General features: G+C 44.1%; 1 long non-coding RNA gene across 1 annotated transcript; it reads left to right on the plus strand.

Moving 5' to 3' along the window:
* Window positions 1–14,435: 14,435 nt before the first annotated feature.
* LOC144766985 (uncharacterized) lies at window positions 14,436–55,191 on the plus strand. Its single transcript, XR_013598014.1, has 3 exons — window positions 14,436–14,899; window positions 51,534–51,733; window positions 54,308–55,191. It is a non-coding gene; the product is annotated as an uncharacterized LOC144766985 (long non-coding RNA).
* The last annotated feature ends 16,898 nt before the right edge of the window (window positions 55,192–72,089 follow it).

Raw genomic sequence — 72,089 nt, forward strand, 5'->3', positions numbered from 1 at the left:
CCACTAAGGTTAAGAAATAAGCTGTATCTGAAACAGTTTCAGACATTGATTATATGGGTTATAGTTTAGCCCAGCAACTACCTGGAGGACACAACTCGCACAAAAGTACATCATGTTAATGCAATGAGCTACATTTGCTTGAAAATGAATGGGTAAACGGCTTCCCTAGCCTTAGAAGTATATAAGGCCCAGATCAGTCTATGTCCTTGTGTAGTTCAGAACATCGTGTCAGGTCGCATCGCACAGAACCCAGAAGAACTACACCTCCCATGATTCCATGGGTATCCGACATGGCTGACATAATCCCGTTCACGGAGGCATTTGGGTTAAAATTGCTTCCGGGGCACCTGTTGGGTGCCGTTTACTTTTGCAGCTGAGCGTTGTCCGCGACAAGGAGGAGGTCCGGTAAGGGTGCTACGTGCACCACAACCTCCAAGTCCTTTTGTTGCTTGTTGGTATGCTCAGTATGCTGTTGCCTGACTTTACAGAGAGTCTCTTCCATATGCTGTGTTGCCCTGCTGGTTGAACCATCATCACGGATCTTGCAGGATAAACAGGAGCAGCAAATATTATCCTGACATTTCAGATGGATTGTATGAGTGTGAGATTGTAATGGAAGCACATTGAGCGTGTGGCTGATGCCGTCTTTCTACCCCTGATGATATCTACGAAAAATTGCAGCACACAGAATTACGCCGTTGCAGTGACTATAAGAAAAGGCACAAAATTGGTGTTCTCTTGTGTTGGAGAGTTAGGATCCAAGTCGTGCAGAGAGAACACAAGGCCGGACTACAATGGCATTTACTAGCTTTTAACTTCTGAGGGAAAAGTATCGCTAGCCACGAGATTATTGGAATATCCTGATTCTTTTGTGACATGTTATATATATGTATATATTCATATATCCTTACGCATGGGGAGCTCCTACCAGGGGTACATGCTGACTAAAGAGTATGGTATACTTTGGAATAACGGAGCAACTGTTATGAGCCTCTGTAAGAAGTGTGGAAACTAGCAAATAACCAAGAAGAATTAATGTTTGCACATGGATTTCTAGGAGTGTTTTTTCTTTTGGGTTATCCAACCTTTATCACCACAGTTAATAGTGTTGTGGCAAATTGTTTGTTTATTTGTGTTTTCACAACAGGGGTATTTGAGCATGCAAGAAGACAGCTTTTCCCCCCTGTTCCGACCCACTCTACAAAACTTTGGTAGGTGTTTTTTCAAGAGAGTTAGGGTCCCAAATAGGATGATTGTGTTACCAGGAAGGGTCATTAATTATGTGTTCCATCTTTAAATCATAGTGGAGTATTTCAGCATGAAACACTGTCTATGAATCAATTTTACAAATATTGTTTAGAACCAAGGAGGATATAAAAAGGTATCATTGTGTATTTATTGAAATACTGTGTTCTCAACACTCTCGTTGCAGGTCTCTTTCCCCGCTGTCCCCATCCTTCCCTTCCCCCACTTGATCACTCCATTAAGTCTGTATACTCAATCAGGGGCTATCAGGAGATAGACCATATAGAGCAACATACGATTCTGAGGATTCAAGGCCACGACAGAGTAAACGGCCCACGTATCATAATCCTCCCGGTATAAGTTGAGTATGGCTACCTTAGAGGATGTTATAGCAGCATTAGCAATAGTGAAGACTGAGCTGGCAGCCACTAGGGCAGAAACAGCTGCCCTACAGGATATAATAGACAGAATACAAAGAAACCTGTTTAATGCGGGCTTACAGCATACTTATCACACAGCACCCATGGTAGTGGAGTTACCTACTCTCATTCCGTTGGCTAAGCCCGAAAGGTTTCATGGGGAGAGTAGTAAGGTGCAGGTATTCCTTACACAGGTATTGCTACACTTTTCATGCAAAATCAAGGCATTCACCACCAACCCTGCTAGAGTAGCTTTTCTGATATTGTATTTGGCAGGAGATGCAGCTCAATGGCCAGTACCCCTAGTTAATAGGGATGACCCCCTATTATAGGATTGGGACTCATTCATCAGGGAATTCAAAAAAACATTCAATCGCAGATCGGCCATGCTCTCAGCGGATCTAGACTTGTTGGAATTGAGGCAAGGGAATCAGGACCTTATCACATACCTGAACCATTTCCGTAGACTCATGTCAGAAACCGAATGGCCAGGGGCTAAACAAGTGGTGATTTTTCACCAAGGACTAAGGGAAGAAATGGAAGACGTGTTGGCCCAGATCGATCCACAACCTGTTACATGTGAAGATTTGATAAGCCTGGTGCTAAGACTGGATCATCGTCTCAGTGAGCAAAAGGGAGAACACAAGAAAAGGGACGGAAACCCTACTCGTTTTAAGCAACCCCGACATCCCAACAATAACCAAGCATGAACCTATGGACATTGGAAAGGTTCATTCTTCCCTCACGGCTGAAAAAAGAGAGTACGAACAAAAGAAAGATCTGTGTATTTACTGTGGAAGGAAAGGGCATTTATTAAGGAATGCACCATGAGACTGAAGTATCCCTGAACGGAGTACAAAAGGTAATGTCCGTTACCGCTGAACCACCGGTGGGAAACGAAAGAGCTTGAAAAAAGACAAAGGGATCACTGCAGGCCCGAATAAGATCCCTTCACTGGAAGGTGTTACCCTATGTGGTAAATACAATTTTTTCTTGGACATATACCTACTGATAAAGGATGAATGGTGTCAATTGCAAGCTATGTTAGACTCTGGAGCAACAGGCTGTTTCATGGATCAATAGCAGGCGCTGATCTTGGGAGTCACGTTACAGGAGAAACAAACATGTGAGACTGTTTTTGCCGAGGATGGAAGACGTCTCCATGCAGGTCCCATTCGTTTCCAAACAAGTACCTGAAAAGTCTTGCATTGAATGGACCACTTGGAAATGCTTGTCTTCAACGTAATACAAGTGCCTCAATATGGAGTGATTTTAGGATTACCTTGGTTGAGAGAACACAACCCCCAGGTGGATTGGATGGAGAAAATCCTCTGTTTTCCTCAGAATATTGCTTAAACCACTGTACCCAACCCAGTACCAGCCCAGCTAAGGCCTTGGCCATATATCACCACATCGCTACAGCGGCAGAAAATAGGGTGATGTTACTAGATGAGTATAAAGAATATGCAGAGGTATTCAACATGACAAAGGCATAAATTCTTCCACAACATTGGCAATACGATTGCCAGATAGACTTGGTACCTGGGGCAATCATACCATCCAGGAGGGTGTATGTGCTAACCGAACCAGAGAACATTCATCTCTGTGCTTACTTGGACAAGTATCTGGCATTGGGGTTCATACGCAATTCCAAGTCTCCTGCAGCTTCCCCTTTCTTTTTCATATCCAAGGCGAATGGGGAATTACACTCCTGCAGAGACTTCATATCATTGAATGCAATTACGGTCAAGAATATATAATCGTTACCTCTGATCAACGTCTTGTCGGAGCAGGTGAAAAAGGCAGTCATTTACACCCGTCTGGATTTGAAAGGAGCATACCACTTAGTCCGGATGCTCAAAGGGGACGAGTGGAAGATGGCATTCAAAACATGCAATGGCCTATACGAATACCTAGTAATGCCATTTGGCTTATGTAACGCCCCTGCTGCATTCCAGTTCTTCCTTAATGATGCATTACAGGAGTATTTGGATCAATTTGTGGTGGTGTACATAAATTATATTCTGATCTATTCGCCCAACGTAGAAATTCACAAATAACATGGGCGCACTATATTGCGTACTCTACAACACCACCATCTTTACTGTAGGGTCAGCAAGTGTGAGTTCAGCGTCATTATGGTCGAATTCCTCTGAGTTATGCTAACCTCTTGGGGGCAAGAAATGTCTGAACGAAAAATAATTGCGGTGAAGGATTGGCCTACTCAGTGAACGTCAGGGACATTCAGTGTTTCCTGGGGTTCACTAATTTCTATTGCCGGTTCATAGGTCACTTCTCATGTTTGGCAGCACCCTTCATGCATTGGTTGAGGAAGAAGGTCATATTTCATTGGACAGAGGAAGCTCAAAGAGGGTTTGGGCTGGACTGTTCCCATGAGGCACAGGGTCAGACTGATTTGCATATAGCCATGTCTGAACTGGGGTGGCAGAGTGGGCTAAAGAACAGTGTTGGATCAAACCCAGATCTTTTTGACTGGGTGTGAGTGTTTGATTGGTTCAGATGCTCCGTCCATCACCACCCCCTTTTGTACCGCTTTGGCCGCCATAAGTGTGGCAGGGTATGCTCAGACGCGAGTCCCTTGCTCACTTTGCCACTGGATTCAAGCAAGCCGGGCTGAAGACGGCTGGAATGCCAGAAACCGGTCCTCGGAAGCTTGTTTCCGGTCCAGGGAAGGCATGGCTTGGCAGTTCGGGCTGGACTGTTCCCATGAGGCACAGGGTCAGACTGATTTGCATATAGCCATGTCTGAACTGGGGTGGGAGAGTGGGCTAAAGAACGGTGATGGATCAAACCCCGATCTTTTGACTGGGTGTGAGTGTTTGATTGGTTCAGATGCTCCGTCCATCACCACCCCCTTTTGTACCGCTTTGGCCGCCATAAGTGTGGCAGGGTATGCTCAGACGTGAGTCCCTTGCTCACTTTGCCACTGGATTCAAGCAAGCTGGGCTGAAGACGGCTGGAATGCCAGAAACCGGTCTTCGGAAGCTTGTTTCCGGTCCAGGGAAGGCATGGCTTGGCAGTTCGGGCTGGACTGTTCCCATGAGGCACAGGGTCAGACTGATTTGCATATAGCCATGTCTGAACTGGGGTGGCAGAGTGGGCTAAAGATCGGTGATGGATCAAACCCAGATCTTTTGACTGGGTGTGAGTGTTTGATTGGTTCAGATGCTCCGTCCATCACCACCCCCTTTTGTACCGCTTTGTTCACCATAAGTTGGCAGGGTAAGCTCGGACATGAGTCCCTTGCTCACTTTGCCACGGGATTCAAGCAAGCCTGGCTGAAGACGGCTGAAATGCCAGATACCGGTCCTAGGAAGTTTGTGTAGTTGTCACAGTCAGAAGGACCAGTCTTTTGTCTTTTGTCTCAGAATATGGAGATTGGCAATGATTAAAATGAACCAATGCTTCATACCACAAGAATACATTGTTCATGAAGCAGCACAGGATGAGGGTAATTGGTCAGACTCAGTGAGTTAGCTGACCAACATCTGTGTGAACCCCCAAAGTTTGGCGACAAACTCTACTTTCTGACTGAACAGACAACAATACACCTTTCACATTTTCATCGAACATTTATGTATTTGGTGTCTGACTTATGCAACCCCACCGTTTATTCACATTTATGGGCTGGATTGGAGTTGGACCAGTGTGCGCAAAGAAGCTTCCCCATTCGTTTAAAGAACATGAAGACAATGTCTGCTGCTGTCCCATCCATTTCCTTCTTTTTTCATTTCCTACCTTGCTGGGCTGTCCCAGTAAAAATCATTAATTTCAAGACTGCCATGGTGTTTCTTCCAAGGGAAAAGAGAAGATACAATAGACAAATGTGTATCACCATGCTTGGATTGGAACACACACTGCTGCACAAATGAGTGATATATATTGAGTGAGTGTGAGTGATGTTGATTCATGTGGTGGCAGACAGTTCAACTAATTTGTAAACTTGATTTTGATGATTTGCTATGTTTGAGAACTGATGGAGGATTCTGCCTGAAAGTGACCGCCCCTTTCACACTTAGCAAGATTTACTTGCATGGTTGACTCCTTGCTGAACTTGTTTATTTTTTGGTTCTCCAGAACAGCAGACCAGTCAATTTTGTTAACAAATCTACACAAAATGCTAAAAATTAATTTGCTCTTCTTATTCATTAACAGCAGTGCATTATATTGAGTTGAATGGAGTCGGGAGTCAGAGACAGGACTCAGAGTCAGACTATCTCAACAGACAGAAAAAGGTAGTTGTGAACAATGCCTAAGTACTTTAAAGAGAATCCAACATGACACAAAGAGGCCTACTCAGCCCTGTCAACTGGAGAGAGGTGCGTTGATTAGGGAAATGCTGAGCTCTGTGCTGGTTCTAATGTCACACTCTATGGTCAGGGGGACTGTAACTGGAAACAGACATGTCACATGATGGATGCACTCGGCTGAATGGTATGATAGTTGTGAGACTGATCAACCAGCTACATGAAGCTCCCTGTCTGGGATGGGTTGTAAAATTGTTCTCACTTTTCAGTTAATTGCACAAGTCATCATGATTGCACTGTAGCAGCCTATACTCTTGTTCAACCTCTTGGGCCACTCCTCATGAAGCTTTCCTTCTCCTTGACTCTATAATATCAACATTTACTGTTTTACAATTCACAGGCCTTCTCTTCTTCTGCACGAAAGCTCCATAATATAACAGGCTTGATAAAAGCTGATAAATAACTGCTCACCTTACTGGACTAGTTTAGCCATGCACCCAAGGTGGACATTCTGAGTAGAATGCAGAACAATGCACATACCAATTTGGTATATATATATATATATATATATATATATATATATATATATGAGGCAAGCTTTTCAATGAAGAAAAAAAGAGACCAGAGGAGGTGCCAAGGGAACAGCAGGTTTTAATGCATTGCTGGCAGTGGCGGTAGATGCATTTCGGCGACAAGAGCCTTCTTCTGTACCCTGCACTGCAGTTCTTCCCAAATGCTTCTCATTCCCGTTCAAAATGTTCGTCTGCACTACATACTCCTCCCCCTTATGTAGTTGACACACCTGGGCAGTTCAGTTGAAGTCCCGTGAACTACCATTCCCAGCATGCACAGTCTCGGCGATACTGGGTCGGTGGCGTGGGCGAGCAGGTTCAAGACCGTGGGTCCGTGCAGACTCCAGATGAGTGGGAACAACTCCTTTGCAGCTCCTTAAAATCACGAGCGTGCCCCTGGGACCCCTCTATAACTGCCCGCCGTTTCTCACCAGAGTCAATCCAGGCAGGAGCTGCCAAATGCGAGGCGTGGTGCTCAATGGAGATGAAATACCTCCGTCTTCCTGGTTCTATCCGAGACTCTGGGCGGTCACCGATTTATATTGATTCCTCAATATTCTGTTGCGCTGGAACAGCGAAGTTGCCAGAAATAAATCGGGACACTTGATGGCAGGGTCATCTTTGTTACGTCTCTGGCAGGCGTAGAGTATATGAGGCAAGCTTTTCAATGAAGATATATATATATACATATTATCTACTGCGATCGCCAGTAAGTAGTTATAGTTAGGACCTATTATCCATAGGAAATCTGAAACATTCTATTTGGAATTACTTTGGAGTCGGTTAACAAATCTTCGTGAAATTCCTAAAACTTGTAGCCCGCTCCGGTCCGCTCCTCTCCTGAAAGTCTTGGGGTGATTCGTGAAGCGGGCCTAGAAAAAAGGGGTTCCCAAAACGTGTTTTCCCCATGCAATTTTCCATAGGGACCTTGAGTCGCAGCTACAGCCCGAACTGCTGAACGGAATAACACCAAATTTGGAAGAAAGTTAGACCTTGGTTCAAAGTTGCACCTTTTGCTTAAATGATCTAAATCCATTCAGTAGTTCCTGAGAAAATCTAAATCAAAATCACATATATATCTATGTTCGCACTGGATCCATGCACCCTGAGCGCACCCTCCCGATCACGAGCTGCATGTTAATTGGCTGTCAACTGTCTGCCAACACTCAAAACCAGGAAGTATTGGCAGCCATTTTGTGCCTTGGTAGAAGCGAGGCTGAAGAAATCAGTGGAACTAGTGTGTAAAACTTATAAAGGGGCAGGGTAGAAATACCCTGACCCTCTAGTCCCACAAGGACCCCCAGGGCCATAATTATTATTTTTTTTAAATGGCGAAATACGTGCAGGGTGCACAGATCCTGCCGTTAGAAATATAAACGAAGTGCGGGTTTTAATATTTAGCCCCCGGGGGGCCAAATACCGGGGGGAAAAGTTTTACATTGCATAGAGGGCCCAGAGGGGCTCCCCAGCCCCAGGGACCCCCACCCCTCAGGCTACAACATAAATGGGCGGAGGGCTCAATCACCACCCCCCCCCAGCAAAATAGATGGGTGGGGGCTCAAAGGCCCCCAGCCTCAGGGACCACTACCCCCTGGGGCTTTCTCAAAAATCGTTGAGGGGGGCCCCAGCCCCAGGGACTGCCACCCCGGGCCTTTTTATGTTGTGGGAGGGGGGCAACATGGACCCCCTCCTGGAGCCCTCAAGGGACCTGGGGACCGCCACCCCCCAGGGCTGGCTCCTTCAGTGTTCCGTGGTGCCCAACCCCAGGACACTGCTGTTTGCTATGGCAGGGCGAGAGCCAAGGCTCCCGTCATGTCATAGCAAACTTGGTTTGGATTTTGAAAGAGAGAGCAGGAAACCTGCTCTCTCTTTCAAAATGCAAACCATTTTGCTTTTCCACACAGGGAGCTGCATGTTAGCAGCTCCCTGTGTGGAAAAGCAATGTCCACTCCCAAAGGACATGGGGAGCCGGCGGGCCAGTGGGGGCATTGGGGCTCCCCCCACAGTCCCCAATGGTATATATGAGCCACGGGGGATGGGGTCCCTGGGGAGAATAGAAATTAGTGATAGGTGCTATTTTTTTATTGTAAAATTAGGAGTCACGCATCCAGCGAGGCACTCAGTGTGGCCCCCTAGTGTGCATGCATTGGGTGCATGACTTCTAACGTGTAGGGTACGCGACTCCAGTGCGTTGACTGCATGATTTCTCTTGCATTGGGTGCACGACTCCTATCGCGTTGGGAGCGCGACTCCAAGCAAAAACAAAAAAAATATTTTTCAGATATACATCAAGCTTATGTGTTTAGATCTTGGGTGGCTCTAAAAAGAGCTGTTGTGTTTATTGATGGATTTTGGTACCTACAAGTAAGTACTGATGCAGAGTCTAAAATATTGATCTAAAATCATCCGCACTACGAATTCTGATTTACTCACCTGTTATCCGGAGAGACCTCAGGGGTGCATCTTTGAGCCCAGCACAGATCCTGAAAAGTAATTCTAACCGTACTTACAAGTATTTTTAATTTCCTTCCATAGGCTAACATTGACTGGTTTCACTTGGAAATTCTTCTAAGTGTGGAGTTTTGGAACTTTAAAATATTCCTTTAAAATCAGCCGAACTATGAATTCCGGTTTACTCACCTGTTATCAGGAGATACTTCAGTGCTGCATCTTTGAGCCCAGTACTGATCCTGATAAGTAATTCTAACCGTACTTACCAGTAACTTGAATTTCCTTCCATAGGATATCATTGCCTGCATTTTGCTGAAAAAGTTTCTGTTGATTTTTTAAACTTACAAATATTCCACTAAAATCAGCCAAACTACGAATTCTGATGTATTCACCTGTTATCAGGGAGAGACCTCAGTGCTGCATCTTTGAGCCCAGTACAGATCCTGAAAAATAATTCTAACCGTACTTACTATTTAACTTGAATTTCCTTCCATAGGCTAACATTGACTGGTTTCACTTGGAAATTCTTCTAAGTGTGGAGTTTTGGAACTTTAAAACATTTACCTAAAATCATCTGAACAACAAATTCCGATTTACTCACCTGTTATCAGGAGAGAACCCAGTGCTGCATCTTTTAGCCCAGCACTGACCCTAAAAAGTAATTCTAACCGTACTTACCAGTAACTTGTATTTACTTCCATAGGAATCCATTGTCTCGTTTTCACCCCAAAAGTTTCTGTGTCGATTTTCACAAACTACAAATATTCCTTAAAAATCGCCTGTATGACTTAAACGCATTCTTTCAACTGTTTACAGGAGATGCACCAGTGCTGGATCCAGGATCCACCACTGAGTAAGAAAAAGTAACAATAACACTACTTACCTGCTAAGTGAATTTCATCCCATAGGATAACATTGGTGATTCTATGTGGAAAAGTTTCGAATTGTCAACTTTTAAAATACAATAATATTCTTTAAAAACCACTACTGTAACCAAAATGCTTTTACTCAACTGTTTAGAGGAGATGTCCCAGGACTGAATATAGAATCCAGTCCTGTGGTTAGAAACGTAATCCATAAAGTAACTAATTGCATTTAACTAGAAATTCACATTGAGCTCAATGTTGCATTGTGTTTGAAATTGTGTTGCCCATTGCAACAATTGTAACTACTGTACTTAAAAGTCTATTGCCTATTTGCAAAGTATTTAAACTAAAGTAATTTGTTCTGAGAAAGTATATTTTGTAATTTAATGTATAATATAATTATAACATAATTTAAAAATAAAATATCTCACAATAAATAGTTAAAAAAATGTAGTAAATCAGTATAAAATAATATATAACAATTAATACATTTAAAAATTGTCATTTACCAAACCTTTGAAATTCACAAAAAAAAAAACATAGGTTTCAGACATATTGTTAGGAATTAGCATTTAAAAAACCTTAGAAATTCACTAAAAAAACATATGTTTTAGGGGTGTTATAGTTAGCTGGACATTTCACTCGTACAAAACCATTGAAATTCCTCCGTTATTGTTAGTTGTACTAACTATAACTCGCGCACCTGGAATCCACTGCTGATGATGTCACATATTACATCATTCATGACAAGGTCAGTGGCATCACTGATGATATCACTGATGACATCTCAAATGACATCACTGATGACATCACGAAGACGACCCCCTGCGTAACACAGGTCCTTGTGCTTCATCAAAGAGGCATAAACAGGAGCAACGTACCCGTTCAGCCAGGTGCAAGCAAAGCAGCAAGCTGACCATGCTGACTCCGATGGCCTGACGGATGTTTATTAGCGAACGGCAAGGCAAAGCGGCAATATTCACAAAGTGAGTGCTTACCAGAACTACGAATACCACAGTGCAATGCGAGCACACAGCCAGTGGGGCGGGAATAGAATCACCTGAAACAGTTAATGTATATTGCTAGCTGCGACATCCCCCATGAATATGCCAAGCCAGTGAACAAGGAACTCTTTCTGAAACACGTATGGCACAATTGTGGTGGAATTTCACTGTGCTAGCTAGTTCCAGTTTTGCCTCTGCCGACTGAATAAAAGAGGGTTTAAACCTGAGGTTGAGTGTGGTGTCTTCGCATGTGCAAGCACCTTCAATTGGAATATGTTGTGGCCTGCTCTGGCCACGAAGATGAACCCCCTGCAGCAAAACAGGTCCTTGTGCTTCTCAAAGAGGCATAAACAGGAGTAACGTACCCGTTCAGCCAGGCGCAAGCAAGCAGCAAGCTGACCACGCTACCCCAGGGCCTGATGGATGTTTATTAGCGGAGGGCAAGGCAAAGCGGCAATATTCACAAAGTGAGTACTTACCAGAACTACGAATACCACAGTGCAATGCGAACACACGCCCAGTGGGGCGAGACTGGAAACACCTGAAACAGCTAATGTATATTGCTAGCTTCGTCTTCCCCCTTGAATACGCCAAACCAGTGACTAAGGAACTCTTTCTGAAACGCGTATGGCACAATTGTGGTGAAATTTCACTGTGCAAAAAGGCTCCAGTTTTGCTGCTGCCGACTGAATAAAGAGGGTTTAAACCTGACATTGAGTGTGGTGTCTTCACAATCACGAGCACCTTCAATTGGAATGTATATATATATAGTAAAATATGTACATATTATGAAATTACTTTGATGATATAGAGATGCACAGTACTATTTATAGCGATTTTTTGCACAAGAGATACTGAATTTATTCAGTGATTTATAGTAAACTGGCATTTATGCCGATTAGGAGTATGAAAAACTACATTAGTCCATTGTTTACATGAGTAAATTGTTTACATTTCTGTATGCCTTACAAAATTACAAAGGTATATATAGACAGTACTGCACTTTCATAATAAGAGGCAAAAGCACAAGTATGTTTTCTATGTTTTTTGCTTAAAGCATATCACGTGATGTGTGCACTGTGGGCGGGCAGTTCGAAACTAAGTTTAAAATGCCTCATTTTCTGCTAAAAACTTTGGTGTGAGCAAGAGCATGGCTGTGCTTGAAACGCGTCGCAGCGGAGCAGGGCGTTAATAAAAAAGACCTTCCTGCCTGATTCCTGTGGTCTGTCCTTTCATTTCCTGTGTTTGGGTGCTGAAGGATTGTTGCTGTCATATATATATATATATATATATATATATATATATATATATATATATATATATTATATATATATATGTACGCTCGCGTGTCGAAACACAACCAAACTCTCGGGGAGATTCTTCAACACACCTTTAATGCATATATACATATACAGTATAATTTTTCTTTTAACAATCATAATTTTTAGAATTGTGTGGGTTCACTCCGCCCTAATTTGTATTTTTCAAACCTTGATGACAGAACAATTAAATAATAAGTATAACCTGGGACTCTCGGGCTGAAGGCCTTTTGGCAAAGCATTTAACTGAGTCATTCCTTAATTTCCTTTCACAACAGATTTTATAATGGAAATGCTCATCGACCTGATGAATATTGTTGTTGTGGACTGATTGTCTTTGTCCCACCATTCCCCAACTCCCCATTCCCATCCATTCATCAGACTCCTAAACCTCTTTCCCAGGCTGTGTGATATATTGAGGTGTGACTTACGAATTTACACCATAAATGGATCACACACTTGGTAGGGTGGATGTGATGAAAGCGACACCAACTCACTTCAGAATCTTCTTACCTGAGTAAGAGCTCACACCAGCCCTACGTACCCACTCAGACAAGAAAGGGATAACAACATCATCATAGTGCAGTGTCAGAACAATCTTTGTCCAGTGTTCCATGATAGTTAACACTAGTGTGCACTATCTTGCTTGATTAACAAATGCAAAGGTGCACTTTTGTCTAAGTTCACTCTTGCAGTTAACTGAACTACCAGAAGTTTACCATTCCACATAGTAACCTTGCATGTAGTACCTAACTAGCAGTAGTAATTATTTTTGAAAGTGATATGGATTACTTACTATTTGCAAAGTTACTACTCAAAAAGTTAGTGATGGAAAAGTTATGAGTCATAAACTTACACTGCAAGAATCAGTAAGCTAACACCAAAAGTTTAACTTTATCTTTGTGAATCAGGCCCTCCCTTTGTTACTTACAAAATCTAGGCAACATGGAGTAACCAATCCTTCTCCTCTTGAGTCATGAATCCTGACTTGAGGATTTTTTAAGTTTGTTTTTTTGTTCTTTTAAAATAAATTAGACCCCTGATTGCTTGCAAATTAAAACTGCTAGTTTTTGTAAAAAGTTTTTTTGTCATGGTGATCTGGTCTCGGTCTTTGATATCCCACTTAATCTTTGTTTTCTTTCAGTCCAGTTGCCTGTGATGAATATTCTCTCTGAATAATTTACCCATTAGAGTACACTTCATCTGGAATAAGTGAAAGTGGGACCTCGCTTTGTGATGTCTTCCCTGTTAGCAGTAGACAAGTACACTAATACTATCACAATTAATAAGAAGGGCATTTGGGTAAACCCTGCAATAAGGCTTGGGAAGATTGTGAGAGGTACCATCACTTAATCAATTCAGGTAAGAACTTGAAGAACTAGTTGATGACTAAGTAGTGAAATTGTCCTTTGGAAAGAGAGATAATATTATTACATTATTTGTGCATGTTGACAGGCTCCTTACTGGGTAGTTACAGAGAGTATGACAAGGGCAGCTACTACACTAACTACTATACTGCATAATTGATTGGTGGCTGGGTGCTGAAACCTAGGGGTGGGTGGAATTTGCGTAATCGCGTTACGCAAATCTCTGCGAAATGGTAAAAAATCTCAGCGAACACACAGAAATTCCACAAACACGTGAAATTGCTTGTTCGCGATGCTTTTTTCCTGTTCGCAATCGCTGTGTGCGTGCTCGGGGGGAAATATCTCATGGATACGCATTTTGAGAATGCAAACAAGCAACAAATTTCATAAAGTCGCAGAACGCAGAATGTTGGGCGATTTCGTGTTCTCCGTGGAACGCGAAATACCCAAATTCTGCAAATTCCGCAAGCGGAACGGAATTTACCGCCCAGGCCAACTGAAAACCTCATCAAGTGAAACAGAATAAAATAATCAATCTTCTGTTCCTGGACAGTGCCACTCTGGTGGTGGGACATAATTAATCACTAGACTGCAGGAAGAGGTAAATAACCTATTGAAGAATATATACCTGGCAAGAGACTTCAGGTAGGGAATGTTTAGGGGGAAATGCTGATGTATAATCTATGACAATTTCAGAGGGCAGCCACATGTTGCACTCTCATGCCAACAGCACACTCAAAAATGCTATGCTACGCCAACTAGCAATGGAAGGACAGATAATGATGATAAAGAAAAATAGAAAGGGTGATTTATTTTTACTAGGAACCCCCCTCTCCATCCACAACAGGCCCACCCACTCCCCAACCAAATAAGTATCCCACAACAAAGTCCAAAAGTTCAAAATCTTTTTCCCAACTTTCTGCCCTTCCCACCCTCTCTACCCACAGCAGCCCCTTCCACCAAAACAAAAAAAAGAAAATGGTCTTTGAGGTCATCAGTGTCCTTGGCCAACTTCTGTTGCCCAAGCCGGAGCAATGCAGTCTTGTGCCTCAGGTGGGATAGCTTGAGTAGATGCAGTGGAGTAGGCATGGTGATGGTGAGTCCGAGGAAAGGAGGTTGATTGTGGTGCAGGCGGCAGCAGACTCCAGCTGCAGTTGGCGGCAGTGGTGGTATGGGTGAGTTGAAGGCAGGCATGGCTGGCAGCCCAAAGATCTTGATGTATTTGCCTCCTCCTCTTCTTTCTCCATGGCTACCAGCGGCAATAGTCTGCAGGCACAGCCTCCGAATTCTGTTGCAGCAGCCAGGTGGCTATCCTTTTCCGTGATGGGGACGGTGCCGGCTGTTGCCTGTTGCCAGCTCCAGCAGCAGGAGTAGCTATATTAAGAAAGGTAAGAAGAACAACATATGAAAACATGATCTGTGATTCTCAGCTCAAAGATTTGTTTATACTTTCGACAGTGGCATAGTACCGAGCAGAACATTGCTGTTCCCCCTAGGGCCATTGAAATTTAATTTGGATGTGATGGTTGATGATATTGATTAGTCACACAGCCTGGACCGTGTTTTGCCTGCCCATGAATCACATCATAGCTAGGTAATCAAACACAGCACTGACTGCAAGGAATAATTAAGCCAGAACACCAACATAATCAATTCAAAACGTGATTTTTCTTTACAGTAATTCATAGTGAAACTGAACAGGCATCTTATGTATTAAAAATGAATTACCTGCCATTAATGAGCAAGGCATATATAGATATGTATACCTCTCACATGCTGCATGATTAATACTTGACTATGCAACATAAATGGAGCATTGCTGGTGGGTGTGCTTGCTCTCCAGCATGTTTTTTGGAGCAGCGCAGCTGTATGATGTTATGTTATTAACTTATAATTCCAGTGACCCTGGTCTCCTCTAATTCCCTCTCCAATTCCACTACCCTAAGTCCAAAACTTAGGTTAAAAGCTCAGGCTGATAGAGTCCGGAGATTAGAAACACTTAGTGGTTAATAGATAATCCATCTGCCATATTACAGTCGACAATGCATGGAAGAATATAAATGATGAACTGCTCTCCTCCCATTGGAGGCAACTCACTCTCCAGAATGCAGTCTATGGGCATCTGGGGACTAACTATTATACTCCTTTGAGTCACCTCATCACCCCACCCCCTCAAGATATACCAGGTCCATGGGGCGGAATAATTCCTGCCTCTCAGCCTGAGTTACCCTACTCACTTGGCCAATGTACTGTTCTTGTGAAACCAGCCTTTCCACTACTATGCTCTGGCTGGACTTTGTGTCCTTCAAAGCAGTGACAGGGATCCCATTCACCTTGACCTGGTAGAAGAGATAACTCCCTCCCTCAGAGTTCACAAGTCTACCCTCTGAGTTCACTTCCCAACTAAGGGAGATTAGGGCATGGTCTACCTCTTGTCCCTGGGGACTACTTACCTTTAAGGACATATTGGCCACCCCAGTAGAGGTCCCATCAATGGCTGAATCCTTAGGAAGGACAGAGTCTCCCTGCTTTGACCCTAACTGGGGACTCTCACCTTACTCTAGGACTCACCTTACTCTATAACTTACTCTCACCTTACTCTAGAACTTGTCCGAGCCTTCCTTGACCTTCCCCTCACTCTGCTGGGGTAACCTGAACCACCCTTCTTGGAGTCACTCCCATGTACCTTCTTAGACACTCCAGGGCTGATCTTTACAAGCTCCCTGGCGTCAGAGAGCTTACAACCTACTAGGTGGTGGTAGAGCTCTAAAACAAGTATTGAACATGTGCTCCCTCAAGTTTAAGTTGAACCTCCCAACATAAGTGTCAACTTTACTGCCCACACACAGCCATTCAATGGCTTGTGGGAGTAGTCCAAGAAATCCTCAACTCCCTCAACTGCCCGATAGCCTCCCTGTCTATCTCCCCTTGCACCTGGTCTGATCACTTTCTGATATCCTTCTCCCTACACCTGGGCGTGCTCTTGGAGCAAGGTGGATGTGGCCGCTCTATCTGTCACACTCTCCGCATCTAGCCCGGACCTAGACGGACTGTCATCTTCCGCCCAAGCCGACTCTATAAATTCCTGGCTCCTATCGGCTTGCGACTCTGTCGCTCCCCTCAGGCGGGTGTCTTCCAGACGTCCGAATGACGCTAATCGCTGGTTTAATGAAGAACTCAAAACCCTAAAACTCTCAGTACGTCATGCTGAGCGGGCCTGGAGGCGTGACTACTCCCCAAACCTTAAAACCTAGTACTCCGTTCTCCTATCCCAGTATAAAAAAGCAATTCTGGCCACTAAGACCGCCTTTTTCTCCTCAAAAATTTTAGCCGCTGAAAATCAGCCCAGGGAAATCTTTTCTATAGTACACGATCTGGCCTACTCTGACAGAACCACCCTCAAACCTTCTCCTTCCCAGGATCTTTGCGACTCCCTTAAAACCTACGTTCTATATAAAATCTCTAATATCAAAGCAAACATCCCTCCTCCCCCCCTACTTTTGTCGACCCCCAGTGTCCGTTAGGTGAGGCTCGCCTCGTATCCCTCCCCCCTTTGACAGAGGAGGACTTTCTTACCCTCCTCTCGACGGTCAAATCAGGCTCACCCCTGGATCCCTGTCCCCCTCACATCTTCAGACATATCTACTCCACCTGTGTGCAGCCCCCTCTCAAACTTCTCAACAGCTCACTGTCTCAGGGCATTGTTATCCAACCCCTAAAAACAGCCACCATCTTGCCCATCCTCAAGAAACCTGGAGCCGACCCCACCGCCCTTTTCATCTACCGCCCTATTTCATTATTGCCCTTCCTAGGGAAGGTACTAGAGCGCCATGTCACCCGTACGCTTAGCACCTTTGTGGAGGAGAGCGGGGTTTTAGCCCCCCAGCAGGCGGGGTTCCGCCCCACACACTCCACGGAGTCAGTGGTGCTATCGGTCCTTGACAACCTCAGAGAGGGTATGGACACCAACCATCCCCAGGCCCTGGTCCTCCTCGACCTCTCCGCCGCCTTTGACACGGTTGATCATTCCATCTTACTTTCTCGTGTCAGGGCGGCGGGGATCGGAGGTTCGGCCCTGGTCTGGCTGTCCTCCTTCCTGAGGGACCGCATCCAGGCAGTACGCCTGGGCGACTACTCGGCGGACTTCCGGAAAGTCCCATGCGGGGTCCCCCAGGGTTCCTCCTTTTCTCCCCTTTTATTTAATTTGTACATCACCCCTCTTATTTTCGCCCTCCACCAAATGGAAGTCACCGTTCTTAACTATGCGGATGACCTGCAGCTTATTTTCACCCTGTCCCCATCCCCAGAGTCCATGGTGAATTTTCAGTCCACCATGATCTTCATCCGGGACTGGATGAATTACAACCACCTAAAGTTAAATCCAGATAAGACCGAGTTGATTCTGACAAGTGGTTGCTCCAGTCCCTGGACCTCTCTCTTCTGGCCCCCCTCACTAGGTCCCCCTCCATCCCCTTCCTCCTCCGTAAAAACGTTAGGGATCAAACTGAATAACCAACTCACCCTGCACTCCCAGGTCAGTTCGGTGGTGTCCTTTTCTTTCCTTTCACTTCGCACCATCCGCAAAGTTTCCTGTTTTTTTTCGTTCTCTGCCCTTAAACTCATTGTCCTAGCGATGGTGGTCTCCTGCTTGGACTATGGAAATGCTCTATATTGCGGTATGCCCGCCTATAGCATGCAACGTTTACAGCTGGTTCAAAACCAGGCGGCCCGCCTGGTCTACAACTTGGCCAAATTCCATCACGCTACGCCTCTCCTAAAGTCCCTACACTGGCTCCCTATTCGAGAACGAGTCCAGTTCAAGATGGGATGTATCACCTTTCAAGCCCAGGCTGGCACAGCTCCCGCCTTTATCTCTGCGGAAATCAAGGCATATGCCCCCGCCAGGGAACTTCGCTCATCTTCCCAACACCTGTTGGCAGTCCCACGCTTCAGACGTAAAAAGTGGGGGGGCACGAAATTCTCCACACTTGCCCCCGCCTTTTGGAATTCTCTGCCTGCCCACCTCAGATCTTCCACTCAATACTCCCACTTCCGAACGGCCATAAAAACCTTCCTTTTTTCACAAGCCTTTCCTTCATAATCCACCCCTCCTCATCTTCCCCGACTTCCCTACCCTCTAGGGCTCAGTACCTCATAGCGCCATAAAACCGCCAGGTGTACGCGCGCTCAATAAATGTTTTAAACTCAAACTCAAACTCAAATCCACCCAAGATTGGCTTGCGAGTTTGTGGTTATCCCTGAACCTATGACAGTATTTCTCAGGGGTCAAACCAAATTTAGTGGCAAGTGTAAGAAATGTATCCCTCCTCGCTGCTGGCATTTGCATCCATAAGCTAGCCCTTCAATACTCCTCTGGGACCCTGTGTATTCTCAGGACTACCTCATAGACAGAAACCCGTCTATGTAATCTGCGACCATATCACGGGGCACCAGGTTTTGTGGTATGCGGACCCTCCCCTCTCCAGGGACATTGAAGGTATGTTGCCATCATTGCTGGAATCTGAAGTTTGCCTGTCATTATGCCCCAGTTCCTTCGGGCTTTTATCATGCTCCATCAGCAGTTTCCTTTCGGTCAAGGCTCTCTCTGCCTCAGCCATTTCCTCCTCTGCAATAGCTCTTTCCCTGGCTTATGATGTCTCAGCCTTTCTCTCCTCTGTTTGCAGCTTCATTGCGGCTAGCAGTAGTTTGAGCTTCCTCACTGCCTTCCTCTCCTCCAGCTCCTCTGGGGACGGACCCATATCAGACATACTGCTTCATGCCCCCTCATGGACATCCTTTGGGGGAGAGTTGTGCTACTCCTTCAGCTCAGGGCTCAGGTTTGTGTCCTCCTGCTCCTCATCATCCAAGTTTACTCCATCTTCCTCTGGGCTATCCTCTAGTGTGACTGGCTACCTCTTGACTTTCTCATAGGCCGTGTGGACTATCTGGAGGTCCAACATTGTGACATTGTGGCCTTCTTGCTTGCATTGAGCCCCCTTTCCTTGCAGAGCCAATGCAGCTCGGCCCTGGTGACGGTGTCAGTGTTGAACAGCACCATCTCAATGGTACAAAAAAGGAGGAAACACACTAAAATTTAGAAAACGGAGAAAAAAGCCAGTTGAAAACTAAGAATGATTTTTTTAAAAGGTCAACTCTGGTGTCATTATTTATAATGGATTTTTGTGCTACACTAATCACTCTATGGTACTGCGCAAAAACAAGTCCTGGACCACAACAATGATCACCAATGTGAGAAATTGGGTTGTTGGTTCAGTGGGGTGTTAACGTTGCTCAAGCAACAGCCACAATTCCTATCAGGGTGAACCAATAAAGTCACTAAATTAACCTGTACTTAACACTCTGGTAGCTTGGCACAAAGCAGTCAGGCTTTACTTAGAGGCAGTGTGTAAAGTATTTATGCAGCACTTCAAACAGTTACAAAATGAAACAAAAACACAAAAAAGATCCCACTCCAGTTCAGAAAAATAGAATCAATTTTAATAAATAAAACACAACTAAAACAACAAAAATACAATCAGTAGAACCAGAGATATGCAGGTTTAAAGATTCACAAGCATGTTAGTCTGGTTTAGACAAGGCTAGTACCGGTCTCCTCTCGGTTCTCAGCGCACTTTTTAGCCAAAAATGTTCTGAGTTCCAAGTTTTGGATTTTGGCTATCTGGTCACATTTAAGACCCCCTCCAAGTGTCCAGGACTGTCCGAAACCATCTGGAGGGTTAGAACTCACTCAGGCTGGGTTCAAGAGTGAGTTTAAGATGGTTGAAGCCTTTTATATCCCCGAGGCCAACCAACTAGCCCTTGGGGTCACTCTAGTAGTCCTGGGTCGAGGAGTGGAACAGGTCTCAATTAGCAGGACAGGCCTTTGAGGGTTTAAGGAAAGCTTTGATGAAGCAGATATTTCTATGATACCAAATACATTTGTTTTCAGGCCTATAGTCTTCTTTGAGCTACTAAAAAATTGACAACAGCAGGAATTCACAAAATGGTCGCACGCTCCATTTTGTGTGTCAGTCAGCTGCAACATGCAAAGCAACGCAAGGCTTTCCGAGAACAAACACGCCAGCTTCCAGCTAGCTATTGCAAAACCTCACATTTCAGTAATCATGTCGACATGACCTGGCCGGTCACGTATGTGCCAAGTCCACGTATACCAGAGGCACAGATTTCACCTTCAGGGGAAAGCCCAAATCTGCTCTTGTAGATGGCACGTGGGCAGCAACACCAGGGTATAGACATATTTCGAGCCTTAAAAGGGTATCACACCACAATTGCCCTTCATTGATTGGTCCAGTAGGACCTCGTCTGATCTAGGTTGAGTATGCTATGATGCCCATCCTGTAGGGCTTGTACCTATAAAATGTCTTTGCACTGTCATGCCAATTGGGCACTCAGTAAGCTTTGCTGAGGCCTCCGTGTGCACGTATATTTTGCATTCTGGTTGTGTTCCCAATAAATCTTGCAACGCTTGTGTGCTGAGAGCGAATTGTTTATTTCAGTGTTGTCCATTATCCTTTATCTTTCAGTACGCTTCAACATTTGGTGGAAGAATTGCGGACCCGTTACAACAGACTAGCTCCACGGCCGGACACTGGTGTTTGGACTCTTTGGCTCCTTTCTGAGGAAGGGGATTTGAAGTGATAATGTTCCATTTGTTTATCTCTCCCCGATCTCTCCTGTGGCTGGAAGGGTCGGACTCAGTGGATGGTCTCTTTGTTGCCTCTCTGTTGTCTTTGGGGTGATCCTGCTGTTTTCACTCTCAGCACAATTGTGTTGTTTCTGCGTCTTCTGGCTCTTGTTCTTGGCTTCCTATGTCTGGGCCGGTGTGCCTGTGTCCTGGGGATATTTAGACTGCCTATCCAGACTCCATGTCTTTTATGAAACCTTTTCTGATCTCTTTCTTTCTTCTCCTGTTATTGGCTCTGATTATTTATTTTAGTTTTTGTCACCACGCTGCCCAGGAGGTGACTCCTGTTTAGCCATTTCTCTTGCTCCCTGCGCTATCGACTTTTCTTCATTTCTGTGCCACTGGCGTGTGTTCCCCTCTGTCATTGCTACCTGGAGTCCGCTGCCTTTTCTCACGATCAATTTTTGTCCTATAGGGTGTGGCTTTGGTCTCCTGCGCTCCCTGGCTGGTGACAGCAAGTTTCTGCAGGATTCCTGGCCGGCAGTAACTCTTTGGTTATTTCGGTGTCGGAGGGCCCCTGGCCTGCCATTGAGGGTGAAGTTCTGCGCCCCTTTCCCACCCCCGCCAAGCAGAGAGTCACCGGCTGCTGGGAGTGGAGGGCACCCTCGCCAGACTGTTTCCTTTGGTTGCAGCAGATGTCAGTATCCTCTGACAGACTGGACGAAACCCGGTGAGTACACTTGGGGAGGATTTTCATCCTCCGGTATTGGGTTGTAGCAGTTGGCCCCTCGTTGTTGACTTGTGGCGGTTTTGGCTCCCCTGTGGGTGGTAGCAGGTAGCACGCCGTTTTAGGGCGTGGCAGTTTTGCTTCCCAGATTGGCACATAGTGTTTGTGCCTGTTAGGTATCGCGATACGAGTGGCCAGGTTGGCTACTAGGTTTTGTTGTCTACTGTGTATTTGTTCATCGTACTTTTATTTTGTTCTCATGAGCTCTGACCTGGGTCCAGCACTATCGCCCACGCGCCGCTGGCCTAATATTTGGGCATTTATGAGGAACACTCCGGGCGCTCCTGGCTCTTTGGCTAACGCCCGTCGCCCTGCCTGGGTTCCGCCTCCGCCCTCCCCCTGGAGACATCCTTCTAGGCGCCAGAGTGGTTCTAGGTTCGTGCCTCAGGACATTTCTCTGCACGAAGAGGGGGGCGTGACGCTTGGTACACCAGTGTTTCTGTTTCCAATCATTTTAGGGTTCATTGCATTCTTTTATTGTGTCCTTGTAATGTGCTTGGCTTATTTAGTGGCCAAATACTGTTAGGTACGTGGGGTGTTTTCACTCGGTGCCAGGTTCTAGATTTCCTTTGCCAGCTTATTCATTTAATCTGGGTATCAGAACGTTACTTGACATAGATCTGATAAAAGACCTTTACCTCACACACCCATTTACCAACGTTGCCAAATAGGTACTTCCGTCCATAATACTCTCTGGCCCCTAAAAGGGACTGGCTGAAAGACCGATTAATGTGCACTTCTCTAAATTTCCAAAACTAAAAAGAATTTCTGTCATTCCCCTCACTCCTTTGAGATTAAGTACAGCAGAACCACACGCATTCTCAGCACAGAGGGTTTTTTCTACAGCGCTGCCGCGTAGGATCCCCAGAATTTGTCCTAGGTGTTTTATGTGATTGTGTGAACTGCACGAAGCAATTTACCACTCTTGCTCTATTGTTGAAAGTCAGCACCCTGTGGCACAGCCACAGACAGAGTCTGTTTTCCTATCTTACTTATTTCACAGGCCGTCAAGGCCCAACAAACAACCAGGATCTGGCTTCTTTCTTTCTTGCGAAACAGCTTTGGTGAATTGGCACAACATGACCTGTTGGGGTGACTGATGTATGGCTTTCTTGCTGCTCTCTTGCAAATACTGTGTGGCTGAAATATATATGAAGTATTTCTGTCAACCTATTGTATCACATGTTACCGTGTTGAAGTCCACCTTGCAACCCATCTGTCTGGTATACTTGAACAGTTACTTGTAAAGCATTTAGGACTAGCTGCTACACACAACTCAACCATGGGAAACAGCAATAGTAAAAAGAATTTAGATACGGCTCAGCCAGCCCCACCCAAGAACTCACCTGCATATAAAGTGGGTATAAAAAGAGGCTTAAGCTCAATTATGTACACACACAAGTGGCACGATCTCACATCTAAAAACCTGGATCTGCAGTTCCCATGTAATGGCACATATGACATGGCAAAATTATCATATTTGCGTCAGTTGTTGAATTTAAAGGGAAAGAAGGTTAGAAGCCTGGAATGGGAGGCTAACTATAGTTGGGACTGTGTGTTAAGTGAGATGCGTTCAACCAGCGCAGTCAAAGCAAAGGTCCACAGTGAAATTATGGAAATTAAAAAGAAAGTATTACAGGCAAAACTGGAGGGCAGATGGAGCAAACATCAGCTAGACGTAGTAGGCGCATTCCCATGCGTCCAAGTTAAAGAAGAAAAGAAGGTAGAAGTTGGGGCAGGGGTGGACGACCAGCTCCTAGAAGATATTCTCTTGGGATGCCTGGGATGCGATTCACCGCTGCCTGCATCTGAGCCAGAACACACTGAGCTAACTCCCGCGGAAAGGGAGGCAGCCATAACCTTTGTACGCGGAGCGCTGAAAGATAACGTTGCGAGACGAGAGTTGGACGCTGTCCAAGACCTGGGTTCTCTGAAACTAATGAGAGAAACAGCAGTCCAGGCTGCTTCAGACTACAACGATAAGAAACAGAGCATTCTCAAAGAATGTGTTAAAAAACAGGTTAAAATACCTAAATTAATAGACAGATAGTGGCAGCAATTATTTGAGGATGAATCACAGGATGATTCATTCAGCCAGGCACAGTGGCACTCACTAATATGGGATGTATTTAAATATGTCCACCACACAGAACACGACATTTCGACCTTAGCGCAGTGTTTGGGAGACACAGAGTCAACACCAGAGAGCAGATGAAGAGGCAGTTTGCGGGGAGGGGTGGGAGGAGCTTCTGCGTCCAACCCAAACTCACCAAAATTGATGCTAAAGAGCGATTCTTTAAATTGTCAAGCACTACTACAGCGGCTCATAGAGGGCTCACTAACAGAGGACTCCTTTATACAAACACAGAATAGAAGGTATTTAGAGAAAACACTGTCCCTAGCACGAGCAGAATTAATGAACAAAGGACCCCAGGCCCATTTGGCGTATGCTAAACAAGCCAACACCCAGACAACCACAGGTAGCCGTGCCCAACTACCAGCACAATATGATTGGGAAGTAGGGAAGTTCGGATTCACAGACTCAGATTTAATAACATGGGAGGAGTCTAAGTTGCAAGACACGCTTAAATATGCTATAGAAAAATTACAACAATGGAAACCGCTAATACACACATGTGCAGCAATTGACATAGCCCACGCTCTTGCCCACTCCATCTCCACAGCCAACATTACAGACTCCTCCACCACAACAGAAGTCCCATCACTTATCATGCCCCTACGGGAGATACCGCCACCACCTGGCAGTGCGCCAAATGATTTAGCATATGTTTATGTCCCATGGTCCAGGCAGGACATTAATTGTTTTTCTAGAGACTTCCCCAGACTAAGAGACGAACCACGAAAATGGTATGAAGAGCTTAATAGAACGGCAGCGTTAGGAGGGTTACTATGGAGAGATCTTGACACGTTGTTCAATATCATTATCCCAAAGGACCTTTGGGAAGACTGTAAAGGGAAGGTAGGGTGGCCAGATGTGGAGCCAAAGAGGGGCAAGGGAGGGATGCCAGGTCTAGAAATAGATGAGTTATATAAGAAGGTGGTAGAACACTTGAAGGAGAAGGTACCTGAAGATAGGGTTGATTGGAGTAAAATTACGAGTACTAAACAGGAGAAGGATGAAAGTGTGAATACATACTTTGACTGCCTCCTGCAAGTGTATAGGCAGAACGGTGGATTGAAAAACCCCATGGGGGATGCAATGCCCGCCCTGGTAACTACATTGATACAAGGTCTCACACCACCTATCAGAACACACTTGCAAACTTCTTTTGTCTGCTGGCAGCAGGAACCTATAGAAAAAGTGCTGTCGGTGGATAAATACTGCTCAGATTTCCAGTCTAGTGCGCAGGCGATGGAGACAGAAAAATTAAAGAAAGAAAAAGTGAGGCTAATGGTAGCACAAGAACGGTTTTATAGCAATAACAGGGGAAGGGAGAGGAGCAGAGGAGGGGCACGAGGCGCAGGAAAACAACAGACCAGTAGGGCACCTTCCATACCCCGCAGATCAACCTCCCTGCCACCACAAGGAACAGCATGTTTGTATTGTAAGGACCCCAACCATTGGAAAGCAGATTGCCCAATATTAAAGAAAAGAAATGAGGACAATAGGTACAGACAGAACAGCGGACTGGAGGGCCTACACCAGCACACCAATTACACTCGACACACAGGGTACCGAGACAATGCGCAACAGGAAAATGAGACGCAGCAGCAATGGACAGGAGGGGAAGGATGGACACCAGTAACCACTGACTGGCCTCCACCACCACCCCCAACATCATTCTAGCGATGCCTGAAAGTGGGAAACTGTGTGATAGCACCAGCAATAGCAGTAGATCAATCCGGACCATATGTAGAGGGAGAAATATTGGGTAGGGTTGTTCCATTTCTAATTTACACAGGGACTTAAAGATCAATGCTGAAGGCACTAACAACGCCCGAGGCTCCACTTTCTAGGACTACGATAACCGCAGTAGGCATGACTGGCCAACCGATTACAGAATATCTTACTGAGCCACTACAGTTTGTAGTAGGCACAATAACAGTACACCACCAGTTTATTCTTAGCAGATTTTGCCCCGTAAATTTGCTGGGGAGAGATTTGTTATGCAAATTGCAATGCACCATACACTGCTCACCAACAGGGGTCTTTTTAGAGAGCAAGGCCAATGGCTTACTGTTACAAGCCTTCATGACATGCACAGACCCCACAATACCACCAGAACTACGCCACTGTGTGCCGCCTGAAGTCTGGGCAACAAGCGCCAATGACGTAGGGCGGATATTGAACTACCCACCAGTACAGATAAAACTAAAACCAGGGGCAATTCTCCCAAGAGTGCCACAATACAAGATTTCTAAAGAGGGGGAGGAAGGCATCGCACCAGTCATACAGGACCTATTGAAGCAAAGAATTTTAAGGGAGATTCAATACAGTCAATGTAACACCCCCATTCTCCCGGTGAAGAAGGCCACCAAGGGCCCGAACAGGGCCCCTGTCTATAGATTCACACAAGATGTGAGAGAATTAAACAAAATAGTGTTGCCCTCTTTCCCAGTGGTCCCAAACCCAGCAACAATATTATCCAACATCCCAGTGACAGCCACCACTTTCACAGTGATGGATCTTAGCTCTGCCTTCTTTACCATCCACTTGCACCCTGACAGCCAACATTTCTTCTCCTTCAGTTTTAGACAGAAGAGATTTTGTTGGACAAGGCTCGTGCAGGGCTACACAGAATCACCCTCCATCTTCACATATGCCTTAAAAACAGATTTAGACTCCCTGGTACTTAAGGAGGGATCCCCACTTATCCAGTATATTGACGATTTGCTATTGGCCTCGCCTTCAAAGGAGGCTTGTGTAAAGGACACCATCGCTGTCCTGTGCCACTTAGCACTAAAGGGATACAAAGTCTCCCCAAAGAAGTTACAGTTTTGCCTCACCTCTGTGAAATACCTAGGCCATGAGTTAACAGAAGGAACAAGAAAACTGTTGCCAGACAGAATCTCGACAATAACCCATTTTCCCAGACCCCGCACTCAGAAGGAAGTTAGGGCATTCTTAGGGGTTGCAGGGTACTGCCGTCACTGGATACCGAATTTCTCTCTCATTGCGAAACCCTTACAGGCACTGACACACAAAGACATACCTGACACAGTACCCTGGTCACAAGAATGTGAGAAAGCCTTCAATGAGCTGAAAAAACGATTGCGGGAAGCACCAGCACTAGGCATTCCGGACTATAGCAAGGATTTTCACATGTTCTGCCACGAGAAGGGAGGTTGTTCAATGGGGGTCTTGGCTCAGAAACATGGAGCCTTCCACCGCCCAGTGGCATATTACTCTGCAACGCTAGACCCAGTGGCTTCAGGGCTGCCGCCGTGTATGAAAGCAGTGGCAGCTGCAGCACTTGCAGTAGAACAGTCAGACAACTTAGTGTTAGGACACACACTAGTCCTGCACGTTCCACATGCAGTGGACACACTTCTCACATCACCTAAGACACAGCATCTCACCAATGCACGCCTCACCAGGTATGAGTTGATACTCTTGACACCACACATTATCTTTAAAAGGTGTACCACCCTGAACCCTGCGTGCTTGCTACCAACTGAACATGAGCTGGAGGATTTTGATTCAGATGATTCCTTTCATGATTGTGCCTTGGCCGTAGATAAGCACACTAAGATACGCCCAGACCTCAAAGATACACCACTCCCAGATGCTCAAGGAGATTTGTTTGTAGATGGATCATGCTTAAGGGATGACACAGGAGTACTGCAAGCATCCTATGCGGTGGGCACAGCTGCTAAATTATTGGAAGGAGGGAGACTGACAGCAGCAAAGAGTGCACAGGCAGCCAAACTCGTGGCACTTACAAGGGCATGCGCATGGGCTGAATGAAAGAAAGTGAATATATACACGGACAGCCAGTATGCCTTTGGGGTGGTCCATGACTTTGGCCAGCTGTGGTCAATGAGGGGGGTTCCTTTCATCAGAAGGCCAGCAGATACAACATGCACAATTGATTTGTGACCTCCTCCAAGCACTGCTACTACCTTTCAAAGTGGCTATCATAAAATGTGCTGCCCACACCTCATCAAAAGACCCCATTTCCAGAGGCAATGCTTTCATTGACCAAGAAGCGAAGAGAATAGCGCTTACAGGCTGCCAACTAACCATGATACAAATAGTAGACAACAGGACAGACACGAGAGAGGATAGTGGTTCATTACATTTTGACCCAATACATAATCAGATGAGTGCAGCCAACCAGGAAAAGGAGGAGTGGGCACAACAGGGTTGCACACAAACAAAGGAGGGGCTATGGATAGGGCCTAATGGCAGGATATGCTTGCCTTCCACCATGCTCCCTTCAATGAGCAGACTGTTCCATGGGCCTTCAGATGTGGGACGGGATGGTATGATCAGATTGTTTTCTTAATGTTGGTATAACTCAAAATTTCGCCAGACAGCAGAAACGCTTTGCAAGCAATGCTCTGTCTGTGCCCAATACAATACCGGTAAAGGTACACCAACTGCGCCTCGCCACTTCCCACCTCCTCATGGGCCATTTGAAAGCCTTCAGCTTGATTTCATAGACATGCCCTCCACCCAGACATACAAGTACGTCTTGGTCGTCGTCTGTATGTTTAGCAAATGGACAGAGGCCTACCCCCCCAAACATTGCGATGCACAAAGCGTGGCCAAGTGCCTACTAAAGGAACTACTGCCAAGGTTTGGGGTACCCTCTCTCCTTGCGTCCGACAATGGGCCTGCATTTATCTCTCATGTCATAAAGGGACTATGTAAGGGGCTTGCCATAACACAGAAATTGCATTGTGCTTATCATCCACCAGCAGCGGGCGCTGTTGAGAGGAAGAATGGGGTGTTAAAAAACAAAATAGCTGAAATTTGTGCGTCAACAGACCTCTCCTGGGCAGATGCGCTGCCCTTAGCACTACTAGCAATGAGATGTACACCAGACAGAGTAACAAAGCTGAGCCCACACGACATTGTGTTTGGAAGGCCAATGCACATTCCAGGACACATGTCAACAGCCCCACTGTCAGTGACAGACGATTTATTATTGTGTTACTGTAGGAAATTAACAGACGTTTTACGTTACCTCGATTGTCAGGTGCTGAAGTCCCTGCCAGAAGCCGCAACTCCACCAGCCCATGATCTACAACCAGGGGATTGGTTATGGGTCAAGGTCCACACATGGAGAAATTGCTTGCAGCCCAGATGGAGAGGACCCATGCAGGTTATTCTCACAACGGCTACAGCAGTGAAATGTGATGGTCTAACTTCGTGGATTCACGCGACACACACGAAGAAAGAAACGCCTAAGAACGAAGGACAGATCCAACTAACGCTGGTACCGACAGCAGGGCCTCGCCAGGAATATAACCTTCGCTCCAACAAACAGAAAGCTGCAGACACAGATTAATTATTAATGAACTGCTGCCTAAATGCAAGGGCTCAGGACTGATAGACTTCGATCTGTGTCAATACAAGCCTGCGGACAACAGTCCAGGATACAATTAACCCTTTTCTGCCCGGGGATAGACATCAGTGCAACATTAACACTAATTATTTCAAGTCCACTATTGCTCAGTGAGCTAATAAGACTAATTTTAATGAGATTTCCTTTCCAACGGGCCCAGAGCAAGTCCCTGAGCAAGAATTAACAGATCTACGTTTTGACATTCTGAATGGTGCCATTTTTGCGATAGAAAGCACTGGTTCTAGCATCATCCAAAACCTTGAACATTCTCCATTTTGCCATTTTTACAACAGAGGACACTGGTCATAGATATATACAAGACATTGAAAAGACTATTACAGTGGGAAAGTGCCTGGCTCTAAGGGTTAGATAGCATAGCGCCAAGAGGAAGAAGAATAAAATTAGGGATTATTCACAAGCCCGAGTGGACCAAGAATAAACTTAGGGCCTATTCACAAGAAGATTGAAAGCATAGAGAAGGGAAAGGGTTATTTTGGAGCCATGCCATCCACTGAACGACACACATGTAACTGGAAAGCAGTGGTCATTGCAATATTGTTACCGGCACCAGCAATACTAGTAACAACGATGAAAATAGTGTATTCTGCTGAGCTTGAAATACCACATCTTAATGGACGAGTGGGGGATGGGAGTGATGGAGCTGAGCCAACAAAATCCCCAAAAGACTATGAACAGAATACAACAACGAACATTACTGAAATGGGGGTGGATGTGAATAAAGGGGACCAAGAAAGATTGTGGGATACATATGAAGGAAATCAATACATTGAAATGCTGAAACTATATGTGACAATTTTGAATATATCAGAGTGCTATGTTTGCACATACCTGCCCACAGATGCCACACATAATTCGAAGTACCATGTGCTGCCGGTATCCAAATATGTAGGCTGTGTTCTGCTGCGTGACATGTTACTAAGTCAACACAGCATGTCTGTGTCAGTATCGATAGGTGTGACCTCATCTGAAGTACTGGCTGCTGATCCCAGCGGTAGCAATAGCTATAGCTATAGCAGAAAAACAACAGGCCCTCCTCTCAGACCTAAGAGGATTCCTTGCATGAATATACAGCCAACTAAGGGAGACCTAGAGATGCTAAAAGGATTTGACAGGGCTTCTAGGAATGAGGAATGGAGAGGCCGAGCGGGCTGGGATGACATAGAGACAGGCCACATGAAAGTGCCAAGGTTCAGGGTAGGGGAAGTTTCAGCCCCCTCCTGCATCCTCAAGGATGAAAGGATAACACAAAGAAGAATACCGGTTTTGCCAAAAGGAGCTGCCAGAACATGCAGTTTTTCGGAACTGCTATCCAAAGACAACTGGAAGGAATGCATTTCATTCGGATGCACCTTCGAGGAAGTAGCTAAAGGGGAGCAGGGATGGTTTGACTGTGAAGACAGGATGAACAGGATAAAAGGCATACTACCAATCAAGACAGTTCTCCAGATATACAGGGGGACGAGCAGCTGTAACCACACATCCAGACTAACTCGAGTTAGGAGTCGTGACGAGCCGTCACCAGGTCTGGTGGGTTACAGGGGCCTTTTCTTTGTCTGTGGTCCATGGGCATACTTCTACCTGCCCCCAGGATGGTATGGAAGTTGCTACCTAGCATCCATCATCCCACAGATGACCCACTTCACCAAATTAGTACCAGCAGAAAAGAAAGAGTTGACACTAGTTAGGGCCAAAAGAACAGCCGCATGGGCAGACCACATGTTAACAGGTTTTGGGGCAATGATCCCAGTAGTAGGCAATATCTATACCTCAGAAAGGATACACCAGTTATCCAGGATGATTGAGGATCTAGCGGACTCTACAACTGATGCCTTAGGAAATATAACAGAGGAACTAACCTACATGAGGGCAGTTGTGGTCCAGAACAGGATTGCTCTCGATATCATTCTGGCCAAAGAAGGAGGAGTCTGTTCCGTCCTTCATGAAGCATCTTCCCCGGCATCTTCCCTGGCCCAGGGCCAGCACTGGTTCACAGACTGGGGTTCCTGGATACTAAAGGCAATTATATTAGTGGCAGCAGCCTTTTTAACACTATGCCTCCTGATCAAAATATGCCCAGCTTGTTGTACAGTAATTTCCAGCTCCTGTGCCCGCTGCCTATCCAGGAAAGGTGACTCACCACACCACACCCATAAAGGATGAGGATGAGGGACAGGAGTTGATGAGGATAGATGGTTTCTGATTAGCATATGATTTGGTATCAGATCTGGGAATGATGAAGCAGATATTTCTATGATAGCAAATACATTTGTTTCCAGGCCTATAGTCTTCTTTGAGCTACTAAAGAATTGACACCAGCAGGAATTGACAAAATGGTCGCACGCTCCATTTTGTGTGTCAGTCAGCTGCAACGTGCAAAGCAACGCAAGGCTTTCCGAGAACAAACACGCCAGCTTCCAGCTAGCTATTGCAAAACCTCACATTTCAGTAATCATGTCGACATGACCTGGCCGGTCACGTACGTGCCAAGTCCACGTATACCAGAGGCACAGATTTCACCTTTAGGGGAAAGCCCAAATCTGCTCTTGTAGATGGCACGTGGGCAGCAACACTAGGGTACAGACATATTTCGAGCCTTAAAAGGGTATCACCCCACAATTGCCCTTCATTGATTGGTCCAGCAGGACCTCGTCTGATCTAGGTTACGTATGCTATGATGCCCATCCTGTAGGGCTTGTACCTATAAAATATCTTTGCACTGTCATGCCAATTGGGCACTCAGTAAGCTTTGCTGAGGCCTCCGTGTGCACGTATATTTTGCATTCTGGTTGGGTTCCCAATAAATCTTGCAAATCTTGTGTGCTGAGAGCGAATTGTTTATTTCAGTGTTGTCATTTATCCTTTATCTTTCAGTACGCTTCAACAGCTTCAGGCAGCAGATCAGTCCTTCCAGGTGCAGCAAAACAGTGCTCTGAAGTACACAGCAGGCCACAGCAGCAGGCAGACCTCTGAGAGTCATTCCGCAAGTCCAGAAAGTAGACTGAAGTGTGGATCTGCGGGTCCCATTATAATACCTGATGCCTTCTATGAAGTAGGAAAAGCTTCTAATAATTACCTTGGAAGTTCTTGAAGTTTCCTGCATCCTCTGCCCTTGCAGCCTCGCTGACAACATCACCAATGAAGTGGTGTCAAGTCCTTTGTATGAAGGCAGGGCACAGACTATTGATTTGCAAGTCAGGCTGTACCCAGCTCCGCCCTCCCATCCTGCCAGTAATGACCCATCCAGGCACACCTAGTCCCTCTATTGTGTTTCTGTCTGGGAGGAATATACAAAGCCTAATTACATCTAGTCATGTGACCCAGGAACAGGCAGCAGGCACCAAACAGGGCAGGAAAATGCTAACTTTCTAAATGTGGCATTTTCAAATTTGTGTCTTAAATTCCGCCTTTACCATTAAAGAGGATTTTAATTTACAATTTCTCAGACACCGAACATGAAATCCTTATCTGCTCCCAATCAAATGTTAGCACTTGTTAAATGTACTTAGGCAACTCAATGTTATCCTATTGGAAAGGTAGGCCTCAAAGTAGTGAAAAATTAATTTGTGAGGTTTTCACTACCAGGACATGAAAAACGTAAAAGTACATGGCAATTTTATTTACAATGCCCCCTACTTTATGGGCTTCCTTGGACCTACCTTAGGGGTGGCTTATATGTAATAAAATGTATGTTTAAGTCTTTGAATTGGGTTTACTTTGCCAAGTCGAATTAGCAGTTTACAACTGCATTCAGGCTGCAATGGCAGACCTGGGATATGTTTTAAAGGGCTAATTAAGTGGGTGCTGCCGTCAGAGCTGCAGGCCCACTAGAGCCATTTAATTTACAAGCCCTGGGTATATGGTATAGTTCCTATTCCAATCAGGTGTTAGGTTAGTCAACTTTACCATGTTTTAGGGAGCAAGCACAAACACTACAGCACTTGTTAGCTGGGGTAACGTTCAGAGAGTCCTAAGGCCAACAAAAATGAAAAGGGGGGGCTCTTTGGCCCCCCCGCCCGCATGGCGGCGCGGCGACCGCCTCCTCCTCCGTGCCTCTCGGTGGTGGGGCGTGCCCTTCCGGGTGCACCCCACCACCGATTGGTTGGCGCCCTCCCTGACCCGGATGTCATAGTAGGACTTCCGGGTCAGGGGGGGGCGGGCCGCAGGAGGGGCTGGGTGGGGGGCGTAGCCGCCTCCCCCACCGGGCCCCTGGGGGATAAAGAAGCGGGGAGCGCCCAGGAGACCCTCTTGTTCCCTGGACGCTCCCCCACAGCGTGTCGTGCCCCGCGCTCGGGGCTTCTGGGGTCTAGCGACCTCCCACCTTCCAAAGATAACCATGTTTCATGTTCATGTGTCCGGGGGTTGGTGTGGGCAGTTGGGGAGGGGGCGGCAGCCAGTCGCTGACCATGCAAATTCAGTAAAAATGGGAGGTGTGAAGGCAAAAAGTTTTGGGGAGACCCTGAAGAGAGGACCAATTCCAACACCCTGCATACCCTATAACATGCAAATTGTACCAATGTAAAGTGCTCTTTCCCTCATCAGATTCCGTTCGTGCTAATAAACTGCAAACAAATATATACATAAACAACTAAAGGCAGTGACAGGAAAATAAAGTAAATTCGGTTCTATCAGCCCTGTTGACTTTTTTCAGTAGGCACTCCCTTTCTAATCCCTGTAAACCTCAGCAGCAAATGAGAGTTTATTGAGGGGCAACAGTGGTACAAGTTATCGAGCCCTTGAAATCATCAGGAGTCAATTGGTGCAGCATGTTACTTGTTTTAACCCAGGTGCTATGGTGAATCGGAGTCAATTAAGAGGCCCTTTTTCAGCAAGCTTCTATCAGTGGTGGAAGCTCTTTATGGCTTCAATCATATTAAAATGGGCTAGGTGCTCCGTAGTGTCAAGCCTTTCTAGTTGATCCCCCACTTTCTTAATATCTCGATTACATATCAACACAGTATGGTATAGTAGTGAAATATAGAGTTTTTAACGTGTTACTACAAAAATATTGGAACCAGAATGTCAACTACCAAAGTAATATGAACGTTATTATATATAGGGGACTATATAGTTACTCGTCAAAACTACACATATATCTACCTTGAGATATATGCCATCAAAGAACATAGATTGGTGGGTGATATTTAGGCTACGATATTTTTATTCTAAATATTTTGACATACAACCCTCAGCTCTGGACAAAATTTGTACGTTTGTTTCATACATGTATAGTCACAAAGACAAGTGATTAAAACCAAATTTCAGAGGACAAACAGGCTAATAAATAATTGTTCCTCAAAAGTGTAGAATTTAGGACCGCTGTCAGAATGTCAGAAGTATGTTTTCCCATTTCTTGTTTGAATGCAATATTTTGATGAACAGTTATTCTTTTCACAAAATAAACCTAAGTGGAAGAAAGATGCTTCTCTTGTAGGTATTTTTAGGGGTATCTTTTTCATTTATTACGAGTGTTTTTGTGATTTATTTTCAACATATGAATCAGCGCTCTAGAGATGCCCCCTAACATCGCTTAAAGCAACTCTCCTCACCTCCCGAAAACAATCATTAACAGCCTACATTAGGAAAGCAAAAATAAATATAAGTATAATCTCGAAATATGTCATTTTGTGAACATAGTGAGGATGGATTAAAAGGACTAATGAGAAAAAAAAGTGATCACAGGAAAGCACTCTGTTGCACATTAAACCTGGGATTAGAACAACACAAAGCCTGAACACGTGCTGAAATAATAAATACAGATATATAGAGTAAAAAAACTCAATTTTACCCCGCATGGAAACCCTGTTTAGGAAATGAATCGAAATTGTCAAAAATAAAGGGATATATGATAGTGGAGAGGGGGCAGTGGGAGAATAGAGAAGAACAAGCATTAGCAAAGCCAATTGGTATTGCCTTTGCAAGAGGTATTAACTTTGCCCATGTGTTATAGCCATGTTGTACACCAGCGTGGCTGCTGTTCAGAATGGCTAAACATTAGTGGTGTAGGGGAGAGTGGAATGGCGAAGAGTGTGCAGAGTGTCATAGAGTGGAGTGGTATAGCATGTTATGTATTGGAGTGGCATATAGTGGGAGTCGTCCAGACACGAGCTTAGAGTACAGTATACTGGTGTAGAGTGCATTGGCATAGAGTGTTACAGAGTATAGGGGTTTAGAGTGCAGTGGCATAGAACTCAGTAGTGTACAATGAAGCGTCATAGAATCCAGTGGTGTAGAGTGCTGCATAGTAGAGTGCAGTGACATAGAGTGCAGTGGCGTAGAGTTCAGTGGTGCAGAGTGGAATGGTTCAGCGTAGAGTGGCATAGAGTGCAGTGATGCAGAGTAGAGTAGAGTGGCATAGAGTGCAGGGGCGTACAGTGGTGCAGAGTACAGTGGAATAGAGTGGTGCAGAGTAAAGCAGCGTAGAATGGTGCAGAGTATAGTATGGTGCTATAGAGTGCAGTAGCATATAGTGCACTGGCGCAGAGTGGAGTGCTGCAGAGTGCAATGGCATCCAGAGGAGTGATGCAGAGGAGAGTAGCCTAAAGTACAGTGGCATAGAATGCAGAAGTGCCGAGTACAGGGGCGTAACGTTCTGTGGCATAGAGTGTGGTGATGCAGAGTAAAGTGTAGTGGTGTAGAGTGCTTTGGCTTAGAGTGCAGTGGCATAGAGTAGAGTAGTTTTGAGTAGAGTAGCATAGAGTTCAGTGTCATTGAGTACAGTGGTATAGAGTAGAGTGCAGTGGTGTAGAGTAGAGTGGTGCAGAGTGCAGGGGCTAAGAGGAGAATTATGCAGAGTAGAGTTGAGGACAGTAGTGTACATTGGAATGACATAGAGTAGAGTGAACTGGTGTAGAGTGCATTCGCGTAGAGTGATGGAAAGTATAGTGGCAGAGAATTTAGCAGCATACAATGCAGTATTGTAGAATCCTGTGGCATATAATATAGTGGGGCATAGTACACTGCAGTCGTGCTGAGTGAAGTGGCTAAGAGTAGAATGGTGCAGAGTAGAGTAGAGGACAGTGGAATGACAGAGTAGAGTGAACTGGTGTAGAATGCATTCGCTTAGAGTGTTCCAAAGTATAGTGACATAGAGCGCCGTGGCGTTGAGTGCAGTGGCATAGAATTTAGCAGCGTACAATGGCGTGTTGTAGAATTCTGTGGCATATATTACAGTGGCGCATAGTACAGTGCAGTGGTGCAGAGTGCAATGGTCCAGAATGGAGTGGTGCAAAGTAAAGTGGCATAGAGCACAGTGGCATAGACTACAGTGGCATAGATTGCAGTAGTACAGAGTAGCATAGAGTGGCATAGAGTAGAGTGGCATAGAGTGCAGTGGTGTAGAGTAGTGCAGAGTAGAGTGGTGCAGAGTGCAATTGTGTAGAGTGTGGCAGAGTAGAGTGGAGTGCCATAAAGTCCAGTGGCATAGAATGGAGCGCTGCAGAGTGTAGTGGCATAGATAGCAGTACTGCAGAGTAGAGAGGCAGAGACTGCAGTGTTGCAGAATATGGTGTCGTAGAGCGCAGTGTTGGAGAGTTCTTTCAAGTGCATTGAGATAGAGAGCAGTGAAGCAGACTACAGTGGTGCAGATTAGAGAACAGTGGTGTAATGTGATTTGGCATAGAGACCATTGGTGTAGAGTGCAGTGGCGTAGAGTGCAGTGGCACAGGATGGAGTGGTGTAAAGTGTAGTGTCATAGAGTAAATTGTTTCAAAGTAGAGTGGAGGGATGTAGAGTGGAGCGGTGCAGGGTAAAGTGCAGTGGCCTAGTGTGGCATACAGCAATGTCGTAAAGTGGTGTAGAGTGCAGTGGCATATACTGTTGTAGTGCAGAGTAGATTAGAGTGGCATACAGTGGATTGGCATAGAGTGCAGGGGCATAGATTGGAGTGGAACAGAGTAGAGCAAAGTGGCGTAGAGTGTATTGACAAACAGTGCAGTGATGTAGAGTGCAGTGTTGCAGAGTGGCATAGAGTGGAGTGGCATAGAGTGGAGGTGTGTAGAGTAGAGTGGAGTGGCCTAGACTGGAATGGTGTACAATAGAGTGGCATGGAGTGCAGCAGCAGAGAGTAGAGTGAAGTGGCGTAGAATGCAGTGACATACAGTGAAGCAGTGCAGAGCAGAGTAGAATGCAGTGGCATAGAGAGGTGTAGATTAGAGTGGCGTAGAGTATGCATGGTGTAGAAGCACATTGCCTTAACAGACAACACATTTTCAACTGAAATGACCATTACATTTGTACAGACATACAGCTTTACTGATAAAACTATACAGCACACAAAAGATAATGTGTGGAAATGGCATCACCTAGTGTATTTATTTGTTTTGATCATATTAACTTATTTGTTTCCTGCACACTTCAGAATTAACAGAAAGTGTACTTCATTTGCGTTTTGCTAATTCTGATATATTCAGACATTTTTTGCAGTTCATTTAAGTGTTGTGGTGTGCTAGGATAAAAACTAATTCCTTTACCCCCAGTACCAGCAAGATTGTCATATAAATCCTTCCAATTTAAAGTTACAGAATGAAAAGTAAACACCAAGCTCCGTCAAAAGACGAAGCACGACATTTGACCTCTTTCTTTGATTGCACAGCAAATGTGACAAAATAAGAACAAGGTTTGCAGTCCAGTTTAGAGAAAGGAGCACTTGTGGAAGAATACATATAAAGGTAATGTGAAAAGGCTGTTCTCCTTGTGAGGGGCAAACTGAACCTGGACAGCCTAAAATAAATAAAGCCAACAAATAGAAAGCAAGAAAATGTGAGTTGCAAAGCAGAAAGCCAATGGTAAGCAATGAGTGGAAGGCATTCCCAGGGAAGGTTTCTGAATGTCCCTAAGATGTCTTTCGCAAAACAGACAGTTAAACACTCTGGTAGGCTTCGACCTCATAATGGACAGAGGTGAAAAAAAGTCAAAGGGATGACATAGGAGATAAGAGTAGAAGGATGAAAGTGAGATGGAAAGAGAAAGATGTTTATAATTTGTACAAGAGAAGAGAAAGAGGATAACGAAAAAAGAGAATGATAGAGATACTTAGGATAGAGAAAGGTTGTTGGGAGACAAAAAGTGAAAGTGAGATCGAGGAATAAAATCAGGATATCAGCGGGCAGACAAGGAGACAAAGGTTAATGAGAAGTAGATTGGTGTTAGTGATAAAAATGTGTAGATTAAATAATGAGAAAAAGTATGATTGAGGAAGAAGGGGAGGCTGCCAGAGGGATACAAGCATCATAATTGAATATACTCAGTACATCCTATCTGCATCAAATCACTCTTAGGATTTCTTTAGAATTATGCGGGACTCTATCATCTCTATTTTCACAGGTCAAAATATCTGCCCATCAATTCCTTTATGAACTAACTGCACAAATATTATCAGGTAATGTGGACACTATAAGAGATACAATAAACCTCGATACCATCATCCCTAAGGCCCTTCTTTGCACTGCTGCTAGATCCACCCATAGTTCTTGTAAGAATTTAGCCCATTCTGCAGAGACGCCATGGATTTTTCACATTTTGCTGATTACTATATTTTTGCTGGCTCTCTATCTGAGTACTTTACCTCTGCTAACCACTAATAAGTGCCCATTCTCCCTCCTCAGCATGGTGAAATTGCCACAGCCCTAACTGGTATAATTAATTTACCTCAACGTCCCTAGTATGTGGTTCAAGGTGTATCCAGGACCTGCAAGTTAAATGACAATTTAAAATAAGCACATGTAGGAATTTAATGTTAAACATGTTGTTAGAACTGGGGGTCTCTAGTTGGCAATGGTATACACCTTTGACCAAATAGGGACCCTTGCTTCTAAGTCAGGGAAAGGGGATTGCACTACTGGACAACCCCTGCTCACCCCCTTGGTAGCTTGGCACGAGCAGAAAGGCTTATCTCAGAGGCAGTGTGTTAAACGTTTGTGAACACACACCAAAATACAGTGAACACACTACAGATGGAAACAACACATAAAAATAACTATTCTTTAAATAGACTTAACACAAGACCACAAACGACAAAAATCCACAATACTGTACCTAAAATAGACTTAAAGATGGTAGAAGTCACTTAGTTCAAGTTCATGATAAATGCGACACAGTTCTCACAAAAGTACCTGGATGCATAATGCAAAACAAATAGAAGGCTCGCAGAGTTGGAGATACGTCAGTTCCTTGTTTTGGGGGAGACGATGCGTCGTGCCTTTATGCTTGCGCAGAGTAGGGGATGCGTCTTACCAGAGAGGAGGTGATGTGTAGATTCTCGTACTGCAGCTCGATTACAATGCAGCAAGATGGAGTCTCAATGTGATGCTACAATCCGGTGCGATGCGATAAGATGGCGCCCTTGATTGCGACAACGTGAAGACGATGTGTGCACGCCGGCAGCTGTGCAGCAAACTCTGTACATTGGTGGCCCGACAGGCCCTGTGACATGCTTCTCCGGTGATGCGACGGCGACCTCTGCGGTAGTGACACTCTTCTCCAATGATGCATCGGGTAACAGCTTTGACGAAGGCACGCTTCTCTGGTGTTGCGGCGGCGACCTCTGTGGGGGTGACATGCTTCTCCGGCCATTCTACAGCAACAGCTGTGACTGTGACATGCTTCTTCTTGATGCGTCGCACTTCCAGCTCCCAGCGACATGCAGGCTTCTGCAGACAGAATTCCCAGTAAGGAAATTCAGAGAGAAGCTGTTGGTGAAGTCTTTTGTCCCTGAGACTTCCGCAGAAGCCAAGCACAAGTTCAAGCCCTTGGAGTAATATTCTGCAAGATGATGAAAGTTCTTTGAAAGTTCTTTCTCTCCTTGGCACTGAAGACACCACTATAGGCAACCCCAGCAACACAGCACACTGGCAAGGAGGCAGTACACCTCCTACAGCTTCCTTGGTTCTTCTCCTTGGCAAAGGTCTGTCTTGTTGTTCCAGAAGTGATCTAAAGTCTTGGGGTCCGGGTCCCCATATTTATGCTAGCAAATCCTTTGTCCTCTGAAGGCAGAGGGTCCTTTACCCAGTCTAAACAAGTTCTCTGTAGTCCTGGAGCAATTTGTTTACATGACTCCTGCTTTTCTCTTGCACAGTGGGTCAGGGTCATCAGACACACCACAGGAGGTGGAGCCAGCATTGTGTAAGGCAGGGACAGCCCAAATTAGACCCACTTGCTACTCCTACTAACCATCTGCATGCTGATAGGTCTATTCAGCCTGGTGCTGACTCACCCTGTCTCCTGGAATCCCCCAGCCCCTGTCACTCACAAAACCAAAAGAGGCTGGCTTTCTATCTGCCGGCACGATCTTTAAGATCGGAGTCACTGGCATTAGCAGTAGTCCCCCGCATAAAGAAAGCCCGCATCGGAGGACGGTCTTTTAGGCTGCTGGCCCCTTAGCTTTGGAACTCCCTACCTTTGCCCTTGCGTTCCACGCCCAACTTATTCACTTTCAGGAAGAGCTTAAAGACCTGGCTCTTTACTGGCTAGAGTCTCATGGTTCCATCTTTGGTCCTGCTGTTCTGCCCTTTCACTGTTATGTTGTATCTGTTTCCTTCTTTTTCTGGTCTGTAGCACAAAGCGCCGGGACACTCCTTTGGAGTAGCCGTGCGCTATAGAAGACCTATAATAACATAACATAACATAACATAACCAGACACACAATACACAAGGTAGCAGATGCAGGCTGGAGGGTTAGGCAACAAAATACCTACTTTCTAAAAGTGGTATTTTCAAACACAGAATGTTAAAACCAATTTCACTAAAAGATGTATTTTATCATTCTGAGTTCAGGCGTACAAAATTCGAATTTCTACTATGTTCCCTGGGTCAGTTAGGATTATAAGATGTTATAATCAAACTGCCCATTCTGGCCTATGGGGAACAGTAGCCTTGCAATAGTGAAAAAATGAAAATGGCCGTAATTCACTATGAGGACATGCCGCACACATCAGGGCATGTCCTGGCTTATACTTTCAATGCACCCTGCCCTTGGACCTACCTTAGGGGTGTCTGATATGAAGAAAAGGGAAGGTTTGGGGACTGGCAAGTGTGGGCACCTACCAAGTCACCATTGCAGTACTAGACTGCAAACAAGCTCTGCAATGGCAGGCCTGAGACACGTTTTACAAGCTGCTTCTGTGGGAGGCACAACCAGTGCTGCAAGCCTACCAGGAGAATTTGATTTACAAGCCCTGGGCACACATGGTGCACTATAATACTGTCTGACAAGTAAATCAAATAGCCCAATCATGGAGTCACTAATCAATACATCAATTTAATATAGGGAGCACTTGCACTGTGGCACTGAATAGCAGCGGCACAGTGCCCAAAGCATCTAACCAGCAAAACAGATAAAATACAGAGGAGACAATCAGTGAAAAAATGGAAGGGAGACTCACGCCAATGGTACCAGGTCTAACACATGTCCGTACACTGAAAAAGCATCAAAAGATATAGCAAGACTGGCTGTTCCATTGGGAAACAGTGATGATCATATGTAATATTACTAGTTTTGGTTAGGAAACAGCTGGAAAGGGAGTGAAATGGCTATTTGTAATATTTATAAAAAATCCAATTCAATGATGAAGTCAGATTTTTGATCAATATTAAAGAGAAGGTACTTTTAGAAATGTATCCTTTCCCTTCTTAAAGCTTCTGAAGGTCCATTTGTTATCCCACCTCTGCCAACAAATAATTAACATTTGGAGAGTGTGAAAACTGCTCCCTGAGCAGACAGCAAAGGACTGGTGTGGTGAGATGTTGTGGTTCCCTTGACAGGATGACCAGTCGGGTTGGGCCCAAGACCTATATTAACTTCAAAGAGGTCCACCCTGTCTCAGTCAAATGTTAGCTGACACCTGAGCAAGACCCTTCCTTTGCCCTGCCACCCCCAGCCAGGGAGGCTGCAACCACAGTGGACCTCTTTTTGACATTACACTGTCAACTCCTGCATGAATGTCAAATTGTGTTATGCAGGTCTGATTGGTTTTTACATATAACACATAGGGCGCACTTCGTACAGCAAGAAACAGAATGCCAAAATGATTTGTGTGTATCCACTGTCTGGTTGCTCTGGGAAACTCTGCTTCTTTCTACCAGACTTCTCTCTCTGGGTTTATTGGGGGTACAGTGACTGCTCCAAACTGGATTTTAGTGTTAAATGTGGCCCATGTTTAGTGTGGCGGAAGACTTCCACCATTTTGAGACTGACCAAAGTTGGTAGAGTTGGCCGCAGGAACTTTTACCCCTTTGCTTAGGGTGTGCCCAAGAGTCATTCCCATCCACTAGCTTGTGCCATGCATAAATGTTCCGTCTCCAGCCACCCACTTCAGAACACTCCTAGACTTGTGGAAGATCGGAAGAGGACTAATCCTGCTGCCTGAGACCTAAGAGGAGTACCTAAAGGACTCAATCTCCTCTCCCTCTTTTACCCAGGACAAAGAAGTGGTTATAAGGCTTACCTCCCGTTGAAGATACAGGAATTCAACAATCTTTTCCTGCAACTGCCCAGCTGGGCTCAGCTGACCAGTAGCAATTGGACCAGGGACAGCTCCACTGCTTTAAGAGCAGTGCAGCGGAAAAATAAAATGATAATAACTTGGTTATTATCATTTCATTTTTCAATACAGGCTCTGTTAGGGCTGAGTGGGGCTGGGGTTACGGGGGAGGAGTGACTTGCCCACTCCAAGTATGCATGGTTGTTAGGCCGGCCCTCTTGGGCCTACCAAACACTCCTGTGCTGTGCACTTTGCATCTTCCCCACAAGGCTTTCTTTACACAGCCTGGTGAGGTACATGCAAAGCTTCACAGTCCCCATCTGAGCGCAGATCCACGGCGCTCAGACTAATCACAATGCTGTATTGCAGTGTTGTGATCGACTTAGGGTAGGGAGCCTATGTGCTTCCTGATTCCTTCTGCTATGTAAGCAGCTGAGAAGGCGGATGAAGGGACCAAAGGGGAGAGACGGCTGGCTGGCCGGCAGCAAAAGTTAAGTGGATTTTTTTGTCTCCCTGCTCCCCACATTCCCTGCTAGCTGCCACTGAATTGAACCTGGACTAGTGCCTGCTGTTTGGCCTCTGTGTGTGTTTCTCTCAGAGTCTCCCCGGAGCTCCTGGGGGGCTTTAAAAGTGTACTCCTGTGGTGGATTTGGACTAAAATCAGAAGGTAAAATCATTGACCAGGATGAACCTAGTTGGTGGATCTGACCTGTGGTCCATCACAGTCAGACTCAAATTGCATGTAGCTCCTGATCTACTACAACTATTGAGTATAATTGACACTTTATGGTTCTAGTCCTACATAAACTTTAAAACTTTATATCGTTGGTTCCACCTTTTTTGATTTTTGTCATTTTGTTCATTAAATTTTACCCCATTTTTCTAATTTAGGCTGGGATTTTTATTCTGTTGCATTTTGACTTAATTACTGTTTTGGTACTGCATAAATAATTTACACAGTCCTGTAAGTTAAGCCTATCTGCTCCGTGCCATCGCTTCCTGGAGGTTGAGCTCAGGTTAATTTAGTGACTTCAAGGGTTTACCCTGAGAAGGGTTGTGATTATTCTATGAGGCGGGTACTCCCCCACCCCAATTAATAATCCAATTTCTTACAGTCCTGGCCTTCTTTTCGGAATTGCAGCCACCACCAAAAGAGGATATGAAAGGGAGTTTTAGAAAATATTTACCTAATGACTCACTCCAGGACCATTGACTATGTAAGGCTTTGCAAGCTCTTGCCCCCCGCATAGTTTGGTCATGGCTTAGATATTCAGTTTCTCTCTTTGAGTGTAGTGCCTGAAATATGGGTCTTTATTAATAAAACCAAACTTTGATCCAGCCAACTAGGAGAATTTTTTCCCTACTTCACATTCTTGGCCTAATTGGTGAAACCGTCTGCTACAACCAAAATACAGGCATTTTGGGAAGGGAGCAATATCTTCTGTCATAAGGAACTAGGTGACTCATTGGCAGGTATGAGTACTGAGCAGGTTGGTGTCAATCTTAAGTGATATGAGAATTGAGGTGGATGTTGGTACTATTGGTGGAGTGGGGGCTCTCTCATATTGGATCTACCAATGACCTTCATCAATAATGATCATGCACCCATCCTCTACCCCATCAACTGTGGCATACACCACTGAGGGTTACAACTAATCAAATCCCTTCCCTTCAGGTATCAACCAATACACCATCGCTTTTGAATCTAGTCTCCGGCAGGTGTGTTGGGGTATGGTTCCTGGTTCAGCAATATCACCATTATTTTGTTCAGTGTATACATTGCTACATCAAGCAAAGCTGTTACAATTCTGTCAGACATTGTTTTATTATCCTAGTGACATACATGTCTTGATTTACATCAAGCCTTCACATCACACAGCACGCCTCCGTTCTCTATCATCAGAAGCATCCTGATTCTTAATCGTCCTAAACAGAAAGTCTCCTCAACCCCTTGGATTCCCCTTAGTGTGACTGAAAGCTGTGAAAACCTCCTACAGGAAGCTGCCATAAACTGGTTTCTTCGCTAAACAAATCATGGAACCTTATTGGTGGTAAACGTTTCCATGAAAAATCAAGTAAACATATCAACAATCAATTTCTTTTAATCTATCTAAAGGGCTTGAACCATGTTTTATGTCACCTGGTGTTCCCATAGCGTATTCTTCCTAGACTAGATCATGGAAACTGTGTATCACTAGACCTTCTAGCACCACTCTTGTATGGAACAGGCCAGGAATGTCATTGCCAGATGTCTGCTAGGTCTGAATAAACTCGGGATATCTTATCCATGTTGGCCACTTTATATTGGCTTCTAGTGGTCCAGCAAATCATTTAAAATAATTTTTCCAGGCCCATACGTTTCTATATTAAGCATCTGCTACTTTCTTAGTGAAATAATATGAGCCTGTCCTCCTTTGATCTTGAGTTTTTGGAAAACTTGTAGATAGCATGCCCCAAAACCCTAGAAAACTGGCACTGTTATTGAAACTTTCTGTATAGCAATGTGTGTGCCCGATAAACTTAAAATGGAATGAAGTTTCACAGATTACTCAATCGAGAGATTTAGAAAGCATTATTTAGAAACTGCTCCTTGGTTTGCCGAGTTTGTGAGTGAATTGAATGACCTTGTTTAGGGTCAGAGATAGACCACTCCATACTGGTGTGCAATCACATGTTAAGAGGGTAATTTTTGGTCACCAGTAAATAATGAGAACTAAAAGGCTTTGAGATCCATGCGTTCCCAAGATCACACGGGTCATCACGTTATGAAACTGTAAATGGAGTCAAGCGTTCTACTTATAAGTACTCGACCTACTTTCTCTTTGTAATATGATATTGGGAAGTAACCATGTTGACATTTTGAGCAATTCTAGCCCTTCCACCATCCACAATCAAGGGAAACTGTGAGCCCTGAACCCATCTGTACTGTGTATCTCGGGAATTTGGAGTTGTGTGCATTGGAAAAAGGACCGAGTGTGCGTGTGTGTGTGCGAGGGGCGATTAGGCTAAGGATGTGGAAGGCAAAGTGGAATAAACAGTCACACTCCCAGTTTCACTGTCTAACTTAGTACCAGTACTGCCAATCAAATTATGAAAAGTACACTAATTTATGTAAATGATCAACCGCATTTATACATGCCAATTATTTGCTGTTTCATCAGTACCAAGTCTGACGTAGGGAAGGGGAAGGATGGAAAAGAGCTTTTAATATAGAATACCTCCTTCACAGCTTTCATAACAAGCACAGGCCTGAGAGTACATCTGCCTTATACGACCGACCGTCATGCCCATGCTACACCCAGCCATTACTGCTGCATACCCTCTCACTCGCAGGGGACGAATTCCATGACTCTAGGAGAAAGGTCGGGTTCTTTCTGAATTCAATCTAGCACTCTCTTTTGACCAGCGCCTCCCAGAGCTTCTCTTAATATTCTCGGAAACTAAAAACGTGCATGTCCGTTCTTTGTTTCTGTACCCCTGAATCTGCAAGAGTGTCTCTCTTGTTTATAAACACTAGATAGGCCGTCAGTGAAGAATTCAGAGTTGTTTTGGGTGTATGCCATCTTATGGCCGCAGCCCCAAAGGACTCTGCCGCATGAAATGTTGATATTGTTGTCACTTCGGCTCTAGCAGGCACGTCCTCTCAGCCGGAAGGCTGACATATTTCAAACAAGAGGACTTTTTGACTCCAGGAGACTCGCTGGGTGAGAATCAGACCTTGGTGTTTTCACCATCTGTTTCCTAGTTGAGGAGGCCACGAATCCAGGGAAGAAAAAAAAAGAAATGTGTTGGCTCAGGGTTTCAGAATAGCACAATAGTCTCTGATAATGGCCTCTGTTTTTGTGGAGCTTTTTACCCATCATATCTTCTCCAAAAGACTATGTGTACCCTTTAATGACACTGGTACAAATTGCACATTGGCGAGAGGCCATTTTTTCTTTCATCAGAAAAATACTATTAGTCACAAAGTTTGTACCGAGGCCCAAATTGTTATTAATTCTTAATACAAGGCATGCTAACATATTCGCATATTCATTTTACCATAATTTCATCATATTATATGAGACTGCTTGTGACATCTGAGGTAGCCTGTGATAATTTATTACAGTAGAGTTTTCACATATTAATATCAGCTGCAGACACTGCAGAAACAGCAGGGCGCTGAAACCAAATAATTGAGAGCAAAGTTGCTGCCAAGTAAACATTTATTGAAGCTGAAGACTCTCTCTTAGTTTTCATTGTATGTTCTATTTCTATGACAACACACAGCTACTGACTGGTAGGGAAACATTTAATAAGATTTCATTTTGTTGAATTTTCCTTTAGTGTCCTGCAGGTGTTCTGAATAGGAGAACATACTTTTTAATATTCTAAGTTACATTTAATTGAGATTCAAAATCTAATTCTACATTTCCAAGAGCAATACACGACAAAGAGACTGATCAAATGACAGTGGAGAAGCTACAATGTTGCCCCTTTAGATCAGCCAAAACATTTGTTGAGATTGGATATGAAAAACATTCAGTCCTCCGTAAAGAGTGATTAAGGGCCCGATGTAGGTGGCCCAAATACCGGTCGGTAAGGTTGAAATACGGTAAATTTCACTGTTACCGACCGGTATTTAGGCATTCCTGATGTAGGGAAGGATTCGGTATTAAGGAATCTGTAAATACCGATTCCTTAATACCGATATCTTAATTGGCTTTGCATTTAAGGAATCGGTAATACCGATTCCTTAAATGAAATGTAGGAAGCTCTTTTAAGAGTGCTTTTGGGCCTTAGGAATTCGTTAATTACCACCAACTTCAAGTTGGTGGTAATTACCGAATTCCTTTAAAAAAGCACATTTTTGCTTTCTTTAAAGTGCCATGTGGCACACATGCACATTTCAGGGGTGCCAGAGGGTGTCCTTTTGACACCCTGGCACCCTTGAAATGCCTCCCACGATTACTTAATCGGTGATACCGATTCGATAATTCCGAATTTCTTTGCATTCATTCCTATTGGCCTCCAAGCCCATAGGAATGAATGGGTAGTTGATTCCTTATTACCGAATCAGTATTACCGATTCGGTAATAAGGAATATTAACGATTCGGTATTTTTTACCAAATTATTCCCTACATATGAAATATCAATTCCTAAATACCGAATGGGTAAAATTCGGTATTTAGGAATTGGTATTTCAAAGTTATCTACATATGGCCCCAAATTCCAAAATAGATTAAAAGAGAAGGATAAGTTACTTACCTGTAATCCTAGTTCTCTTCCAGGGGAATCCTCATCAAACTTAAAAGCATTGAATATTCCCGCCTATGTACTGGGACCCCGGAGTACATATTTTAATAAATAAATAAATATTAACGCTCCAAAACCCTTCCCACTCCTGGAAAAAGAATATGACAGCACTCGAGGATGAAGGTTACAAACGCGCTAGATTTTATTTAGCGGAGGGGTGCACACAGACGCGTTTCGGCGGTCTGCCTTCGTCAGTGTGTGATGCACTGTGTTTGTTTCCGACATTGATTTAAACAAAACATGATCACTCCCACTTCCAGTCAGGCATGGACATGAACAAGGGGACTTACGCCTCGCAAAGGACAAATGCGGCCATCTTGTAGTGTATGATATATGTAACACAAAGTAGCAAATTGCATGATAAAGCCCACAGATGGGCAATCGCATTATTCCATGCGTGGCGTTTCAAAAATAAAACGTCATGAGATAGACATGAACCATACAGCCGTGGATCGGCTAATGTCCCCATATACAATACATAGTCCAAAACACCTGTACACCAAAAAAGAAGAAATAAATCACTTCCTAACCAACAGCCAAATAATGGGCCTAGCTAAAAAGGTGTGGAAATGGTGAGATATATATGGAGTGAGATGCGTCGCATGCAACAACAGAAAGACATGTACAATTGTTCACAACATATAGATAATGTTTCATATGGAGATTTGTAAGATGAGTCCATAATGGAACATATGTGATTAAAGTGCATCTTATATACAGTGGAAAGCTAGATATGTGGGAGACTCCTATGTTGTACCCATGCGTTATTCCCAATCAAATTTCAATTCATTCGATCTGGATCACACAGTATTTACAATATTTCTTAGATTCGTAATAAGAAAATGTACAAGAAGACAGGTACTGTGAGTCAGATAACGATATAAAGAGTCTCTCACACAATTAATATATACATGACAAAAAATCAAAAAATCAGAAAATCAGATAGAAGCTTCAGAGCTATTATGTACATTGGTATACAATTATTCCATATGCGATGATGTTGGGAAGTTCTAATTACAGTTTGCTAAGATGGACTATCATCTTGGAATTATTTATACCAAATGTTGTTCTCTACTCATTTCCCTAGATGGAAAGCCATCTCCTCCCCACTGTTGAGACCTTTAGGATGTTTCGTACACAGATCTATGATATAACGGGACTCAAGTCTCCTTAATCTGCGTAAGCGGTCACCTCCACGTATGTTCGGGGGTACAGTATCGAGGCCGAAATACTGAAGCTTATTCCGGTCTCGATTGTGGGCCTCCGCAAAGTGACGAGCCACCGGATAGGTCTGATCTATTTTATCGATGGCTCGCATATGCTCTAATATTCTGAGCTTGATCTCCTTAATAGTGCTCCCAATATAGCGTAAGCCACAGGGGCACTGTATGCAATAGACGGCATATTGTGTGCTGCAGGTAATGAATTTGTTTATATACATTTTCCTGCCAGTTTCTGTTAGTACATAAGAGAGGACACGTTTACTGCCTGCGCACGCTTTGCAGCGGCCGCAGGGGTAAAAACCTCGTTGCTCCCTTAAAGTATTAGTTCTCAGGGGCACTTTGTCTAGATGACTGCGCACTAGTATGTCGCCTAGAGATCTAGCTTTGCTGAAGGTTAGGAGTGGCTGAGTTGGGAGATCTTCTTTAAGCACACTATCGGTGGAAAGAATATGCCAATTCTTCCGCAACATTGCTCTGAAGCTATCCGCTCCTGATGAATAGGGAGTTATAACTCTGAACTGGCCCTTCTTGTCACCTGGCAAGCCTCTTCGATTGACCTGTTCAGGATTACTAGTCAGAAGGGACTGTCTCTCTATTCTCCTGACTCTATTGAGAGTGTTGTTAAGTATTTTCTCGCCATACCCCCTAGCTCTAAATCGGGATATGCATTCCGAAGCAGCCGCTTCGAAATCAGAGGGTTTGGAACATAAATAAATATATATATATCATGTGAGCAAGGCTCTTCGGAGCCGAAACGTCATGCGGCTGAATTTGCACAAATAAATCATCAGCACTTACTTGGTCCGTGTCCGTGCTATCTCTGTCTCGGTAAAGCTGTTTGTGCTGGGTGGAGACGCAGTTTTTCGGATATATATATATATATATAGATATATAAATATATATATATATATCTATATATATATATATATATATATATATATATATATATAGATATATATATATATAGTACTATAATGGACATTAAAAAGCATGACAAGAGTAAACTGGCGTTTTTACAAGAGGGAGGGACAGAGAGCCGGGTTATGAGGTCCTGCACACAGGCTCCCAAAATAGGCTAAGATTTAGAAAAGGTGTGCAGTTCCTGTAAGGACGTGGGGGCAAGATAGGTCTTTCTTCCTGATGCCCTCACACACCCAGAGAGGTGTCATGCTTCATCATCGGGCGGTTGCCCTCATCAGGACGGTGCTGCAATGCCTGACGGGCTCCCGAAACCGGGGCTCTTTGCCGGGGATCTATTGAAGAAGAAGCCGTAAGGTGCATGCGGGTGTGGGGGCTGGGAAGTGCACAATGAGGTGAAAATTATTAAAATAAGTATTGAGCAGTCCTCTTGAATTCATTTTTAATAACCAAGGAAGCTCTGGCCTAATTAAAAAAAGAGTGTGCGCCCCTGTGTGGAAGGTGGTGCTCCTGCGGGGCAATCTATGTGAAAATGGTCAACATGTTTCGTGCCTGGACTTGCCCCTAGCAGGTCAATTGGCACTTCATCAGGACCCTTGCTCCAGGACCCACTGGGTCCTGGAGCAAGGGTAGGAGGACAGCAAGTTGCCAATCCATACCTATCGCCGGAGCAACAAGGGGCTTTGGCCACCCCAGTCAGTCCTTTGACGTGTTTCTAGGGGTCTACTGAACTCCCCAGTACACTTATACTAGGGCCTTTCTACCGCCCCTGGTAATTTATGCCAAATATTCTTTGAATACCAGGTGGTAGTGCACGAATATCACTAGCCTCACCTTCCTTCATCGGTCCTGACGAAGTGCCAATTGACCCGCTAGGGGCAAGTCATAGGCACAAAACATGTTGACCATTTTCGCATAGATTGCCCCCCAGGAACATCACCTTCCACACAGGGGCACACACTCGGTTTTCAACACAAGTCACAAGTCACTGGTGGGGCAGAGAGTGATGTGAGCGAGAGTGATGTCTCAGAAGATGGAACCCATCAAGTGCTAAAAACTTCAATAAAGCCGACAAGTTTTTGGGAGGAATTCCGATTGATGAATAAATCATTAAATCAACAGAATTGGCAAATCGACAGGGGTCGAGGAAGAGGAAGGGGCTACACCTGACGAGGCAAAGGAAGAGGAAAAGCTATGGGAGAATTCACACCATCCGCAAACAAGTCAGGAGGGGCAGATGGTGGAAAATCAACAACAACCCCAGTGGGAGTGGAAACAAGGGGACAAAAAAACCAAGCAAAATGAAGGACTGCAGAAATGTGGTAAATCTTTCTAATCGTATTTTAAATGTTGTTGAACATGATGTGTTACAGTTTGGTCTCTCCTCCTGCCCGACCAGTGCATTCTCTTATCCCCAGGAGAGAATTGATTTGTATCACTTTACAAGGAAGTTACTGTTACTTAAATGGCATAAATTGAAGGTTAAAAGTACCGTACACTCCAGGGAGGCCACTGCAGCCATACATGCTGCTGAATCCATCAATGAAGTGGACACCTTAATTGCTCTTAAAGAACTAGAGTGGGACAATATGGACTCATGACCTATTAATGCACAGTCATTGGGCTATACGGTTAACTTGAGCTGTCCTAATGATTTTAAGTCTAAATCTATTTTTAATTCTGTGATGCCTCCTAGTGGTATAGATATGTTTGAAATATAAGTGATCAATGACCTTAAAAAATTGGGCAAAAAAAATGTGGTCTCATGACAACCTAACCAAAAAACAAAGATTGGCGGTAAAATCCCTTCAATCAGATCGGAACATAGTCATCCGCCAATCTGACTAAGGGGGAAATGTTATCATACTTAATGTGGAAGATTTTATACAGGAAGGCTTATGTCAGTTAAATTGTAAGGACTGTTATGAAAAGGTAACCAAAGCCAGAGTTGAGTCTAATTCCACATAACACAGTATGTTGAAAGAATGGCATTCACAAAGCATCTTGGAGTGGGATGAGTGCTCTTTTCTGTTGAACCGTAATCCTAAAGTTGCTATCCTTTACTTATTACCTAAATTACACCCTGTAAAAACCACCTGGTAGGCCCATCGTATCTTCGATGGGTTCCTTGTTGGAAAAAACATCTAAATACATTGACTACTTTTTGTGATCATATGTAGAAACCTTACCATCATATCTACAAGACAGCAAAGATTATTTTAAATAAAATCAAAGATGTGATATGGCAGGAAGGTTTTTTTACTGATCACTTTGGATGTATGTAGTTTGTACACGGCCATCAAACATGATGACGGTGTCCAGGCATGTAAACATTATCCCAAATCCCGATCCATTTCTTTTTTACAGAACAATGAAATGGTTTTACAAATGATAAAGTTCTGTCTGGAAAATAATGTTTTTATCTTCAATGAGGTTTTATACAGACAGAAACAGGGCACAGCCATGGGCACCTGTTTTGCTCCCAGTTATGCCAACCTCTTTATGGGCTGGTGGGAGCAGCAGGTGCCCAGGGTGTATGACCAGTACCGCAGTCACGTCAAAATATGGCTGCGGTATATTGATGATTTGTTTATCATTTGGGGTGGAAGTCAAGAGCAGGCTAACAAATTCATTTCCATCCTGAATGAAAATGATGTTAATGTAATATTTGAGGGGAGAATGAGTGATGCCATTATTGAATTCTTAGATATACATATAAAAGTGGTTGACAATAACTTAACATCTAGACTTCACCGTAAGGAGACTGTGGGTAATACACTTGTCAGAGTGGTCATTCTAAAACACTGATTCGCAGTCTTCCCTATGAGGAATTTAATTGTAGTACAGTAGTTGATTTTGTGAAGGAATGTGAAACTATGACTGAGAGATTTTATAACTCCAATTCAATCAAAGAAGCACTTTCCAAAGCAGCGAACTTTAAACAAAGTGAACTGTTAGCCCCAAAGAGAAAATTACCAAAATGGATGACAATGTCATCAGGTATATTTCCAATTCAATTCAAGTTCCATGTATGTACGAAAATGTCTTAACAAACATTGGAAATTTTTTAACACAGAATCATCCTTAGAAGATGTGGTGGGCAACTATCCTAATATTACCTATGGGAAGACTGATTCTCTGAAGGATAGACTTTGCATAAACGAGGTGTCACAAACTAAAAGTATTCATTCAGACATCCGTTTTTTTACCTGCATGTCGTGTAAATCTTGTAAATACAGGTCCAACGTAAGAAGTGTGTACCACCCAATCATTAATTCAGAGAGAGCCATCAAAAAACATCTGACGTGTCTTTCAGATTATTGCGTTTATGTTTTAGTCTGCCCGTGTCCAAAAAAATATGTGGGCAGTACTATGTTTGCTGCAAAGAAACGCATCCTAGAACACATGAGAGCCATCCAGAATAGCGATAAGCTATCCCCAGTAGCAAGACACTTCAAAGAATTTCATAACAGCAATCACAATTTGATAAGATTCTTTGTAGTCGATCGAGTACCTCCCTCTAGTAGAGGTGGTGATAGAATTCGTAGACTACATCAATTAGAATTTAAGTTTATTCTGGAACTTGATACTTAAATTCCTTGGGGCCTGCACTCTGAGAAAGAACTGTCCTGGTATTTGGGAGTAATAACCACATAGGAATATGGCTGTACCAGTTGGTTATGTCTCCCTTCCATCTTTCTTTGTTCCTTTTCCTTTTGATTGATTTCTGAACATTCATTTGTGACTAGGAAATTGATCTTCATAGCCTCCTGTATGATGTATCTGTGTAAATAACTTTTTAAGGTTTTAATTCACATTCACTAATATAGTCATATGTGCTAAGAAACTGTGTGAGCCTTGAATCATGGACATATGTCTTTCCCCCTTTCTCTTAGGTGGTGAAACAGTCTGGAGGATGACATTTCTATAGGAACACTATGTATAGCGGTTAGAATATTGATTTGGAAGTAAGAATGCATGCCCACTTGGGCTGGATATGAATAGTGCCTTACCATGAGTATTTTTCCAATAGTCTATTAGGATACTAATATAAATTCTAACCCACTTGGGAATTTGTATATATGTTGTCAAACCGGGCCTTAAACTCATTTATCTTTAATTATTTATTAGAATATTGTCATGAGTTTCACCCACTTGGGAATTTGAATTGCATTCGTTGTTAACAGCGATATAAAATGTTTGAACATTGGCATAATGTATTTAAAGTCAGGCCATGGCACGGGTTTTCATAGTACTCATTTATTTGGTTTAATGATTATATGCAAAACATGAAAGTTGAAGATACCACTATGAAATGCATGTATTTATTTAGTTCTTTTCTGCTCGATCATGGTAGATTTAATGGTTATGAAAACAACGTTGATACCGGAAGTAAGGGAATATCAAGCAGTCTAAGAACCATCCATGTTTGTAGTTTCAATATATGTTACTCCTGGAATGTGATTCACCTAGGTGACAAGGTCAAATTGGATCAGCGATCATTAAAAATAAATGTATTGTTTGCTAAACATAAATGCATAGTAGTTTGATCAAGAAATGAAGCGATTATATATTGATGACTATTTTCCCAGTAATATGTCTTAGATAATGTGGAATGTAATTATGTTTTAGACCACTACAAGATGGCCGACAGTTTCTTTTGAACATTAGTCCACTTTCACTGTCACTGATTTTCACGTAACACGTAATATGAAATGTTTTGTTTAAATGTCCGATTGCAAAAGAACAAATTCACCCGTGAGCAAGCCGGTTTCGCCAAAACGCGTAGGGTTTGCTTTTTGGCTTGATGCATTCGAAATAAATTCTTTAAGGCATCTTTGAGTTGGCATTATTTTATGGAAGGTGTGCCTCCGTGCTTGATTGCACGGTGAGTGGTAATAGAAAAGTGGGTGACCTCGGACCCTGAGGTGCCCGAGGCTTGTGTGTCCCAGATTTTCTTAGGAGGTGAGGAACTGATATACATTTGTGGACAGAGTATGGTGTCTATATATATATATATATATATATATATATTTATATATATATATATATATATATATATATATATATATATATATTTGTTTCACCAAAATTCCCACGACTTCTGCTATTAGAAAAGCAGGACACTGACTCCAGGTAAGTGCAAATTTCTTCTTTATTAGCTGACGCGCAGCTTGGCAGATACATATACACACACACACACACACACACACACATATATTATAGTACTATGTACATATTTTCTACTATACATATGTATATATATATTACATATTTAAATATGTACTCCAGGGTACCTGCACATAGACGGGAATACTCAATGCTCATGACTATTGATAAGGAACCCCTGGAAGAGAACAGCATTGCCCCAATTCAGCATTTGGAGACAAACCTAGAGGAGTTGCACACATTTTATTACTTGGCCCTGAATAACGATGATGAGGCCCCCAAGCACATTTTGAGGGATAGAATGTTGCAAGGTTATTGACCATAATAAGCACAAGTACTATGCATGTACTAGTGATACTCTAATAACCGGCATCCATCCTTATTACCGAGCCAGAGACCCCAAGAAAAACAAATCTTTAATACCACACGACAAATCTGGGACTCTCTTTTTGAAGGTGGAGCTTTGACCACAAGCCTTCAATAGTTAACACTCTTATGGAACATGGTGCAAGATAAAGGCCAGCTACAGAGGTGAGGACACCAAGTGGAGGACAGTGGAGCATACTCCTTCCACCTCACCGCAGAGACCTGGAACAACCTCCCCATGCATCACAGGGCTTCAACTTCTCTTCTGGAATTCAGGAAAGGACTCAAGACCTGTATGTTCAACTGAAAGACCCCCCCATCGCCCCCCCTGGAAGAAGCATAGCTTGCAGCACCGGGATACCCTCATGGGTGAATAGCCATACTTTACAAATTCTGATTGATTGAAAAAGATGTTGCCGGACCTGTCATTAGAACCTTTCTTAAAAGTCCTGCGAGCCAAATTGCAGCCCACGATCACCTAAGGTAGTGAACCAATGAGAAGAAGAGATGCTGGAACTTTAAACAGCATAATAACAACCTCTTACCGAGCAATATTTCAGCTCCCTAAATACATTTCTCCAGCCCAAATACGGCTGGAATTCGGGCTACAAAATCAAGCAGCAGACAGAATGGGAGTCTATGCAAAATGTTGGCACAAAATCAGAGCTGCGGAAAAGGGTTCCCTAAATCACCACCTCTGGATGGAACTAACACGCACAGGGAAATCACCAGCTAACAAATACCTCTTGGATTCCATCCAGGCTCTGGGTCTAACAGACCTTTGGAATACCTCAACGGCTCATTGTGTGTTCAAAAAACTAGTAACAAAGTCAATAAGACTTAAATCTACTACAGAGGACAAGGAAGCACTAACAAAACGAGCTCATGGCTGGGTTGAGCAAAATAATTACGAAGCCGTAAAACCTCAACCTTACTTAAATGCAGGAATAAAGATAACAACTAAAGAACATTTTTTGCAGCTTTGTCTGGGAGTTGGTGCAATTAATCAATTTTTACGCCCTTGGGAAAATAGAGGCAGAGATCAGCTATGCAGGCTATGTGCTCGTGGAGTCGAGAACTTCATCCATATAATTTATATCTGCGATAAACTAAAAGATATAAGGAAAACTTTATTAAAGCCATTTTTCAACCAGCATGGCATCAGGTCCTGCAGACCGGTGGTAATCCTGTGCTTCAATTCACACAGCTGAATTGCCGCCTTACAAAATTTCTTGATCTCACTGAACAGAGACTGAAAAACATATCTGTACTAGCCTCGGCCTAGTCCTACAAGATGGTCCTCGGAACTAAACTAGTCAGCCGAGGATAGCTATCCTTAATACCTTAAGCATAGTATTAGGACCACTCCAGCAGTGACACCTTGAAGCTGCTTTTGTTGCCTCGAATAACCAGAGTGGTAAGAGAACTCTATGGAGAAAGACATTAACATACTGCATAATAAACTCTCTACAATGGAATCTGTAAGCGTACTGCTCAATAATATAACCTTTATGATACAGACTTTTATCCTGATTAGAATATTAATTACATTTTGTGCAGATTTATGTAAGATACAGACTGGATCAGTTTAAAGTTGATTAATGTTTCTATTGCAACAGAGAATTATTTTATTAACTGGTCAAATGTTTACAATAATGGATATTGATTTTAAAGATTATTTAATGTATGGAATGGTTTTAATTAATCATGCATAGTAAAAAATTACTTACTTACATTGATTGATTGAGTGGAGTTTATGGGATGAAGGTGTGTAATGCTTTCCTATCTGGGTTTTCTCCACATGCTTTGATAAAAGGTGATTATCCGTCATTATTCTAGTCTCCAAAACTGTGGGGACGCTGTCTGATTTTCAAACAAAAGATAACAAACCAGTGCATGCTCACCCAAAATCTCCCATTTGTGCTCGAAGAAATTAGAAGCGTCATTCTGGAAGAGTTGCTTTGATGAGGAAATGTGGAAAGAACTGGAGATCCAATGGATACACCCATTGTTCTGCAACATGGCTACTACAGGAGACACTGAATAAATGTTTCTGCATTCAGTACTGGGAAGTGAGCTGAAGTTTGTAATTTGTGGGTCACTAATATATTTTTAGTAGGTCGCAATAGCCCAAACAATAAAAAAAAAGATGTCTTTAAATGCTGTATATTACTTGTCACATTTACTGCGCTTCAAATATAGAGATCAAGGGCCAGATGTACGACCAGAACATTTTGCGACTCGCAAATTGCGTTCAATTGCGAGTCGCAAAATGCTATGTACAAGAGTGTCAGAGACACTGTATGCGATTCCCAACAGAGTAGCGAATTGCATGTCTCATGAATATTAATGAGGCACTCGCAATTTGCGACCCCATGGGAATGGCTGGCCCTCCCAGGTATGGTGGCCTGCTTGGCTCAGCAGACCTCCATGTCTGGGACTGCTTTTAAATAAAGCAGTTTTTTTTAATGCCGCCAATTTTCCTTAAAGTAAAATGGGATGCCTTTAAAAAAAGAAAAATGAAACGTTTTCGTTTCATTTATTAAGGGCAGGTAGTTGCCCTTGGAACCACTGCCTGCACCTAAAAAATATTTTCCACTGCATTCACAAAGGAGTAGGGGTCACCTGAGGACCCTTCCCCGCTTGCAAGTGCTTTACCACCCTTCTGAGAAGGGTGGTAAACTGCGACTGTTTTGCGAATGCGAATGCAATTGCAGTCGCAAAACAGTCATACAAGGGTTCAGACTCCCTATTAGGAAGGGATGCCCTTGGAACGCCCCTTCCTAATAGTGATTCACTATTCCTATTTAACGAGTTACAAAAAATTTGCGACTCACTAAATAGGGTTGGTACATGGCCCACCTGTATTTTGCATGCGCAAACGGGTCGCAGACCTGTATGCGCATGCAAAATAGGGCCGTACATCTGGCCCTCAATATCAGGCTATGTATTTTGACAAATTGCTCCTTTGTCTTTAGTTGAGGGATTGGTGTTTGCAAATTCCTTTAGCTTTTCAGTCAGAGAAAGAAAAGTGAAGCGAATTATGTGACAATCGTGTTGGGGTACAGAGAGTGTGAATAGAAAGGCTGTAGGATGCAATTTCTTGGTAAACACAACAACATTTAAATACCTGTGAATGAGGAAAGTAAAAATTTAGCAATTTTTTTGTAATTCTGGGCAGTGATGGAAGCAAGTCGTTTAATACAATTAAAACCAACCAAGACACATTATGTGGTGATGCACAAATGATAAATATTTACGGAAACCTGATTTCCATACATTAATATTTGTGTTCAGTACAGTTGTATCAATAAAACTGTATGCCTGTGTACATTTATTGGAAATTGCAATAGAAAATGTACTGCCTTTAAAAGAGAGTGCAATTCCACACATTGCTTTAGTGACATTAAAAAAATTGCCTGCCTCATCGCCATTAAAGCTAGGTGGATTGTGAAAGTGTGTCGGTCTTAAAAGTAGGTTGTGGTTCTAAAATGTTTGGTAAGCACAACTCTATGGAGCTGTCTCTATGGGCAGCACGGCCAGAGCCATGTCAGCACATTTGACGTTATACCACTCCATTTAATGTTCTCCAAGTGATAGATATATGACTGCTGATGGCCCCTCAGTCTTTAACATGGGATTTACAGAGGTCTAGAGTTAAACCTGTCAGACATAGTAGTTTAGAGGTTTCCCCGTTTTGAGTCAATTGCCCTCCACCATGTATGTTGGAGATAACTCCATCAAAGACGGTCACTGAAATGCTTTCAAAAATCCCTTGCAGAAAATAAGGAGTTAGGTCCCGGGTTACAGGGTCAGCTGGACCATAGAATAATTTATACAAAGAGAAATGCTGGCCCTGCGATTTTTGATAGCTATATTTTGAGCAACAAACCAAATCCTTGTTATGATTTGTATGGTCGAATTTATTTAAACCATTTACTTTTTCATATAAATCTCATTAAGTTAAAGCATTGATTGCATGAGAAAAACACTACGTACATACAATTTATACAAAAACATTTGACAAAGAATTTTAACAAAAATACATAAATACATATGACAAAATGACATCCAATCATTAAGTGTACATTAATATACAAATACGGTCATACGAGAAGCATCAGTCGTTATGTAGTATTAAGCAATGAAGCTATTTGCAGTAAGGAAAAGAAAACAAAATGAATTGTAACAAATACAAATTTTCAATTGTCTGATAAATAAACTTGAATTCTTTCTGCTATTGCCAATTCCTTTCTGCTATTGCCGCGTTTCGAACTCGCTCTGGCATTTGGCAAGTTCTCATCAGGGCTTTCTCGTATTATTCTTCTGAAAATTATGTACAAAGAAAATGAGTGAGATTTTGCAATCCTCATTTTCGTCCCCTATATACATTGCCCCCTACCAAGACTTTCTAGAAAACGTGTACCTTTATTTTCAAGTTGGCAGCGGGTTTTCAATTTTCAAGAGATCCTATTCAATCAATGTAGATTCGGTTCTAGAAAATTACAACGAACCAAATTACAATATAGTAATGGTCAGGACAGCCTGCGCCTAGATGGCCAGAGGACAATCTTGGAAAATTACCTTCAAACCAGTAGTCTGCACTTCTGTTTGGTAAATATTTGAAACAGCCGTGCGTGGGACAAAAATCAGCTCCCACCCGCCAGCCGGCGGTGGACACGTCTTATTGCACCTACAAGGAGAGTTTAAAGTCACTCAACTATTCCAATCGGTTTTACAAACAGCGGTTTAGAACGAGTAACAGAACCGGGTGCCTACCTTATTGTTGGCGCTTGGGCTGTTTAAATGCAGTTCCCCTGTTTTTCTAACTTCTAGCCGGTTTCAGTTCGTTTTTATGTTCGTTTTTATGTTCTAAAATGACAAACACGGACAGTGTGAGCCCGCTCCTGTGTCATGCGCGGTATCACTAAGCGTTACCTATCTTGTGCTTACATTAAGTACAGAGCCCCTTTCGTACTCTGTTGTAAAACTCACATCTCAACCAGAACGTTAGGGAGACGGAGCATTGGAAATTTCCCTCATCCTCTCGGTACAATTTTAGTGTCCAGGTTTGGGCACAGAATTCCGCCAACAATTATGGACATTCGAAGTACTTCAGACAGAGACGTGTTCTCCAGATTGGCTCTTCCACTAGCTCATTCAGCCGTTTCAGTGGAAAATCAAAGTAGTTATTCTAACATAACCTTGGAGGGCTAGAAATACCCCAACCTTGGCAGAAAGAATGTCAGCTAGCCAAAGACTGTACCCGTCAACTAGCCAGTTTAGTTTGCCAAGTGCAGCAAAACAGAATCGAATACAGTGAGAGCGTCAAACACACCCAAATCTTTGTTTCTCTCTTTACTTTATGCCTCTAGCTTTCTGTGCAGATAGGACTCTGCATTTCCTGCCACTGCTCTGCAAAGTGGTACATTTTTTAAAATACCCTCTGGGAAACCTCTGGGATTCAATTATTTTCTATTGGTTCATTCCAATAGTTCGCAAACTGTATTTATTCTAGATATCTGCACAATGAAAGAGCTCATGCTTCCAAGGAAGCCTGATACCAGGTGCTGAAGGGACAGCTGGTATTAACTTAATCTAGAAACATGAAAATAACCCCTTCTGCAGTTGTGCGGCCTTATAAAGGAACACACCATCTAGCTTCTCTCTGGCTTATTGTACGAGTTAAATTGCAGTACTGTAAAATATAGCACGCCCACATTGTGCTAAGTGAATCATCATGTTCAGAGCTTGACTTATGCGCACTGTTTCACTTCCACAGGTCTCCTGGAATAAAGAGACCACTCTTCTAGGTATGTGGACAGACAAATTCCTCAGAGACAGTGCAGTTATCCATAATGGCCTGGGAGAGATCACACCCAGTCCTGCTGAATGAGTGAGGAGCTCCTATAACACTACTATGCTAAATGGGTTGTTTGTAGGCATTGCCAAGCTAATCAAATTAGACCAGATGTATGCATTATTTAGTACTTGTGTTCCTCTTGTTTAAAAACTTAGATTTTGACATTCAGTCAAGGATCATATCTAGGGAAGCCCTGATTAGTTAAGGCAGTATGCTTTTGAATGTAAAAAAAAAAGGCAAGCACAAACAACATAAAAGGCGTGCATGTAGAATACACATTCACCCTACATGGGTATCATACCGATATTGGCAGACAATGAATGCTTAATGCTATCCAGCACATTGAACATGCCCGTTGTGCCCCAGGGCACCTTCCATATTCCAGAAAAAAATGCCAAAAGTGGAGTTAGGTTTGATAAATGAGATGCTCATAGGATCTGTTGGGCTCTATCATTGTATCAATGAGAACGGAAATGCCAGGGTAATGCATTTGAAATGCTATATCATTGAATTGTATTTTGAAGAATAAAGATTTCATTCCATGTGAATGTGTTAACAAGCTAAACGTTCTTGTGCTGGCTGTAGCATAATGTGGTGTTGTCAGCATACCATATTTTGAAATTGATAGTGTAACCAGTCCCTTTTAACTGTGCCACTCAAAATGTGAACTACAAGCCCCTCTTCTGTAAAGTTCTACTGTTATGTGAATGTCCATAACCTTGTTCGGACCTCCTGTATGTCAAGTGAGTGTACGTGTGTAGTGTGCAAGTAGCTCATGTGCAGTAGTAGGACTTTATGTGAGTGAGTCTGGTTAAATCAGTAGCCAGTAATCTGTTGTTGATCTCCCTATGTCATAAGGGTTAATATGCTGCTATTAGGAGAGGATTATTTCATCACAATTGTAAATTTTACACCCCTATAAGGATAACCAAATGTTGTACAGCTGGGTCACATTTTTTCGATCATGTCTTTGCGTACCATGGGTTATCATTAAATATTTCAGACCGAGGGATACAATATTGGGTAGAACTAATGAAACACAATGGAATCAAATATTTTCCATCAAGATGCTATTCCCTAGAGACACCTTGACAGACTGAAAGACTGTACCAAGCAATAGACCAATATATATGCTGTTTCTTAATGGAGCATTTGAGTGTTTATAATAATTGGATCTATTTGGCAGAGTTTGCACACAGCAACTCTTTTGGATCTTCCATGACAGCCTCTCCATTCTATAGCTCTTCTGATTTTCATCCGCAAACCATTCCTGCCTGCCATCTCCTTCCCTGCTTCCTCCGGACTTTGAGGCAGATTTATCTAAATGTCATGCAATGCAGCACAACAAGCTATCTAGCTGCACTGCGTTGTGTTGTGTGACAGAGCTGGAATGCACCATATTTAACATTAAATGGTGCATAACTGTCTTCTCCCAGCACTGGCACACATAGTGCTTCCTAGAGCCAATGCAGGCATCCTTGCACCATGTTGCAAAGGTGCCTGCAGGCAGGATTGTTTTTGTGCAGGACGGGACACTTTCTTGTAGAATAATAATCATCCGATTCTTTTCCCCCTTTTTATGTATTCTGCAGAATATAGCACATGTAGAAAGAGACATAAACGAGATGAAAGAAACATATTTCTCCTTGTTACACCTCCCCTGGGTAGTTGTTGCATTTTGATACATTTCCAGGTCTACCACTATGGTAAATATGGGAATGCACAAAAATTCCTGGGTGGATGTGTGGGAACACCCATGCTCCACACTTGAAATGCCTCCCTGAGGCAGAGTAGACTAATGCAGCAACTTGCGCTGCTTTGCGTTACTTCATATTGACGAAGCCATGCAAGGAGAAATCTTATTCTAGGTTTTGTGTCACCCTTAATCCCTTTGCAAGGGCAACGCAAAATCAATGATAAATATACCCCTACATCTTGTCCTGCGGATTAAGGAAGTTAAGAGAGTTAGAAGAGGAGTTTATTTACATCTTTTAAAACGAAGGGCATCAACACACACCTCACCTAATACGTCAACAACGAACAACCCCTCCAAACCACTCAGTCTGTTTACAAACCCGGCAACAGCACCGAAACTGCCCTCATAGCCACCACAGATGACTCTGGACAGAGCAGACATAGCTGCCCTCATCCCCTGGATCTCTCCGCAGCATTTGACACAGTCTCCCACCCCATCCTGATCCAACACCTGCACAACATCAGAATCCAAGTATATGCACTCTGATGGACCTGCTCCTTCCTGACTGGAAGGGCTCAGTTTGTCAGCCTGGCACGTATAACTTGGACACCTGAAACCTCATCTGAGAAGTTTCACAAGGATACTGACTGAGCCCAACCCTTTTCGATGCATCCCTCTAGCCAGAATCGTCTCTCCTCGTGATATCAATGTCTTCTCCTACTGAGATGATTTGCAACTCAGTCTGCACCTATTACCCGGATCAGAGCCTGCAAGACTGAAATTGGCCCCTGGAAGTAGACCAACTGTTTAAAGCTGAACACCGACAAGACTGAAATTGTGATCCTTGGGAAGACCGCATCACTGGGGGACTCCACCTGGTGGCCAACGGGGCTAGCACTGGCCCCAACCCCCACCCCACCAAGAACCTCGGGTTCATTATCAATAGCAAACTCAATATAACTGCACAAGTCAATGCTGTAACCGCCTCATGCTTTCATACCCAGAAGATGCTGAGGAAGATTCTTAAATGGCTCTCAATCAACACACGGATAACCATTATGCATGCCCTAGTCACAAGTAAGCTGGAATATGGGAACACTTTGTATTCCAGGATAAACAAAACAGTCATCAGAAGGCTGCAGCCCATTCCGTGATCTGCAGCTAGAATCACTCTCAACCTCACATGTTGCACTCACATCACACCACACCTGAAGGAACTACACTGGCTCCCCATTCACAAACATGCACAATTCATTCTCCTCACCCACACTTTCAAGGCACTACTTAACACTCGCCCAGCATACCTCATCAATCACATCTCTTTACACACACCTTCTAGACACCTATGCTCAGGTATTTGCACTAAATGTCTAGTAAAAAATATTGTGTAGCCAAATATTGTGTCAAGAATGTCGAGGACAAAAATATTGTGGATATAAATTTCTATGAGTAAGCAAAGTTTTACTGCACCTAACCCCACATACATGTACCTCGACAATTTATATATCTTCAAGGTACGTAGATGTAGAGTTAAGAATAGTAAACATATACTTACCTATTTGCACTTAGCTTCTTGATAATTTGGTTCTCGATATTTTTGAAACGATATTCTGTTCACACAATATTTTTAGTGTTGATATTCTATCAGATAACCCTCCACTCATCCAGACTCCTACTTGCACAAATCTCATGCATACAGAAAACCAGATCTGGCAGCCAGGTCTTCTCGTACTTCTCTCCTAAAGCATAGAACTACCCGCTGCTACACATAATAGCCATCTGCCTACTTCTTAAACTCCACTAGAAGCTGAAACCCCAGCTTTTTGAGTAGTCCCACTAGGCCCTAAGTGTGCTTAGACTCACACCTGCTCAGCACCAGCATACCATTCCGATTGATAGTTCCCTCTGAAGCCCAAGGTCTGGGAAGTGTGCTCTGGGTCATCCTGCCGGACCAACCAGGGGGAAAAGGATGGGCTTTTAGGAACAGAAATATTTTAACACACTTAGATTTTCTGTAATAGTCAAATTATTGAACCTAACTATGTTTATTCTTGCATCTACTGTAAATGTTTAATTCTATCTATATTTATATATCTGTATTAATTAATGTACAAATCATTTTGAACGTTTTTTGTTACCTTTGCTGGGTGTACATTAAACAGAAATTGATTCATAGTGTCCTCGTCGAATCTACATAACATTACATAACATATAACATAGTATAACATATAAGATATAGGCCGATAAACTGTGTACCTGCTCCACTGTATGCGGTTGAATAGAAGGTTTGGCTCTGCACAAAAAACGAACACTTCTCTGGGTACCACTTTAAGTTTTCTCCTCCATTTATGGGCCCATTCACTATTCCCCAGCTGGTATGACAATCTGCAGTTCAATTAAAATTGTTCAAAAGGTGGAAAATCCACCAAGTATTTAATGTGTCCAAGCCAGTGATTACAAAGAACAGAGCGCCTCAAGATTCGTAGATGGCTCACAAGAGTATGAGATGGAGGCTTTCCTGTATTCCTGTACTCTTTTTGGCCAACTCCAATATTTTATCTATTGGAATGGTTATCATGCCTCAGAGAGACCTTGGGAGCTGACTTCTTTTGTACATTTTACTAAACAACAGAGAAGGGCCCCATAACCGAAGGGGACGGAGCACTGTGTTAACAGTAAAATCACTTCTCCCCTCTCCCCTAGGGGAAACAAATAAATGAACCACCTATAGATCTTCAAGCAATTAATCCAGAGCCTTATATCATACAACCAGGGTCTGCAACCATATATTCATACAACTTCAATATCAAGTTTACACAGAGTTTTAATGTTGTATTGATTTCCACACAGGAGTTAAAAAAAACGTATGTACATAATTATACAATAGCGAGTCCACATTTCAATCTTATATATGTGATGGAGACAGAATTTACATCCGAAGTACTTAGTCACCACTGTACGTACATGAACCCCCTCCCCACAATACGACACGAGTTTAATAGCAATTAAAATGTTATATTCACTAATAGAATTAATAAAAATTAATACAAGAAGAAAACAGAGAAAACACAAGGCACTACCCATAAAGCTATTCAAGTGGTGCTAATGTTCTGTTATCATTAATTGTAATACGTAATGTTTCACAGGAGTAATCATCTACCATATCACAATGTTAGGCGGATCCTGCATCTACAAAATAAAAGTAGATGCATTTCGGTGGAGTTTATGATGTGTTACCATCTTCTTCAGCACCCACCGCAATGAAAAAAGGGATACTATACATATTGATGCAGTACGTAGCAGGCACCATGCGGTGCCTGACACATGGTCCAAGGATATGTAGGGGGCAGCATAGGTGCCCATCAGTGCCCACAGCTCTGGGCCAGGAAAGAAGGGGGACCAGCTACGGCCCCTAAAGTCCCTTTCCACCTACCTGTTCATGGCGGATTAACCGACATGAACAGGCGGACAGAAAGGGACATCGTAATCCCTACAGCGGTGCCTGGTAGCAACCGCCACCATTGTAGGGAATACGAGGCCCTCCACCATTCCGGAGAGCTCGAGGAGCCCGTCGGGTGCATGGCGGTTGGTCTTTCCAACAGCCGGCAAGCCGCCTGCCATCCTAATGTGGTGGGCGGAAACGTCCTCAGGATGTGGGTGAGAATGCCACAGAAGGGCTGTTGGTGACCGTCTCACCGCAATCCTAATCAGGCCCTTAGTGCTCCGGAGCATCTCCTGAATTTTAAATCTGTCTCCGTCACATATATATTAATGAAATGTGGCTTAAAAGTAGCTCGCCGAGATGGGGATCTAGTTTTCGAGAACCATGTGATACCCATCTTCCAAGACTATACACGATAAGTGCAACAACAAAGAGTGTAGGTTGGAGGGGTGATACAGAAACTCAGGGCGATAAACCTAAAGTATATGCTCCTTTGTCAGGCCAAGCTGAAGGTCCTGCATGCAATTGCGCCCACTTCTTCACATAACCAGCAGCGGCATGGGACTGGTTGGAGGTACAGAGAGAAGGGAGAACCTTGCCCTGGGGGGTCGGCAGCAAGGCAAAGTGAAAAAGCAGATGGCCTGGATGCACATCACGCTCAACCAAGAGAATATTGGTGTGGCGAGAAGGATCTTTAGACATGGAACAGTCTGAATCTGGCAATAGGGACAGAGGGTCGCCCAGAGTGGACCTGCAGCTGCAACTAGCTGAGCGTGAAACTGTGAGGGCCCTGGTGGAGGTAGTCACATCCTCAAACTCAGATGGCAGTATTGGGGACGTGGTGGAAGACACCCCTCAACTGGAGAATGCCTGATCCACCTATGGACTGCGGTTTTATTGAGATTAGAAGAATATGTGCTGACAGATGAGAGGCATACCGGACAGATAGGGGGATTAAGATAAGTATGAATGGGGCTTGAGAGAACGCTTGTGGACATGGACCATGTCATGGGGAGGCTGGGAGGGAACCAGCAACAAGGTAGGTGGGCACTCACTTCCCCCCTCTTGTCTTCTCTCTTTGTTCAGTTCTGTGCACAAATGATGGATGAGCGGTTGAGCGACTGAGAGTGCGTTTGAATGTGAGTGGGGACAATGATTGGGAGGGTGCTGTCAGCAGGCACCTTTGGTGCCCAGCCTTGCTCTGATTCAACTTTGCATAGCGGGGGAGGAGCCAAGCTCGCGTCCGAGATGGCCGCGCTTTAGCTCGGCTCCGTCTACTTTCCTGTTCGAAACATAAATCCTGCTTTTATCCTGCCCCGGGATGACAATTTCTGCTACGCTGTGGATCTACGGCGGTTTATAGGCACTTACCGTCTGTTCCGGTTGTCTCTGGGTGCCGTGGTTCCGGAACTGTGCCTTCGCTCGCTTCGGGGCCTCCGGAGCGGACTGGCCTGAGTCTCCTCGGCGGCACCCGGACGGGGCGCTACGCTATGGCCGGCCCTTGATGGCGCAGTGGGCTCGGCCGACGAGGCGGTTGTGCAGAGAGGCCGGTTGCGGCTTTCTGGCCTGATCAGGCGGTCCCGCGGCCTGGGGTGGAGGCGCTGCCTTCTGTTGACGGGGCTGACCGTAAATGTGGCTTGTCCCCCCCTTTGTTCTCCGGTCCGGCCATTTTGAGTGCCTCCGCCCGGACTCGGAGAATGGGGCCGGTGGCATTGGGGGGCCGGCGATCCTCCTTCTTCTGGTGGCCCCCCTTCCTGCTCTGGACGTGCCTCTGCTGGTGATTGATTGAATTCCGTTTGCCTTGCTGCGGCCCGGTCGGGGGTCATGGATCGCTGCGACCCCGCCGGGCTTCCAAGATGGCGGCCGACACTGTATATCTCAGCCGGGCCGAGATGGGCGGCGGTGGTCCACGACGTGGCACAGAAGCCGGATACTGTAAAGGTGTTCCTACACTTGCCGACATCCTCGCCGCCCTGCGCTCCTGGGGTACTCCTGTGGCCGCACCCGCTGTTAACCTGGAGGAGGCTTGTTTAGCCGGGCCGTTTGAGCCCCCCCTGGCGTGTGCGGCTACGTCGCCGCTGGGTGCGGCTGGAACTATCCTGGAAATTATGGACCCGGTGGCTGCCGTTTCTGCGGATGTGCGGAGTTCCGCTGCCCTCCATCGTGATGTGTCCTCTCCTGTGCTGTGGGTCGGTGGGCCGGGTCCTGTCCGGGCCGGTCTTGGTGGTTCTTCCTGTTCTTCATCTCCTCGAATGGCCGAACGTAGATCCTGTGCTGACTCCGCTGGGTCGGCTTTCCTCAGATCATCTTCGGGACTGTGCCTGCATTGTGTACAATGGTTTCTGACTGTTCCGGATCATCCGAGTTGTACTCGGAACATCTTCTGCGGACTGAAGTTTGACCTCCCTGTTCTCTGCCTCCTGTTCCTCGTGGTCTGGTTCTTCGTGAGGCGGACTGCTACAGATTTGGAAAAACGAGGACAGGGATGAGACGATCTTGCCTTTGTGGACTGTTGTCTTGTACTGGTTGGATGATCGGTTGGTACGGTATGACCATTTCGGATTTTTGTCGTATTCCTGGACTGTATCCTTAGAATCTTTGTCTCCCCGTGGACACTGATGTTTCGGACGGGAGGGTGGGAGCCTATGATTCTGTTTTATGGCCCTCTCCCGTGTTCTTTCCTCCCTTATTCCTTCTTTTCCCCCCTTTTTTGTCTTTATGGTTCCATCTTGCTTTAGCTCTTCTATATTTTGGGTTCTGATTAGGGCGACAGGCACGCTGCTGGGGGGTAGGCCATAGCCTTCTGCAGGGGTGCAGGGTGGGCTGCGGGGTGGGGGGGGTCTGTCATTTCTTTGGGGTTTTTTCTCCCCTCATTTTTCTTACTTTTTTGTTTCTATGGCTCTTGTGTGTCCTCTTTTTCGGGACGCGGTCTCAGCATGTGTCCCCCTGGGTGGGTTATTTTTGATGTACTAGCCGTTTGGTCTTACTGTGACTTTGGCTCACTACGTAATTTTGCTCCGGTTACTACTGGTTCTGTATACCGATTTGTGGTTTACGGCCTCGTTTGCCATGGGGCGCGTGCTTGAGGTGGCGTTCTTCCTTTCGCCTTTTGTCCCCTTCTCCCTCTTTTTCCTCCCTTCCTCCCCCCTCTCGTGGTTTTTTTTTTTCCTTATTCCCTGGGTTGTGGGACGGAGGGCTTTATTTGAAAAGCTTTTTTCGAATCTGTTTGATATGATACGTTCTTGTTGTGGTGGGTGGGCGCTGAACGGCGGTTGCCACTATTTTTCTGGCGAGACTCCTATTCTGCTTTTACCGATATGTGTTTGTCATTATTGAGTTATCCTGTATCTTCTACCGTGGCTTGTTCGCGGCCCACCACGGCCCTCCGAGATTTCCTGCCTGTTATTATCCTGTCATACCCGTTTCTATATTAGAAAATCAACCTTCTCGTATCCTGCCCCTGCTGGTTGCTGTATGGCTTTTAGCCCTTCATTCCTGTATGATTTGATGTGATATTCTGTATGCATTTCTGTACTGTTGACTATGTCCCTTACTTGTGGTGGCCGGCCCGCTGGGTTGTAGGCCCATATTTGTGAGCCTTCTCTGTACAATAAAGGTTTTAAAAAAAAAAATAAAAAAAAATAAAAAAACTTTGCATAGCGTCCTAGATGGCTGAATGTGGTTTGACAGAAGAGTGGATGGTAGACACAGACCACCGACCTTGAATGTCTTGGCGATAGCAAGAGTGATCTGCACTCACTTGCAGTCATGGATTATTGTTTCTACGCTGTTAATGTTAAATTCACAAAACTAATTTCAACATCCACCTGGGGATGGAGGTACAGGGAGGCTACAGAGGGAGTTGGTTATATATGTGGATGCACGTATTGTTTTTGCAGTGTCTACCCAGTGGTGGGATGGTTTAAAAGTTAATTTTGCATGTATCACAGGCGATAATGGTGGCAGGGCAGTGGGAGACTGAAGAGGGAAAGTTACAATAAAAAGAGGGTGGGAGGATTTAAATTTGTAACATGGAACATGAAGGGGCTTAATTAATTCGTAAAGCGCTATAGAGTACAGACCTATCTGCGATGGCAGGGAGCCCAGGTGGCACTGCTACAGGAGACGCAGCTGTCAGACACGGAGTCTCCATAGAGACTACATAGGAAATGGAGGGGACAGCTGTTTTCCTCCGCCTACTCCGCATATGCGAGAGGGGTAATGATCTAGTTGGCCCCACAAGTCCTATTTCAGGTCCATGGCTACAAAGCAGACATAGAGGGAAGATATGTAGTGGTGCATTGTGTGTTGGATGACATGGAGATTTGCCTGATGAATGTCTATGCCCTGAATGTGGATGATGATGAATTTTATCTAGAACTAGAAAAGTTGTTAATCCCCTACATGGGGAAACCATTAACATTGGCAGGTTACTTCTACTGCATGTTAGATGATACCCTAGATAGACACCCCCAAAACACGAAACACCAAACCCAACATGTCAGCAGTGTTACAGGACATAATGGCACACCTACACTGTGTGGACATCTGGTGCGAACAGCACCCTGGTATTCAAGGGTACACATGTTATACGCCATCCTGAACTGTATACAGGAGACATGATAGATTCCTGATTAGGCATCCTCAGCTGCAGCACAGACTCGTCTACTGGGCCTCTTTCTGTTGGACCATGCCAAAGTGTTGTTGGAATGTGGGTTCAAGCAATGTAGATCAAGAGTGCCACTATGGCGTTTATGACTGGAGGCTGTCTGAGACATGGCATTCCAAGAAGAAATTAAGGAGGCCATAAGAGGATTCTTCAATACTAATTGGTTATCCACAGCCAATAGAGGAGTGGAATGGGATATGATAAAAGTGGTCACAAGTGGAGAATGTCTCTCTAAAATTGGGGGCACAAGGAGATGGTTAGAGCAGGACCTCACCGAAGACGAAGACGAGTTAACTAGCCTGCCCCATGGGGAGAAGAACAGGAGTCACATAACTATGCTCTCCTATGCCCGTAGCACAGAGTGGTCGTGGTATGGGACAGGCTGGACTGCTTCACAAGATGAGATCATCTCCAGCTGCTACACAGGGAGGGCGATGAATCGGGAAGGATAATGGTCTGGCTCCTACAAAGGG

The sequence above is a fragment of the Lissotriton helveticus genome, chromosome 7 (genome assembly GCF_964261635.1).
Source record: "Lissotriton helveticus chromosome 7, aLisHel1.1, whole genome shotgun sequence".
Taxonomy (NCBI): domain Eukaryota; kingdom Metazoa; phylum Chordata; class Amphibia; order Caudata; family Salamandridae; genus Lissotriton; species Lissotriton helveticus.